Source organism: Gigantopelta aegis, unplaced genomic scaffold (assembly GCF_016097555.1).
Source record: "Gigantopelta aegis isolate Gae_Host unplaced genomic scaffold, Gae_host_genome ctg5591_pilon_pilon:::debris, whole genome shotgun sequence".
Classification (NCBI taxonomy): Eukaryota; Metazoa; Mollusca; class Gastropoda; order Neomphalida; family Peltospiridae; genus Gigantopelta; species Gigantopelta aegis.
In genome coordinates, this window is record NW_024534510.1 from 1 (window position 1) to 68,082 (window position 68,082).

Here is a 68,082-nt window from a genome sequence, read left to right on the forward strand (position 1 = left end):
CGCACGTGCCTACAGTCGCACATGCAAGAAATGCACATCTGTATCTCAATACCCGAGTAATCGGTAATAATATCTAGACTTACTACATGTCAAAATAATTATTATAGATAACCATACCTAGACTTACTACATTACAAAACAATTAAAACTATATACAAACACTATCACATCTGGGTATAATTATAAGTGGATAAAACACGTGGAAAATATATCTAACCAACTAGGTATGACCAGTATTTGGATGTCACAAAACTTTTCATCTATACCACTACTTATTCATCACGTTAAATTAAGACAAAACGATCAGTACCTACAACAATGGAATAGCGACATAGCTTCATCATCAAGGGGTAAAATGTACACCACATTTAAAGAACACCTAACATTAGAAAAATATATTATAAAATTACCACAAATATCCTGGACTACGTTACTAAAATTTAGAACATCAAACCACTACTTACCAATCGAAACAGGACGATGGAACAACACCCCAGTAGAAAGCAGACTATGTACACTATGTAACAAAAATGACATCGGAGACGAATTTGACTATCTACTTACATGCTCTTTCTTTAATAACTCCCGAAAAAAATTGTCAAAGCCATATTATTATAACAAACCCAATATGCTGAAATTTAAACAACTAATGACAAATTACAAAATAAGTCTTCTAAAAAAGTTGTGCAAATTAATAAAAGAAATTACGGATAAATTCGGTAAACCTTAAAAAGAATTGTCTCCCAAGCTTATGCTGTCTTATTCCGACTACTACTATCCATGTTTGCATATATATATATATATATATATATATATATATATATATATATATATATATATATATATATATATATATATATATTATTATTATTTATTATTACTATTAGAAATATATTTCTTTTTGTATTATTATTATTATTATTTTTAGAACTTTTTTGTTTTGATATTGTACATATAAAGTTTCTCCTGTAAACTCCATCTTGTCATTGTCATATAATTATTGTTAATGTACCTCATATGCCGCAGAATAGCGGCCTGAGTGAAATAACAGTGACACTGGAGCATGCGCACATGTAATTAGCTCTGCGTACGCAATCACGTTATCGGCTGAGTGGGTATTCAAAGTATAAGTAATGCAGTAATGATTTACCCCGGTGTGACCGTCCGGTATTCTGAGGTAAAATTTGCATTAAAGGAACACAAAGGGACCGGATAATTTCGTCCGGTGCAGTTTAGAAAGGTTTCCGGTTTAGAGGGGTACATTTTAGTGTTAAAAGATTTTGAGGGAATTCCGGTTTACGGAGGGTCCGGTTTTGAGGGGTTTTACTGTATATTGTTTGTTTCTTGTTGTTCTGGGTTGTTTTTTTTTCTTAAAGACAAAATCACTGTAAGATATAAATTAAAATATGTATTAAAGAATATAAACAGCCCCATCTTCCCAGTAAACATTTCAAAATAATAAGGATGACCAACAACTAATTTATTGTGTGGCCTTAATTATGTACTCTACGTAGGTTAAGGTTCCACATGACAGATATATGTTGAGGATCTACTGATAGTTTGATCTAAGTTCAGTTCCACACATTATTGTACCTTGATAACCTAATACGTGCTTATTTGTTACTATCAGTTGTATATTTAACCCTTTAATTCCATATTAAATATTGCTAACGATTATTTATATACTTAATGTTTTTCATTCCGTACAGATCGCCTACTATGAGGCATATGTACGTGTGTATATACATTTAAAAATTAATGGGTTAGGAATTGATTATACAATATATATATACTCTTCAAAAAAAGAAACGCAAAAGGGTACAAATGGGTTATAACTCCGATTTTATGTTTCCTACCGGTTCATGCTTTGTGAATATAAGGTCATTGCATGTCCCAAACACATTCCCACGGTTACATTCGATAAAACGCAGCTACTGTACAATAAAGTTCCAAAATGTGAATATTCGCAAAAACGCAGCCACGTGCAAACCATGTCACCACTGCACGTGCGTTGTCTGCACGTGCAACATGAACACCGACAGTATAAAAGTGCAGGGTGTTCGCTTGCCTGGCCTCTGTATCTGGCCGACAGTTGACAATCCAGGACATGTCACGTCTCAGTGAACCCAGAGAAACAATGCCATCGGCCGACTAGACGCAGGCGAATCCAGAACGGCCGTTGCCAGGGCATTCCATGTGTCCCCAAGCACCATCTCCAGACTGTGGGACCGTTACCAGCAACATGGATCAACACGTGACCTCCTTAGATCCGGTCGACCACGGGTCACTACCCCCGGGCAGGACCGCTACATCCGGGTACGCCACCTTCGGGAACGATTGACTACTGCCACCTCCACAGCCGCAGCAATACCAGGTTTGCGCAGGATATCCGACCAGACCGTACGGAACCGCCTACGTGAGGTAGGAATTCGTACCAGACGTCCAGTTCGAGGTGTCATCTTAACACCACAACACCGTCGACTCCGACTGCAGTGGTGCCAGATTCATCGACAATGGCCTCAACTGCGATGGAGACAGGTGTGTTCAGTGACGAGTCCCGATTTCTGCTCCGACGTCATGATGGAAGATGTCGCGTGTATAGGCGTCGTGGTGAACGTTATGCGGCAAACTGCGTGCAGGAAGTGGACAGATTCGGCGGGGGTAGTGTCATGGTGTGGGCAGCCATCTCACACACTGGCAGAACTGACCTGGTCCATGTGCAGGGCAACCTGAATGCACAGGGCTACATTGACCAGATCCTCCGGCCACACATCGTTCCAGTTATGGCCACCGCCAACGCAGTGTTCCAACATGACAACGCCAGGCCTCACACAGCACGTCTCACAACGGCTTTCCTACAGAACAACAACATTAATGTCCTTCCTTGGCCATCGATATCACCGGATTTGAACCCAATTGAGCATCTATGGGACGAGTTGGACCGACGCCTCCGACAGCGACAACCACAGCCCCAGACCCTGCCCGAGCTGGCAGCAGCCTTGCAGGCCGAGTGGGCCACCATCCCCCGGGACGTCATCCGTACTCTGGTTGCTTCAATGGGCAGGCGGTGCCAGGCAGTTGTCAACACACGCGGAGGCCACACCCGGTATTGACTCCAGATGACCTTGACCTTGGTGGTGTGTCCTATCACTTACTCACAATGGACTAGAGTGAATTGTGAACAATCCTGCAACATTTGGTAATTATCGGACTCACCATTCAATAATTAAATCAATTCTCCAAATGTTACGACAATGTGGTTTTGCGTTTCTTCTTTTGAAGAGTATATATATATATATATATATATAGATAGATATATAGATAGATAGATAGATAGATAGATAGATAGATAGATAGATAGATATGCATACATACATTTTTATTTTTTTATTTTTTTTGTGCCCGAGGAATTCGAAAATGATTTTGAATTGACCGTAGTGATATACAAAATATATCTGATCATTCTTGTTTTTAATTTGTTTGGTTAGTACTATGCTGAGTTTATTAGTCGAATAAGATCTTCTATTGGGTCTTGTCACAGAAAGGTCACTATATGACCCTGTATCAGCCCTTTTCTACCAGGTGCCCATACAGAAAGGTCATTATATGACCCCGTATCAGCCATTTTCTATTGAGTCTTCCTATCTCAGGAACAGTCCACATTGCCTATGCGGATGGTTTCACAGCAGAAGAACATTAAAAGTAAATGTTGAAATGTTGAGAGAAAATGTCGAAGAAACGAAGTGAAATGCATCATGATGGAAAAGCTTAAGTCTGTAGAAGAAAGAGGAAGAGAAAGGCAAATGGCCGTCGTTTTAAAATGTACTGACCTGAGATGTTCAGTTACTGCTTAGTGGTGTACCATTCACGGCAATATAGGTATCATGCATCATTTTAAAAATAAATGATGTACACATGTATATAAAATGGGATTATATTTACCAAAATATGCCAACAATAATTTTAAGGTGACTGTCCTCAGTTTGTTGCAACTGTTAAGATGTTGTCGACTAAAAGAGATAAGACGTTTTAATGACTAAAATATTAGTTTTGCTTAAAATATCGGTGGCTGTGAATTAGTTTCTGACCATCCTAGAATTTGTACGAGGTCAAATTTCATTTAATTTCTTAATATATACATAGAGATGGTAAGTTAATGGAATTTACTTGAAAAATATAAGTTAAAATTATTCCTGTGTCAATTTAAATGTATGTAATGTAATAAAGTTGGAAAGTTGGACCGCGAACGAGGGAGAGAACGTTGACGTCCAGGTGAGGTCAGGTCAAAGGGTTTAACGTGCACATTCAACAGTCCGACCGGAATCGATAGCAGGCGGATGTTGTTTTGGTGCTATGGCATTTGTAATGTCCCCCCCTGCGTGTGCTGTATCCTCACCGTGGTGCAGGGGTGTAACATTATCTTTGAGAATGGCCTATACAGCACAAAATTGAAGTTTTTAGTAAAAGTCAGTATCCGTAAAATTATGTGATATTTGTGTTTTTGCACAGTTCTTTACACTGTTTTTGTTTAAGTCTTGAATTTTTATATTGATGTTGATCATCACTTTATTTATTTGCATTACCATAGCTTGACACCCAATAGCCGATGTATTTTTCGTCCTGGTGTGTCGTTAAACATTCATTCATTCATTCATTGTAATGTCCCGTAGGGTTATGTCACAGAAAAGGTTGTGCAATTTGAATGAGGGAAAATCTGACGCATTTTTGAATGGTCTGCCTAAATGGAAAGGGGGTTGACATCCATTGACGTCAACCTTTTATATGTCTGAGAAGTACGACGTGACGTCATAAGACCCAGTGAGAAATTACGTTACACTAGGAAGAGATCTACCTTTACAAAATAAATCCCAAGAAACATAAATTCTTATAAATACGTCAATTTAGCCTATAGTGAAAGCATTACCAACTTGAAATAATTAATACTGGAAATAACTAAAGTGTATAAACATAAAACTAGCATTTCTTAATTTCTTTTTCAGTCTAAAATTAGCGTAAAACAATTTCAACTTTAGAATATTCATTAAAAAAACATTATTTACCAGGCACAAAAACAAAACAAGCTATGGTGCACTGGAAATACATTGGAAATTGAAGCTAATAACACAAACAAATTCTAAACATGAGACTAGCATTACACGATTGCTTTTTGTGGTCTAATTTCAATATAAAATAGTTTTAATGAAAAAGCCTTTTGGATTATTATAAAAACAAAATCTTTATACCGTTGTTTACAAATATTGTGTACCGATATATATATATGACCTTAGCAACATGTATGCGTAAAAATGTTCTCATCGTACATGGATATAGTTCCTAAAAACACTAATATTACAGTAATGTGGTTCTCAGCGTACACGTAGTTCCTAAAAGCATTAATATTATAATTACAGTAATCATTTTACAGTTATTATCTCATATAATTAATAAAATGATTTGACATAATGTATAAACAATTAGGAAAAAGCTAAACGATCGTACAAGTTTTCGAGAAAAATAAACTTTACTGATGGGCAAAGTCAATCCCGGCAGCCATGTTACAACAGTTGATAAAACGGAAATTTATCCAAGTTTTATTTCTAAATCCGTGGGATGTTTTCAGTGTGTAAGTACACACTGTGCAATTGTGGAAATATTTACACCAGTAATACCAATGTCAACGTTATGTCATAGTTTTTATATGCACAGGAATCTGGGAATTAAATGAAGTTGAATACCGCAAGGCCGAAACACGGACCTCGAACACTACATTAACACATTTAGCGATCGTAATATACTAATATCCCATAAAATATGACAACTATTTTACAAACATAGTTTCATAGACTAAACACATTATCATGGAATACAACTAAATGTAGGTCGCATTATGCATCCAAACGATCTCTAATAATAGTTACGCAACTTCGTAGTGCACTACTGAGAATTTCTGAGAAAACCCGCTGTCACCACATAGGTTACTCTTTTATGACAGGCAGCAAGGCGTTTTGTATTTGCGCTTCCCACAGGCAGGATAGCACAAACCATGGCCTTTGTTGAACCAGTTATGGATCACTGGTCGGTGCAAGTGGTTTACACCTACCCATTGAGGCTTGCGGAGAACTCACTCAGGGTTTGATGTCGGTATCTGGATTAAAAATCCCATGCCTCGACTGAAATCCGAACCCAGTATCTACCAGCCTGTAGACCGCCACCGAGGCTGGTCATAAGAAAACTAGGACATAGTAAAATAGGACCTTTCTTTAGTTATATAAAAAGGGCACTATGTATAACAGGTACCTTTTAGGGGTTTTTTTGACGCATGGGGTGGGGAGGGGGCTGACTCACCGTCCACAAGGTACAGTACTGATGAAATGATGAGGTTAGTTGAAGAAACGTGAGAAAATTCGTCTTGACTAAGTCGGCAGGCTTATTACTATGCAATATAAGAAATGTAGCCTCCAATACCACGCAACATTATATTACTTAAATGTTAGAAGCATAACACAATGATTAAGATAAAATTTCCCAAAACTGCATTTGTACTGAAGGTTCGAATTAATAGCCACAAAAAGAAAAGTTATATGACTCCCTTGTCACCACCTGGATAACACAAGGGACCATACCCCCCCCCCCCCCCCCCCCCCCCCCACCCCACGCACACACACACCAATTCTTATTTATCAATGCCGCCAAAGTACATTACATTACAGTATACACCCTCGCTCTCCCATTATCAACTAGTTTTGCTTGTCGCCGATATATTTTAACGTGGTGTTGTTGTTGTTTTTGTTTGCAACGAGAATTGCTTGACTTGTATTGTCATCGTTCACTTTGATTGCAGCCAGATATGTTAATATTACCATTTTGTGGAGTGATATAAAGTCTTACAACACAGATGCCATCTGCCACTGAAATCCATGTTAAATTGCCCAACTTCAAATGAAGATTGCCAATAAAACGGGTTCCCGGTGGTACTAACAACATACACCATTACGAACATGCATTTATTTCCCCCACCAAAATTGAGAACATTTCCGTCTCAGTTTGTTTTTGCTGTATGACTGCATCTGGCTGTAGTAACAGTCCGAACAGGTAGTTTTAGATCATATTCCCACCAGTCGCCCCTTCCGCTATACACCCATGTCCCAACACGTCAATGCACAATATTACAAAATAGCAAGGCTTACCATTGAAAAAATACAATTTGTTTTAATTCTTCCCCAATTACTAGACGTGAATATGTGAACCACAATATATGTGCAGTTAGGAACTATAGTGGACCGTGATGAATGCAATCTAACCCGGAAGTGAACTGTGTAGTGAGACCTAAGTTCGAAATGCATCTGTGTTTTCATTCCGCAATTAACGACACCACGATAGCATATTTGACAATTTTGACAGTCTTAGAGAGGAAACACGCTACATTTTTTCCATTGGTAGCAAGGAATGTGTATATGCCACGTCCCACAGACATGATAGCACTTACCACGACCTTTGGCATACCAGTTGTGGTGCACTGGATGGTTGGAGAAATAGCCCAACCGACGGGGATCGATCCTCGACCGACCGCGCATCAAGCGAGCGCTATACCACTGGGCTAAGTCCCGCCCCGCAACCATTAGTGCCGTTCTGACAAATATGACATTATTTTTTAAAATATAAAATGTTGTTTCGTGTGGAAAGTAATTTGAACTAGTGTCAATGTACCAACAACTACTTGCTTGTAACATGCGCGGAGTCCTCCTAAAATCAGGATAACAATTACTGTGTGGAACTCAAAGAGTCAAAGACGCTTCCAATTATGTCTAAAACGCGTAACTTAACATCTATTCAAAAACACTATTTTAAGGTTGGGAGGTTGTAGTGTTTATATTCATGGTGTATGTGTTGATTGAAACACTGTGTGTTGACGTTATAGTCACATATGTTACTGTAACTTACTGTTGTCATCAATGTGATTTAATTTGGTGATATACACCCGGCAGGGTCAATGTTAATTTTGGCTCCAGCCAAATATTTTTATTTCTCCATTTTCCTGGGTGACATAAAGTTTGTATTGAGCACAACAGAGAGACACAGGTTGTTTTAGGCCGTCTTTCTGTGTGATGACGTCACGAATAACCTCCCCGTCACGTGACAGCTGAACAATGGCATGTCTATTGTTATCACAGACATAAACAAACTCCTCCGTGTCGCATGCAACACCATATAGCCGACGAAACCTTGCTGAATCACGTGATACCCACATGACTTGTCCTGATGACGACACACATGTGACAATGTTAGTGGAATCTGATACAACAACTAGAGTGTCACCTTTCACTGTTAGATAGCCGGGGTTGGAGATCACCGTGTTAGGAATAGACCGTATGACGTCACACCACTGGTTTAGGATGTCCACACACCCAGACAATCCTCTAGTCACAGCCATGTTGTCGTCAGGCAACACGGTTATATCGTTATAGTCATTCTTGGTTGTCACCGTCTTCATCAGGTGTATGTCATCTTGTACATTCAGATATAATAGTTTTCTTTCTTCTGGCAGGGTGACGAGCACCTGGTGGTCACGTGTCATAGCAAGGTGGCATGGTTTGCTAGTGGTCCTGTAGAGACTCTGAACCGTTTTCTGTTGAGAGCAAAATGATTTTATACATTTGTTTGACCAGTCAGTAACAATGATCTTGTTTGAGTCTTGACCTTCTAACACTAGGATAGATAATAACAATGGACATTTTGTATCAGATTGCAGTTTTGCATTTATCGTTTGTTCATGCTTTAACCTATCTGACTTCCGGTTTATCTCGATGTCTTGTTCAAATATCGACGCCTGTAAATATATTCTGTGTGTTATCTTGATAGATTTTACGTCAGGTCTCGAAATTCTCCCAATCTCCGCAGAAAACGTTTTGCTTCTTGTTTTCTCAGGTTCAACTAAAGTTATTGCCAAATCAGGAAATTCAGAACGTGGTGTGGCTAAATAATCAGTTGTTATATTTTGTATTTTTGAAAATTTGGAAACATGTCTTTTCATATCACAAAGTGACGCAGATCTGAGGAGATTTTCGCCCAATTTCAGGCATTCTTTACTTTCCACTATCAGTCTGTTAACATCGGTGAACAATTCGACTATTTCGTTATTAACAGACTGACGACATTTTTCCAGTTCTGAGATCCTCTTTCCCAGTTCAGTGCGGAGTGCTGTTGTGAACTCCGCAATCAGTTTATCTCCTTGTCTCTGCATCTGAGCCGCAGTCGGTGTCGCGCTGACGTCGACGCTTCGCTGTAGTCTCTTAATGTCTGACGTCATCCTCTTTTCTATAAAATGACTGAACTTCTTTATCGTTTCACAGGAAGATTCAATTACCAGTCTATTTGGGTCTTGTTGAGTTGTCGCTCTTGGGTCGCCACCTACTCAATAAACAAAAGTCAAAAAGTTAAATTTGTTTTTGTTTAAAGACACCACTAGAGCACAAGTGATTGATTAATCATCTGCTATTGGATGTAAAATATTTCATCATTTTGACATACAGTCTTAGAGAGCAAACCAGCTACATGTTTATATTAGTAGCCTGGGATCTTTTATTGGCATTATCCCACAAACAGGATAACACATGCCAAGGACTTTGATGTACCAGTCAAGCAAGAGTCAAAGAAGATCTTTAAACTATGGTTGCGAATTTCTCAAATTGTATGGGGTTTTTTTGTTGTTATTTGTATGTTTGTATGTTGTTTTTGAGTTGAATAGGTATTTGGCAAGCAAATGGTTGATTTCATGAATATTTCAAATCAAAACTAGCGCCGGACAGAGCTAATTAGAATTATAATATGCACTCATGAATCACTTTCATAACAGTGATGACAACAGGTGTTCGTGAAAGATGAGCATGTCCTGCCTTCTGGTGATTCTCTACTTTCATGGCAGACTCCACATGGTTCACATCAGTAAATTTAAACTCGGTTTTTCGTTTTTCCCCTTTCTTCTCTCTCTTCTGTCTTGCTCCCAGAAATAATTAAAACTAATTACCGACATGTATGAAAACTGATGTACATGTATATTTGTGTGTGTGTGTGTGTGTGTGTGTGTGTGTGTGTGTGTGTGCGCGGGGGTGAGTAGGTGAGTGAGTGAGATAGTTTTTTGAATGCAGTATATGTTTTAAACATGAACATTGTGTACATGTAAATAGTCTGTGTATATATATATATATATATATATATATATATATATATATATATATATATAGTAGAATCTCATTGGCTTGAACACTGTCGGTGTATCAAAGTCTGTTCGACCCATCGGGTAGTTCGAACCATGCATTCGGCCGTTGTCCGGTGCTTCTGTAACACAAAAACAAATCGGAACACCTCGCATATTTCCGTAAAACTGGCTTTATTTAAAATATTTGTGAGTCAGTGAGCGCAGGGCTCCTCAAGGTCGACACTGCCAAATATTTCTGGGGACAATAATAAAAAAAAATAATAATAATAATAATAAACTTTTAAATAAAGGTATTGGTCGTCAAACGTAGTTTGTGTAATATTATATATTGAAACTATATTCATTTTACTTATTGTTTGGTGAGAAAGGGCAATACAAATATAGTAGACCATTTACGATTTGAAGTAAAATGGCATATCTGAAGATGATAATGCATTTTTAAATGAGGCTGAATTGTCCGAGACACTGGTTTTACTTTCATAAAACATACCCAAACAGTCATAAATACAAAAACTGCAACCAGAGGCAATGCATTCCGTTGTTGTTGTATTAACGTCATTCCCTTAATGGTGGCCATACCCTAATGCCATCTTTCGATAACTGGGCGACAAAGACGTCTGTAACGGACATTGTTTACTCAGTGGATTTATGTTTTATGCTCCCTCGAAGTGTTTGCGTTGCAGGATCGAACCACCTCGGCGGACCCATTCAGCTGATTGGAGTTTTTCTCTTTCCAACTAAAGTTTTTTTTTAATTTAACGACGCCACTAGAGCACATTGATTTTTTAAACATATCATCGGCTATTGGACGTCAAACATATTGTCATTCTGACATTGTTTTGTTTTTTAGAGGAAACCCCCTGTCGCCACATAGGCTACTCTTTTATGATAGGCAGAAAGGGATCTTTTATTTGCGCTTCCCACAGGCAGGATAGCACAGACCATGGCCGTTGTTGAACCAGTTACGGATCACTGGTCGATGCAAGTGGTTTACACCTACCCATTGAGCCTTGCGTAGCACTCACTCGGGGTTCGGAGTCGGTATCTGGATTAAAAAGCCCATACCTCGGCTGGGATCCGAACCCAGTACGTACCAGCCTGTAGACCGATGGCCTAACCACGATGCCACAGAGGCCTACTAGTGCACCACAACTGGACAAAGATCGTGGTAAGTGATTTACTGTCTGTGGGAATGTGCATTTAAAAGATCCCTTGCTGCATTGTCAGGGTTACCGAATGTTTGACATCCAATAGCTGATTATTATTTAATAAATGTGCTCTACTGGTGAAGAGAACGGTCTTTTTCATGCTATGTAATTTACTACATGCTATTTATTTCTGAGCTGATTGTTTTGTAAATTGAAAATTGTAATAGTTGTTGTTTTTGTTGTTGTTATTTAAAAAACACTTTTACTTTCTTCTCACGTCAAACCATAATGAAAGTATTACAAAAAATAGTTTTATAGAATGATGGGAGGGACTATAGTTAAATAGTAGATGCTTTATCAGTTTGTTAGATCTGCTGGGGAAGAATTCAAGAGTATGCTGATGTTCAGAAGATGTGTACTGAACTTAGAAAACTGAAGATAAAGACGAATTCCAGGACGTAGTGCACTTTACATACAGACTATAAGTAAGACTTTCAAGATTCGTGACGAGGACCACCTGTGTGGTAGGATATGCTCACCGATCGCGACCACCTGATAACATCATTGTTGTGAAAGTGATTTATGTGTGCATGTCATCTCAGCTGTTCTTATTGTAATGACCTCTGTCCAATGCTTGTTTTGATTTAGTAAACTAGTCTGGGAGTGGCATTCCTCTTCGCGGCGTTGGAAGAGGGATGGAATCTCCAGTAAAGGATCTCCTCGGGAGTGGCTGTCCTCCTATAGACGAGGCACTAAATAGATATTCGTGAAATCAACCACTATTTTGCCAAATTCCTATTCGACTCTGCATTGTGCAGAGATACGACTCTGATCACGTATTACAGTTTTGTTGTTCAGATTTCGTATAGTATACATAAGTTTCTTTATGAATCCTGACTTATGTAACTGTAGTAAGTTTTAAAGATCATTTGGTGTTATTATATGTTGGTTTTAGATTTACAGGTTATTTTTATAATAACACAAAATGAAATTTCATAAGCCGAAATAGACACAAACACAAACACGCACGCAGACACGCACACATACAGAGAGAGAGAGAGAGAGAGAGAGAGAGAGAGAGAGAGAGAGAGAGAGAGAGAGAGAGAGAGAGAGAGAGAGAGAGAGAGAGAGAGAGACGCATACTTGTCAGTTATAAAAATCGAAGATGGCTGTTGAAAGTTTGCAACTTTATTAAAGCAACAAGTTCTATTTTTAACTCACATATTTTAATTTGTTTGATGAGACCAATGGCGTCCAGGAGTGCTAGATTTCGTTTGAACTGTGAAGCCCAAGACGATGTAGGTTGTGTGTTGTCAGGAATACCGACCACGTCCCTGCAGTTTGGACACACGAAAGTATAATCTGTGTTGTTGGCGTCGATGTGATTTTGGAGACACGTCAAACAAAACGTGTGTCCGCACGGAAGTACGCGCGGATCAGTGAATACCTCCAAACAGAGGCTGCAGGAGATTGGGTCGTCTGTGGAGGATGCTGTGGCCATGTCTGAAAAGAAAAATAAATGACATTGTTACACACCTAATGAAGATTATTCTGTTTACACGACCGTATCTAGTGGGGTGGAGGGGTGGGAATGGCAGGATAGCACATACCTCTGCCTTTGATGTACCAGTCGTGGTGCACTTGCTGGAGCGAGAAATAACCCAATGTACCCACTGACGGGGATCGATCCCAAACCAACCGGTCATCAAGCGAGCGCTTTACCACTGGGTTACGTCTCGCCCCTCAGTGGTGATAATTTAAAGACTTCAAATGAATTCCTACCAATGAAATTATCACTACAGTTATTGAATGCTACTGCTGACACACGATCGAATGTTTAAGTTAAAAATCTACAAAAACGTTGTCAATATGATGGATGTGAGAATAGCTGACTCAAGTTTCAGTAACAAACATATAGCTCTTTAAAGTTGCAGTCACTAGTCACCATCCTATAAGACCGTTTAAACATTCATTTTCATTTGTTTATTTTGGTGCTTATATCCAATTAAGGTTCAAGCAAGCTGTCCTGGGCACAGACCTCAACTATCTGGGCTAGTGAATGGTTAGTGAGAGAGAAGAGGGTGTAGTGGTCTTACAACTACCCATTGAGTAGTTAACACTCGCTCTGGTTGGGAGCCGGTACGGGGCTGCGAACCCTGTACCTGCCAGCCTTATTTTCGATGGCTTGACCACGACACCATCAAGGCCGGTTCGGTTACACAAACAGAAATTTGTCATTCTTCATTAAGTGCTATTCCACATTTTATCACATTTGCCCTTTCAACAAAACAAATATTCCCTACTGAACCAAACATACATTGTTTGTTAATTAGTGCATGTATTGTTTGTTATTTTAAATTTTCTTTGCTTATCTTAGCCTAGGTAGTTTTATATGCATATAATTCCAATCCGTATATACCCTTTTGTTATAAATGTTTGGATTGGTCCAAATAATATCATCTAACTTAAGAAAAAAAAAACCCTGATGTTCATAACTGCATGAATCTCAAATTTGCACTACTTTCGGCAGTGCATAGAAAGCAACCGAGATCGTTCCAGCTATTTTCTTTATTTCATATTAATAAAATAATTGTTTGCATTAGTTGTTAATGTTGAATTAGTCAGACAGAGAAATGCAATTGTTCTCAAAATTCGAAATTGGGGTATTAAGGTTTTTTTTATTCTTAATTTTGTTTAAGATCATGTCTTTGAACATATTTCTGGCATATGACATTCTGTCGCCTTTGGGCATTTTGAGATATATTGCTTCAAATCAACCCCCTGTCCCTAATTTTTATTATTGAGGTGGGGGGGGGGGGGGTTGTTTGGGGTGTTTTTATTTTTTATCTTCTAATATTTGTTTTACCTGTTTTATTTTCTCATTGATAATACATGAACCCATCAATCTATAATATAATACGCAATGCCTTTTTAACAGCTTTCCATCGTTCTGACCGCTTGTCCTCTTTTGATTTGTACTGCCGACAGCCTTCTTTGTACTTAACCTTATGCCGCAATTCGTAAGGTTCGTTTTGCGCCCAGGTCCTGTCGACTGTCATACACACACCGTGTTAAATGTTGCACAGAAAGATGAATTCTATAAATACCCCATCATAGAGGTCGTCATATTTGTTAATTAACACAGAAGTGGCTAAATAGACCTACACGGCTAATGAGGGCTGGCTATCTCCACGGTAGCTCGAGTACTCCAACTGTAAGAGAGCTAGACGGACATTTGGATGGTTATGACGCTCTCGTTACAGTCATAGACCAAGGTATGTAATTTTTTCGCAATCGGTACCCACCAAACGGAAGTCAAAGATTTCCGCTCTAATACAACAACAATCCTATGTTTGATATTAAATACCGTTACATCAATAATTTTCGAGTTCCCTGACAACACGTTTCACATAGAGTAATATGTGTATTTATTTATTTTTTAATTAAGGAACTTGAAATTATCGATGTAAAACTATTTGATGTCAAAAGCAATAAAGTTCTCATTGCTAGACGAGAAAATAGGTAGGACAAAGCTGGGCATGAGTGATATAGAACTGTATATATATTGAACGTCAACAACAAAAAATAACGGTTATAGAACAGATCATGTGAAGAGAATGTCGATGATTTTCTGGTTGCACAAGAGGTCAAGTGTTGCTGCCTGATCTTTGGTCAATAGACCACAACTAGAAAACATATCTGAAGAATACTGTGTGTACACTGATAATCTTGCACTGCATTTGAAAATCCCATACTGTTTGGGCAATCTTGAATTATTTGTTTTCAAAATAAGATTCAAACTCTCGAATACAGAAATGTGCCCATGTGGACAGGGAGAAGAGACACCAACCCACTTCCTCCAGAATTGCAACCAACACCAACAAACAAGAGACCAGATATGGCCTGCTTACGATCCCAGCCAGCACCAACAAACAAGAGAACAGATATGGCCTGATTACGTATCCTAGCCAGCACCAACAAACAAGCGACCAGATATGGCCTAATTACGTATCCCCGGCAGAAAAATTACATGGCGACAAGAACACTGGCCAGTTCACCCTGATGTCGGGTAGAATCGGAAAAGCAACCTATTTACGACTAAACAGTCATGATATGGGGAAACAAACGAAGAAAAGAAGAAGAAGAAAAACAAACAAACAAACGAAAGACCAGAATGGAATTGATGTCATCGGACATGGTCATTGGATACTTTCAGAGAAAAATGTTGTACACCAGGCCATCAAGTGGTCCTCGTTTGAGAGATAATGTTGGATCTGCCGCCTGTAACGCATAAAGATATTATGCTGACAATGTTAATGAATGGGAAAGACAAAAGACGATATATTTAGTTATAAAGATCCAAGCAGCAATGGTCCTATAAGCAGATTCTGTACAGCAACTTCTAAAGTGTTGATACAGTGACTACTAAGAGGAATATTACTTATACTTGTAATACTGCGCTAGACATAACACCATTAACAACCACCATCAAGAAGGCCTACAGCCACTGGATTAGCAGGGTTGGAGAGCATGAGGGCAATGCTCCTCCAATATTAAATACGCCGATGTTTACTCCTAAAACAACGAAATGCCTCAGATATTCAACATTTAATTTCTACAGCTATAAATGTTACCAGATTTTATATATATATATACATATGAAATACCCAATAGACTACAGAGCGATAGATCAATGTTCTGTCTAAGAATAGTTTAACCCAACAGCACACCACTTAGAAATCTTAATCAGTCCTTGAGATTATTATCATTCTTAACATGCGATCTTTATTACGTGCAGCATGCATCACAGATAATTATAAAAGAAATATCTTGAATAACCAAATGCAGTTTACACGCACACACACACACACACACACACACACACTTATTAAAAACAAGGAATAGATTTGGCAACTAAGAAACCCCATTCCATGAACTACATAAATTTATATCAGGGTATTAAAAATACTACCAGACATTTTAGACCGTTACGGTTAAACACACACACACAAACACACACACACACACACACACACACACACACACACACACACACACACACACACACAATTGCCTGTCCGACGGAACAACGGACGACAACATAAAAGAAATATCTTGAATAACCAAATGCAGTTTAGACGCACGCACACACACACACGCACAAACACACACACACACCCACAGACAGACACACAGACACACTTATTAAAAACAATAATTTTTTGTTTTAATAGGAATAGATTTGGCAACTAAGAAACCCCATTCCATGAACTACATAAATTTATATCAGGGAATTAAAAATACCATCAGACCTTTTAGACCGTTACGGTTAAACACACACACACACACACACACACACACACACACACACACACACACACACACACAATTGCCTGTCCGACGGAACAACGGACGACAACATCTCCCGGCTCGTGGTGATGTTAACCGGTCAAAACGGCAGTATTTTAACCCCTGCTTACCTTATGAGCTATACAAGATGGCTGCCGCCGCGTAAATTTTCACGTCTGTTTTGGCGACCAGAAGACTTCAGAGGTTGTAACCAGTTTAGACGGCGTCATGGTTGTCGCAGGATCACAGGTGAAACAGAGGAGGATCACAAGTGTTAGATCAATTCATTTTATACAAATAAACTGGAGTACGAGCCACATATGAGTACTACACAACATACGGCTGCACACGGCTATGATAGTAACTAAGATACATGTACATACCGGACGTGACTTGCAACAGGCGGCATGACAACGTCGTGAGTTATTTTTATGCTCTACATAAACCACAAAGTGGGTCACTGTTAGGCTCAGGTGACACATGTATATATCCAGCTTTTGTCGGGAGGCTGGCAGCCATTATGCACGTATGTATGGCAGTGTTTTGTATAAATATACATACCTCTGCGTGCGTGTCTGTATGTGTGTGTGTGTGTGTGTGTGTGTGTGTGTGTGTATGTGTGTGCGAGTGTGTGTATGTGTGTCTGAGTCACACACACACACACACACAAACACAGAGAGAGAGAGAGAGAGAGAGAGAGAGAGAGAGAGAGAGAGAGAGAGAGAGACAGACAGGGGAGGGAGGGGGTAGAGTGGGTTTCTCTTGATTAAAACTGGAGAAAACAACATATATGCAGTTAACGTTTCAAAAGAAATTGCATCGCAAAGAATAATTTTGGAATGGCCCTGCTTATTGCAGTAATTGTGTTTGGGATCGAATGTTTATTCATATTCCAGTATACTTAAATGTATATATTTCCAGTCTAGAAAATATTGACTGACACTTTACACCAAAAAAATCATATATATATACACGCACACACACACACACAAACCCAGATATATATATATATATATATATACGCACCCACACAGTCAAATATATATTCATTCAGCATTCATAAAAGTTATCTGTGATTAAAACGTACTAATATGACATTAGCAAATAATTACCACAAGTCTATTGGCCTTTAAGTCATTTTGTTGAGTACATTTCAAATATGCAAGTAATACTACTAAAGATAACTGTGTTTAAACCAAAATCTATTGATTGATATGCTTTAAATTGCACACATATGTACTGACGTATCCTGGTAACCAGAGATTGGGCACAAGAGTACCTTGTCTTAATAAATATACCTCTTTGATCACAATACCAACTTTTATAGTGCATGTCGCCCCATAACATTTATAAAAACAGTGCCCTCTATCCCCACTCCACCCCCAATATAAAATCCTGGCTACCCTAATATATATATATATATATATATATATATATATATATATATATATATATATACACGCCGTTAAGGTTTGTGGACTAGTTGGTTATTGGCATGGATGGAAAAGAAATATTTAATGGCAAGCCAGCACATGATATTTTTACAGGTGTGTTAGCAGCAGTAGCAGTGGCAGTTTGGAATCGATTGCGCAAATGCGTGTTCATGATATAGCGGTCTTGACCACGCGTTGTAACACGCGGACGTCCACGACGTGGCAAGTCGTTGGTGCTTCCTGTCGTTCGAAATCTTACGCAAAGATTTCGTTTCGTTCGACTAGAGCTCCCAACATGCCTTGCAACGTCTTCTGTCGACATGCCAGCATCAAGCATGCCAATCGCCCGTTCGCGTAAATTATTGGGTATTCTTGGCATACTAAAAATGCTACAATGTAAAAAGCGTTAATTTTGTTTTACAAATTTTGAAGCGTTTCCGTTCACTTGACAACAATGTCAGTAAGACAAGTAAAACAAATTGACCGAATACTACACGGGACATGTCGAACCATGCATGCACGTGCAAATTGAATTTCACGTTGTCGACGATTAACAGTGCAAAAATAATCGATAAAATTAGTGAATCCTGATAATACAGCTCAAGGCTAATACTACCTATATAATTTCATTACACAATGAATTCTTTAACACAACAAATACTATATGTACAAATCGGAAGTTTCTTTTTTTGTTCAGTATATACACACACACACACAAATGTATATATATATATATATATATATATATATATATATATATATATATATATATATATATATATATATACATATGTGTGTGTGTGTGTGTGCGTGTGTGCGTGTGTGTGTGTGTTTTATTACCAGTGATTCTCAGTATCGTTAATATCATATATTAGGAATTAGAATTCCATTATGCGAGGGTAATAATCTCTTTATCATATACTTCGTTCAAACTTATGTATTGTTTTGTGGGTGGTGTCTACTGTCAAAAATGGGCAGACAAAGAGGACATAAATCACGCTATGTCATCTGTCAATAAGGGCAAACTGGGCTCAGTAGCTTTGATAAGCAACCAATCTAGGAGAAGGTCACTTCCAATTGAAAACTCTGGAAGAATGGGCTCATTGTTCAAATTGAAAACCCTCGGTTCCGCAATCCAGTTTATAATAAACACAAAAATCCACATGTTTTTTGGCATCTGGGTTTCCGGCAGAAATTACACAAACATACAAATATGTCTTTGTCTGCATATCTATGTTGTTAATCAGGACTCCATGTAAATGCTTTAATCTCCCCGTTGATTTGTGCAACATATAGTTTATCCCGGTCACAACAGACTGCCCATGGTTGTTTTAGTCCATCGTTGTGCGTAATAACGTCCCGAAGAATCTCACCATCACGTGACAACTAAACAATGGCATTTCTTTTGTAATCACATACATAAACAAACTCTTCAACGTCAGATGTAACACCGCGCAGGTACTGCAGCCATGTTGAATCATGTGCCACCCAGGCCACTTTTCCTGATGACGTCACACATATCAAACTTTGGTCTTTCTGCCAGAGAGTCGCCCTTCGTCGTTAGACAATCTGGGATGGGGATCACACTTTTGTGGAGCGACCAAAGCACATTTCTTTTTTGGTCCAGTATATCCACACATCCGTACCACCCGACACTGACCGCCATATTATCTCCAGGTAACACAGATATGTAGTAATATTCTTCCTCAGTTGTCACTGACTTGATCAGTTTTATGCCATCCTTTATGTGTAGATGCAATATTACTTGATCTTGTGGTAAAGTCACCACAACCAGCTGCTGATCGCTTAACTTAGCAAGGCCGTGTGGTTTACCTTTTGTTCTGTAGATGCTTGGATTCATTTTATTTTGTGAACAGAATGATTTCACGTATCTGTTGTTCGAATCCGTTACAATGATCTTGCATTTTTCATTTTCTAAAATGACGATGGATGTCAAACATGGGCAATGTGTATCAGTATCTGTTTTTGTAAGTAATGTTTGATTCTGTTTTAACAGATATGATTTTCGGTTTATCCAGGTGTCTGTTTGAAATGGCATGTTCAATTTTGTTTTGTCTTTCTGACAGAATAATTTTATGTCAGATCTTGAAACTTGTCCAATGTCCAGTTTACTGAACTGCAAGTTGAAGGGATCACTTAAAGGTATTGTCCTATTAGGAAAGTCATCTTATTTTCAGTTCCACACTTGATATATGTTGAGGATCTACTGATAGTTTCATCTAAGTTCCGTTCTACACATTATTGTACCTTGGTAACCTAATAAGTACTTATCTGTTACAATCAGTTGTATACTTAATCCTTTAATTCCATATTAAGTATTGTTAACGATTATTTATATGCTTAATGTTTTTCATTCTGTACTCGTCGCTTATTATGAGATATCTCTCAACCTTGTATATGTACGTGTGTGTATAAATTAAAAAAGCACAAAAATAATGAACCCACTGGCTCAGGAATTTTTAAATGTATTGTTTGCATGTATATTATTTTCTAATTTGCTGTGGGATTGGAAAATGATTGATATTGACCAGTGTAATATTCAAAATATATCTGATCATTCTCATTGTGTTTAATTTGTTTGGCTACTACTATCTTATATTTAGTAGTCAAATAAGATGCATTTGGTTTTAGGAGATTGTTAGGAAAAGGAATAACAAAGCAAACAACGGTGATAAATGGACTGGGTTAGAGGTTTACCAGCAGACTTAGGTGGTGGATAGTCTTGTGAAGTCTAAGATATCTTTGAGATTTGGAAGCACCAGACGTGCTGTAATATATACATATTTATACATATGTATGTGTGTATGTGTGTGTGTGTGTGTGTGTGTGTGTGTGTGTGCGTGTGTGTATATGTGTGTATGTGTATGTCTCTGTGTGTGTCTGTGTGGCTGTGTGTGTCTCTATGTGTATGTTTGTGTTTCTGTTTGTGTGTCTGTGTGTCTCTGTGTGTGTGTGTGTGTGTGTGTGTGTGTGTGTGTGTGTGTGTGTGTCTATGTGTGTGTATGTCTGTGTGTGTTTGTGTGTATGTGTGTTTGTGTCTGTGTGTGTGTGTGTGTGTGTGTGTGTGTGTGTGTGTGTGTGTATAACATGAGGTGGAGATCAGTTAATCCAGACAAGACAAGAATGTAGCAGCGACAACAACACAGGAGTAACAAGAGACGCAGTAGGCCCAGTTTAACAGTGAAGAGGGCGTATCAGAGGATGATTGTATTTCAAGAGCTTCATTATTAAAACTATACCCGAGGCTGTAGGTTCCATGTAACGTCGGATAGCTAATGTTCAACGTCTCTGTGTAATGAACAAGTCATATCCCTATTAACGTGCCCATATACGGACACAGACCACACTTATTTACGCTATATGTTTCTATATATTGCTAGTGGCTATACCATTTTTATTATTATCAGCAGGCCCATGGATTGTTTTATGTTCCTTTGCCTGCCTGTTGAAAACATACCCTCAAAAAGGACAACCCCTGTTGTCCAGCTCTTTCTCCCATGATATTGGTTTAGGCAAACACATCCACTAAACCTGGCCGGAGTACACCCATTTAACACCAAAAAACCCCACTACTTTTGCATGGGCCAGAATTATCACACAAACGTCTTCAACGTCAACAATTTATACATGTTTGGAAATTTCATGCTCTCCCCTGTCAACGTCAGTCTAATACTTGCCAGTTGAAAGCTGTTTCCAATGAACTAATCACAGTCAAACAGCAGACTACTTGCGCGGACATATTTTCGGATTTCCAAATGGGAAGATAACTGTGATCTCAGGCCATACCAGGAAGAATTCGGGCACGTCCATTCCGAGACCGGTCTCTGGCATGGCCAGGGATCTGACCCGGGAGAGAAAAGTATGTAATGAAAGGTAACACCGAACAGAGAGATCAGTATATGACCCCGTATGACCCTTTTTCTATCGGGTTTTCCCACAGATTGGTCAATATATGACCACATATTAATCCTTTTCTATCGGAACTTCTCATAGAGAGGTTGTTATATGACCCCGTATCACTCCTTTTCTATCAGAGCTTCCCAGAGAGAGGTCATTATATGGCCCCGTATCACCCCTTTTCTATCTGGTGCATCACCCATTTTCTATTGGGTCTTCTCACAGAGAGGTCATTATATGACCCTGTATCAGCCCTGTACAGACCACATCGCTCCTGCGGATAGCTTCACAGCAGAAGATCATTAAACGTAAATACCGAAATGTTGAGAGAAAATGTCTAAGTAACGAAGTGAATTTCATCATGAAGGAAAAGCTTAAGTCTGTAGAAGAAAGAGGATGAGAAAGGCAGAAGGCCGTCGTTTTAAAATGTAGAGACCTGAGATGTTGAGTTATTGCTCAGTGGTGTACCACTGACGTCAAGATAGGCAAACTGCACTATGTTATATATTTAAAAGAACTAGGACATAGTAATATAGGGTCATTACTGCTTAGTGGTGTACCACTGACGTCAAGATAGGTACCATGCACTATGTTGAGAGTAAATCATGTATACACAATGGGATTCCTTTTATCAAAAGATTATCAAAATATAGGTATCATGCACTATGTTAAAAGTAAATCATGTATACACAATGGGATTCCTTTCATCAAAATATTATCAAAATATAGGTATCATGCACTATGTTAAAAGTAAATCATGTATACACAATGGGATTCCTTTTATCAAAAGATTATCAAAAGATAGGTATCATGCATATGTTAACAGTAAATCATGTATACACAATGGGATTCCTTTTATCAAAAGATGATCAAAAGATAGGCATCATGCACTATGTTAAAAGTAAATCATGTATACACAATGGGATTCCTTTTATCAGAAGAAATATATTTAGTTAAATAGTTTGTCATACTATCAAGTCATTTATGTTGTTTTACAAGTCAGGTTGATGAAAGCGAAGCGCCTTGTCGTAAATTAGAGTGTTTGTTTACACTGTGCATAGATGAGATGGACGGAGCTAACGTCACTTCGCCCCAAGCTATACCACCGGACGTCACAAAAACGAATCAAAATGGCTGTCCCCAGTTAGCAGGAATAATCATGTTTTTTTATTAACTCAAAAATTACGCGTTTTTCATTTGTTAAAGTGTCAGTATGTGTTGGTGGTCCGGGTATGCATCTTTCCAACACATAAAACTCTTGTTTGAGTTGATCCTACCTATATATATATATATATATATATATATATCTGTGTGTGTGTGTGTGTGTGTGTGTGTGTGTGTGTGTGTGTGGCCGCGTCCCAAGGATATCAACCATGGGATGGTTTCAGTGTATAAGTACACTGTGCAATTGTGGAAATATTGACGTAAATAATATCAATCGCAACGTTATTTCATAGTTTTTATATGCACAGGAACCTGGGAATTAAATACAGTCGAATACCGCAAGACCGAAACAAGGACTTCGAACATCACATCAACATATTTAGCGACAGGGGCGGGACGTACCCCTGTGGTACAGCGCTCGCTCGCTGTGAGGTCGGTCTGGGGTCGATCCCCGTCGGGGGGCCCATTAGGCAATTTCTCGGTCCAATAAGTGCACCACGACTGGTATATCAAAGGCTGTGGTATATACTAACCTGTCTGTGGGATGGTGCATATAAAAGATCCTTTGTTGCTAATCGAGTAGCCCATGAAGTGGCGGCAGCGGGTTTCCTCTCTCATTATCAGTGTGGTCCTTAACCATATGTTTGACGCCATATAAATGTGTTCAGTGCGTCGTTAAATAAAACATTTCATTCATTATTTAGCGACCGTATTATACTAATATCCCATAACGTGTCATAACTATTTACAAACACAGTTTCATAGACTAAACATATTATTATGAAATACAACTAAATGTAGCTCGCATTATGCATCCAAACGATCACTAATAACAATGGTTACGCAACTTTTTGTCTATAGTGTGCGACATGACAAAATGCACTATTAAGAATTTCATTAAACAATAACTATAATAAATGTCCAGACATTACACAATACAAGCAAATATGCAAATAATTACTACTAAATGTAAAAATAAATATTCCGTTTCGACCAATATTAATAATACTTGAGAAAAATCCAGGTCACAGCACGCAGTTAACAAAGTTGTTGGACAGCCGAGGCAATATATATATATATATACTTTAACAGTATTCGTTAACATTGCCTGAAGAGTGTGGTCATTATTTGACCATACGAAACAGAGCTGTAGCAATAAAACGATGAAGAAACTACTGAAGTCTGGAATTATTTAATATTATTTAATATATATATATATATATATATATATATATATATATATATATATATATATATATATGAATTAGTGAACTAGGACATATTAATATACGACCTCTCTTTAGTTAGATAAAAAGGGCACTATGTATAACAAGTACTTTTTAGGGTTGTTTTTTGTCGTATGGGGTGGGGAGGGGGCTGACTCACCATCCACAAGGTACAGTACTGATGAAGTGATGAGGTTAGTTGAAGAAACGTCAGAAAATTCGTCTTGACTAAGTCGGCAGGCTAATTACTATGCGATATAGGAAAAGTTACCTCCAATACCATGAAACATTATATTACTTACATGTTAGAAGTGTAACAATGATTAAAATAATGTCAGTATGATTTGTTTTAATTACCTGTACATGTATTACCAAACTTTCTAAAAACTCCATTTGTACTGAAGGTTCTAATTAAATACCACAAAAGGAAAGAAAGAAAGAAAGATTTTATTTAACGACGCACTCAACACATTTTATTTACGGTTATATGGCGTCAGACATATGGTTAAGGACCACACAGATTTTGAGAGGAAACCCGCTGTCGCCACTACATGGGCTACTCTTCCGATTAGCAGCAAGGGATCTTTTATTTGCGCTTCCCACAGGCAGGATAGCACAAACCATGGCCTTTGTTGAACCAGTTATGGATCACTGGTCGGTGCAAGTGGTTTACACCTACCCACTGAGCGTTGCGGTGCATTCACTCAGGTTTTGGAGTCGGTATCTGGATTAAAAATCCCATGCCTCGACTGGGATCCGAACCCAGTACCTACCAGCTTGTAGACCGATGGCCTGCCACGACGCCACCGAGGCCGGTACACCACAAAAGGGTGCACGTACGACCGATATATTTTAACGTGTTGTTGTTGTTTCTTTGCAACGAGAATTAGTCTACTTGTATTGCTATTGTTCAAGATATTTTGATATCTCCATATTGTTGAATGATATACGGTCTCACTACACAGATGTCATCTGCCATTGAAATCCATGATACATTGCCCAACTTCAAATAAAGATTGCCAATAGAACGGGTTCTCGTTGGCACTAACAACATACACCATTGCTAACATACAGTAGACACGCATTTATTTTCCACTCCAGAATTGAGAACATTTCCGTCTCAGTTTCTTTTGCTATATGACTGCAACTGGCTGTAGTACCGGTCCGAACTGGTAGTTTAAGAACATATTCACACCAGTTGCCTCTTCCGCTATACACCCGTGTCCCAAAAAAAGTCAATGCACAATGTTACAAAATATAAGGGGTAAAATCAAGTCAGTAGGCTTATCATTGAAAAATGTTATTGTAATTCTTCCCCAATTACTAGAAGTGAATATGTGAACCACACTATATGATGAGGAAGAACCTTACTGATCCTAAAAACTACCGCCCTGTCTCGTTAACGTCCAGTGTCTGCAAGACCATGGAGTACATGGTTAACATTCGCCTTTCTCACTTCTTGGAACTCAATAATGTATTTACTGAGTTTCAGAGTGGGGTTAGAAAAGACTACTCCACCACTGACCATCTTGTTCGTTTGCAGACCGAGGTTAAAAATGCCTTTAGGAGGAAACACAAGGTGGTCGGTGTCTTTGTGGACATTGAAAAGGCATACGACATGGTCTGGAGACATGGATTGTTGCAAAAAATATATAAAATGGGTGTAAGAGGTTCTATGTTTAATTTTATTCATAGGTTCATAAATAATAGAAGTTTTACGGTAAAATATAAAGGCTACTCTTCACCCTGTTTGGAACTGGAAAATGGCATCCCCCAGGGGTCAGTGATTGCTCCAACTCTATTTGGTATTTTTTTATTAATGATTTGGCTAAATCACTCACTGAAAATGTATCTAAAAATTCTCAATTAAGTATCGGACTGTTTGCGGACGATACAGCCTTCTGGAGGGTAGGGAATACATTTGATATTGTCAAAACAGACCTCCAGTCGGATTTAAATGTTTTACAAAATTGGTCAGAGGACTGGGAGGTAACCATTTCCCAATCTAAAACCTGTTCTACATCTTTTTTGGGCAGAATTGGACAGCCAATGCCAAAATTAGATTTATCTTATGACAATAAAGAAATAACTCAAGTCAAATCGGTCCGCTTTTTGGGAGTGACTTTTGACCAGCGTCTCACCTTTGCGGAGCATATAGCCAATGTAGTTGGCACCTGTAAATACTATATTAATTTTCAGCAGTCCCATGGGGCAATGATAGGAAAACTCTGCTCATGATGTTTGAGGCATTCATAGTCTCAAGACTTCAATATGGTGCGCAGGCCTTTGGCTGTGCCAGTGACACCCAGCTTAAGAAACTTGAGAGCGTGTATAACAGGGCACTATGTACCATCATTAGAGCTTCTGTTTGCACGCCCCGTGATAGTGTCTTAGCTGAACTCGGAGTGCTACCGCTGACCCTTAGAAGAATTAAACAGGGACTCAAACATTTATTTAAAACAAAAAACTTGGTTAGAGATAATCCAATTAATAAACTTGTTTCCCTTTACACTCAGTCAGTCCGTGACTCAAATATATCCATTTATTCTTATTTATTACGTTTTGCTAATGATTTTGGGGTGGCGAATCTACCTATAAGTGATTGTAGCGCTAGATTCAAAGCCCCATGAGTTCTCATACCCCCCCCCCCCCCCCAAGGTAAATCTTTTTATTAAAAACGAATTAGCTCAAATAGACCTACCAGTGTTTAAAAATACTCTTTTCAGAATTATTATGGGGGAAAGATGCAAAAACTATTTACAAATTTATACAGACGGCTCCAAAAACCCCATAACTGGTAGGACGGGTATGGCCTTTGCCGTCAAAGAATTAAATGGATATAGCTATTATAGAGCCAGACTGACTGACAATGTTTCTGTCTACACCACGGAGCTGTTGGCTATACAATATGCCCTGGTGTGGATACTAAACAATCATAATAAAATGGACCACCAAGATAAATTTATTATACTATCTGAAAGCTTAAGTGCCCTTAATGCTATAGATGGCTAGCACAGTGTTAGGCCTGAAATTGTCAAAAATATTATTAGTTTTTACAATAAAATTATTCAAATGGGGGTGAAGGTCGTCTTTGAGTGGATACCGGCTCATGTGGGTATCCATGGTAACGAAATGGCTGATCAGTGTGCGAAAAAAGCCGTATTGGATGATGAAATTAAAATCAATATTAAACATAATTACAGTGAAATTAACTCAATGATAGTGTCATGTATTGACCGCCTATGGCAAATTGACTGCAACCATAGGACGAGAGCATGGCACGCAAATATTAAGCCTATTGTCTCCTCACAGGGCCCTATATCATTTGACATTAAATCTACTAAAATAATTGCTAGACTTCGCATGGGTGTTTCAGTTGCTTTAAATGAAATTAAATTTAGAATGAAAAAAATTAATAGTCCTAACTGCACCCATTGCAATGTTACAGAAGACATAAATCATTATTTATTCTTCTGTAATAAATATACTAATAATAGAATTAAATTAAAAAACTTTTAAAAATAAAAATAGTAAAGCTTTTACTTCTAAACATTTATTAAATCCAAATAAACAGTATACATTAACGATAGATAGGTTACTAATGTACGTGAGCCAGTTAGTGCCACTTGAAAGTCAAATTTGTATCTCGTAATTACAAGATAACAAACTCGTAATTACGAGATACTATTTCGTAATTACGAGATAACTAACTTCGGCCTATGTGATAGAGGCAAATGTTAATATTTAAATATTTAATTTATTGATTAGTATTGGTGATGTTGGCCGACTTGCTTGGGTCCGACGCGCCCCACTTGGTGTATTATCCCTCGGTGGGGCCGGTTGGGGCCAAGCCATAAGCCGCACAGTTGTGTATTATCCTCTTGTGTCGGCTATTTATGGTCGGCCTTCATTGCTACTATAAATTTGCTGAATAAACAATAATAATTAATAGTGATAGTGAAATTAAATTAAACAAATAATTTAATTGTTTTGGGGTTTTTTCCCCCACCCTGCTATCGCTCTCCCCTAGGGCTGTACAGGTTTATATTAATTAATATTATTATATAATTAAATTATTTTTAGTTAATTAATCTTATTGTTTATTTAATACTATTTTAATTCTCATTTAAGTTTTGTTGTAGTTTAATTTCGCTTTTTTTTCAGTGTTGTACGGCCATGGCGCATATCGATCGATATCTCGAGTGTGTAGCCGACTCTGCTCTCTGACGTCAGAGGTCGGAGCAAGGTCAAAGCTCGGTGTCAACACGCTCCACGTATCGATCGGTTATTGCGGGACTATGTACACACTGTTGTTTTATTTATAGCCTATAGCTTTTTTTTTTTTTTTTTTTTTTTTTTTTTTTTAAATTTATTTTATTTATTTGTTTTAGTTGTTACTGTTCGGTATATTATTTTAGTATTTATTTTATTATTATTATTATTATTTATTATTATTTTATTCTTTTATATATCAATTTTAGCCTTGGGGTAATCCTCGCTTGTTGTTGTTTATCTAGGTTTACAGTCGGGTTACGACCTGGTATATTTACGCTAATCACCTTGGCTACTTGTAGTACTTGTCTATTTGTAGTTTTTATAATAAAATCGTTTTAAATATTGTATATCATTACATTTAATATATGTGCCCATCGTCTCCCCCCACAATTTAGTGGAGGGCGGGGGGCACATACATTTTTATTTATACTGGGTGGTGTGCTTCCGCCCGGGCCCCCATTTGTGGGGGTCCGGGCGGGGATAATTGAATACCCAATTATGTTTACATTTATGTTGCATTTGTTTGTGTTGTGTATCTGTATATATGTTGTATGATTGGATGCGTGATTGTTGCTCGGTTGTTTTTTTGTTTTTGTTGTTGTTGTTGTTTTTGTTTGGGGTTTTTTGTTCTTTTTTTTCTTTCTTTTTTTTTTTTGGGGGGGGGGGGCTTATCTGGCAGTAATCCCCTCCCCTTTCCGGAAACTGCACCGTATATACAGTTTGCTCTTTTTAATTCGTTTATATATATTTTTTAATAAAAATAAAATACAATAAAATATAATTTAGTGTAGGTTACCAGCATGCTCGCTCATTTAATGTGTTTTCCCTATTTTTTTATAAGTATTTTAATCATATTTTATATTTTTAAATAAAAACAATTATGTAATTCAACAGGGTAGGCAACTGGTCTGTGCTCGTGGCAGTACCCTGGTTGATTATACCTTGTGTTCTGTCACCGGTTCTATAGATTAAAGTTGTGACAGCGTCTGTTGAGTGACTTAATCTTTATGTTCTAGGGCGGACCGAGGGGGCGCCTCGGAGTTCTCGTTCTTCTCTTCTGGATGTGTTTCACTCTCCACGGCGGGATGGACATGCAACACTTTCCAATCAACGAATTTTTCTTCAACATCTACAAGAATTGCCTCCTAACTGATATATGTGTCGCTCTACTAGCGACACATTACCAGACTATCCCCTAACTCTCCTAGTGACTTTTCATTAAATATTTTCTTTTTCTTTATATAAATGATTGCCATGACTGGATCGATCTGCGGTTGGACACGGTGGGGTGGGGTGGGGTGGGGTTGGGGGGGGGTTGTGATGTCAGTGGTTAGGTTTCTTTGGGGCCATAGGGCGTAGGCGGTTTGGCCTTAGGTTTAGTGAAAGTTCCGGCCTCCCTTCTCGCCCCCTCACCCTCCTGGTCACACCAAGGCCTGAAATACGATTGGTAATCCTTTTTAATCAATACTAAATTCAGTATAACTTTTCTGTGGGTTGGGCTTACCCCCCTACCCTTTCTCCTTGCCTCTGGGGACTAAATAATTTTATAGGTAATTTATATATCTCTTTAGACTTCCCCATCTAAAATGGCGTCAAATTAAATTTGTATTAGAAGTAGACTAGGGTTATCTGCGTTTTAGGGACGCAGTCAAAATTATTAATGGTGGCGTATTATTATTAATCATTTTGGCCTTAAAGTTCTATATTTTTAAATTGTTATACTAGTTAGGTTTTTCTTATTGGAAGCCGGACTCGCGGTAGGCGTGCTCGAAACCATAGAGGTATATGAGCACGTTAAAAACATATCTATGTCTAAGCAGTTGGGAACTATAGTGCGCAGTGATGAATGCAATCTCACCCGGAAGCGAACTGTGTAGTGACAATTAACGAAATTAATCACGTTGGTGATAAATGTGACATAATTTTTGATATAAAATGTTGTTTCATGTGGACAGTAATTTGAACTAGTGTCAATTTACTAAAAAGTATTTCCTTGAAAAATAAAACTAGACAATTGTTTAACGACACCACTAGAGCACATTGATTTATTAATCATCAGCTATTGGATGTCAAACATTTGGTAATTTTGACATAGTCTTAGATAGGAAACCCGCTACATATTTCTGTTAGTTGCAACAGAACATTTATATGCACCATCCTACACACCTACCACGGCTTTTGGGATCGATGCTCGACCGACCGCGCATCAAGCGAGCGCTTTACCACTGGGCTACGTTCCTCCCCGAACTCGGATAGTCAAAGACGCTTCCAATTATGTCTAAAACGAGTAACATGAAACCCATTCAAAAACACAATTTTAAGGTTGGGAGGTTATAGCGTTTATATTCATGGTGTATGTGTTGATTGAAACACCATGTGTTGAAGTTATAGTCACATATGTTACTGTAACTTACTTTTGTCATCAATGCGATTTCATTCGGTAGGGTAAATGCTAAGTTTGGCTCCAGCCAAATATTTTTATTTCTCCATTTTCCTGGGTGACATAAAGTTGGTCTTGAGCGAAACAAAGAGACAAAGGCTGTTTTAGGCCGTCCTTCTGTGTGATGACGTCACGAATACCCTCCCCGTCACGTGACAGCTGAACAATGGCAGCTCTACCGTTATCACAGACATAAACAAACTCCTCAGTGTCACATGCAACATCATACAGGCCATGAAACCTTGCTGAATCACGTGATACCCACATTACCTGTCCTGATGACGACACACATGTGACAATGTTAGGTATAATTGATACAACAACTAGAGAGTCGCCTTTCACTGTTAGATACCCGGGTTTGAGGATGACCTTGTTAGGAATAGACCGCATGACGACACACCGCTGGTTTAGTATGTCCACACACCCAGGCGACCTTCCAGCCAGAGCCATGTTGTCGTCAGGCAAGACGGTTATGCCGTAGTAGCCTTTCTTGGTTGTCTCCGTCTTCGTCAGGTGTATGTCATCTTGTACATTCAGATGTAATAGTTTTCTTTCTTCTGGCAGGGTGACGAGCACCTGGTGGTCACGTGTCTTAGCAAGGCAGCATGGTCTGCTACTGGTCCTGTAGAGACTCTGAACCGTTTTGTGTTCAGAGGAAAATGATTTTACACATTTGTTGTCCCAGTCAGCAACAATGATCTTGTTTGAGTATTGACCTTCTAACACTAGGATAGATAATAACATTGGACATTCTGTATCGGATTCCAGTTTTGCATTGATCGTTTGTTCATGCTTTAACCTATCTGACTTCCGGTTTATCTCGACCTCTGGTTCAAATATCGACGTCTGTAAATATATTGTGTGTGTTATCTTGATAGATTTTACGTCAGGTCTCGAAATTCTCCCAATTTCCGCAGAAAACGTTTTTCTTCCTGTTTTCTCAGGTTCAACTAAAGTTATTGCCAAATCAGGAAATTCTGGACGTGGTGTGGCTAAATAATCAGCTGTTATCTGTTGTATTTTTGAAAATTTGGTAACATGTCTTTTCATATCAGAAACTGACGCAGATCTGAGAAGATTTTCGCCCAGTTTCAGACATTCTTTACTTTCCTCTATCAGTCTGTTAACATCAGTGAACAATTCAACTATTTCGTTATTAACAGATTGACGACATTTTTCCAGTTCTGAGTTCCTCTTTTCCAGTTCAGCGCGGACTGCTGTTGTGAACTCCGCTATCAATTTACCTCCTTGTATCTGCATCTGAGCCGCAGTCTGTGTCGCGCTGACGTCGACGCTTCGCTGTAGTCTCTCAATGTCTGACGTCATCTGGTTTTCTATAAAATTACTGAACTTCTTTATCGTTTCACAGGAAGATTCAATTACCAGTCTATTTGGGTCTTGTTGAGTTGTCGCTCTTGGGTCGCCACCTACTCAATAAACAAAAGTCAAAAAGTTAGATTTGTTTTAGTTTGAGGACAGTACTAGAGCACATTGATTTATTAAATCATCTGCTATTGGATGTCAAATATTTGATAATTTTGACATACAGTCTTAGAGAAAAAAACAGCTTCATTTTTATATTAATAGCCTGGGATATTTTATCGGCATTATCCCACAAACAGGATAACACATACCACGGACTTTGATGTACCAGTCAAACAAGAGTCAAAGAAGATCCTTAAACTATGTTTGCGAATTTCTCAAACTTTAAGGGTTTTTGTTGTTGTTGTAGTTTGTATGTTTGCATGTTTTGTTTGAGTTAAATAGGCATTTGGCAAGCTAATGTTTGATTTCATGAATATGTCAAATCAAAACTAGCGCCGGACAGAGCTAATTAGAATTATAATATGCACTCATGAATCATTGTCATGACAGTGATGATAATAGGTGTTCGTGAAAGATGAGCATGCCCTGCCTTCTGGTGATTCTCCACTTTCATGGCAGACTCCACATGGTTCACATCAGTAAATTTAAACTTGATATTTCGTTTTCCCCCTTTCTTCTTTTTCTTTTGTTTTGCTCCCAGAAATAATTAATATGAATTGCCGACATGTATAAAAACTGATGTACATGCATATTTGTGTGTGTGTTTGTTTTTTTAATGCAGTATATGTTTTAAATATGAACATTGTGTACATGTAAGTAGTCTGTATATATATGAAATATATTTAAAATATTTGTAAGTTAGTGAGCTCAGTGCTCCTCAACCCTGACACTGCCAAATATTTCTGGGGACAATAAAATTAAAACAAAATAACTGAATAAAAAATAAAATTAAAAAATAAATTTAAACTTGTAAATAAAGGTATTGGTCGTCAAAAGTAGTTTGTGTACTATCATATATAGAAACTATGTTAATTTTACTTATTGTGTGGTAAGAAAGGGCAAATACAAATATATTAGACGATTTGAAGTGCAATGGAATATCTGAAGATGATAATGTATTTTTAAATGAGGCTGAATTATACGAGACACTGGTTTTACTTTCATAAAACATACCCAAACAGTCATAAATACAGACACTGCACCCAGATGCAATGCATTCACGTTGTTGTTGTGTTAACGTCATGGTGGTCATACCCTGATACCATCTTTCGATAACTGGGCGACAAAGACGTCTGTAAGGAATATTGTTTGCTCACTGAAATTATGTCTTATCCTCCCTTGAAGTGTTTGCGTTGCAGGATCGAACCACCTCAGCGGACCCATTCAACTGATTGGAGTTTTTCTCGTTCCAACTAGTGCACCACAACTGGTCAAAGGTCGTGGTAAATGATTTACTGTATGTGGGGATGTGCATACAAAAGATCCCTTGCAGCATTAACAGTCTTGTTCATGCTATGGAATTTACTACATGCTATTTATTTTGTAAATTGCAAATTGTAATAGTTGTTGTTTTAGTTGTTGTTATTTCCAAATCACTTTTACTTTTCTTCTCACGCCAAACCACAATAATAGTATTACAAAACAACATTTTTTTTTTATAGAATGATGGGACTGACTATAGTTAAATAACAGTTGCTTTGTCAGTTTGTTAAATCTGGTGGGGAAGAATTCAAGTGTATGCTGATGTTAAGAAGTTGTGTACTGAACTTAGAAGACTGAAGATAAAGACGAATTCCAGGATGTAGTGCACTTTACATAGAGACCATAAGTAAGATTTTTAAGATTCGTGACGAGGACCACCTGTGGGGCAGGATATGCTCACCGTTCGCGACCACCTGATAGCATCACTGTTGTGAAAGTGAGTTATGAGTGCACGTCATCACGGCTATTCTTATTGTAATGACCTCTGTCCAGTGCTAGTTTTGATTCAGTAAACTTGTCTGGGAGTGGCATTCCTCTTTGTGACATTGGAAGAGGGATGGAATCTCCAGTAAAGGATCTCCTCGGGCGTGGCTGTCCTCCTATAGACGAGGCACTAAATAGATATTCGTGGAATGAACCACTATTTTGCTAAATTCATATTCGACTCTGCATTGTGCAGAGATAAGACTCTGATTACGTATTACAGTTGTGTTGTTCGGATTTATTATAGTTTACATTGAGTGTCTTTATGAATACTGACTTTTGTAAATGCAGTAAGATTTAAAGATCATTTGGTGTTACATGTTGGTTTCTCGTTTACATGAAATTTAATTTCATTAAGCTGAAAGAGAAACAAATACAAAGACACGCACACACATACAGACACGCACACATACACGCACACAGAAACACCTACACATGTTATTTATAAAAATCAAGGAAGGCTTCTGAAAGTTGCATCTTTATAAGGAAAACAAGTTCTATTTTTAACTCACATATTTTAAATTGTTTGATGAGACCAATGGCGTCCACGAGTGCCAGATTTCGTTTGAACTGTGAAGCCCAAGACGATGTAGGTTGTTTGTTGTCAGGGAATCCGACCACGTCCCTGCAGTTTGGACACACGAAAGTATCATCTGTGTTGTTGGCGTCGATGTGATTTTGGAGACACGTCAAACAAAATGTGTGTCCGCACGGAAGTACGCGCGGATCAATAAAGATCTCCAAACAGAGGCTGCAGGAGATTTGGTCGTCTGTGGAGGATGCTGTGGCCATGTCTAAAAACAAATAACATTGTTACACACCTAATGAAGATTAGTCTGTTTACACGACCTATCTAGTGGGGTGGAGGGGTGGGGATGGCAGGTCGGAGATTAATTTAACGATATCTCATTGGATGCTCCGTGGTGATCAAGGAAAAGGAAAAAAGAAAGAAATGTTTTATTTAACGACGCACTCAACACATTTTATTTACGGTTATATGGCGTCAGACATATGGTTCATGACCACTCAGATTGAAAGAGGAAACCGGCTGTCGCCACTTCATGGGCTACTCTTTTCGATTAGCAGCAAGGGATATTTTATATGCACGGTGACAACATCGCAGAGACAGGGTAGTACATACCATGGCCTTTGATATACCAGTCGTGGTGCACTGGCTGGAACGAGAAATAGCCCAATGGGCCCACTGATGGGGATCGATCCTATTCTAACCAATGGGCCCACCGACGGGTGGTGATCAAGGAAGGAAATGGTTTATTTAAAGACGGACTCAACACATTTTATTTACTGTTATATGGTGTCGGGCATATGGTTAAGGACCACACAGATATTCAGGGAGGAAACCCGCTGTCGCCACTTCATGGGCTACTCTTTTCGTGTAGCAGCAAGGGATCTTTTGTATGCACCATCCCATAGACAGGATAGCACATGCCACGGCCTTTGATGCACCAGTCGTGGTGCACTGGCTAAAGCGAGAAATAGCCCAATGGGCGCACGGACGGTCTTCAAGCGAGCGCTTTACCACTGGGTTACGTCTCGCCTCTCCGTGGTGATCATTTAAAGACTTCAAATGAATTACTACCAGTGAAATTATCACTACTGTTATCGAATGCTACTGATGACACACGATCGAATGTTTAAGTTAAGCCAACAAAAGCGTTGTTAATATGATTGATTTTGTGAGAATAGCTGAATCAAGGTTCAGTAACAAAATTATAGCTCTTGGGTTGGTCCAAATAATATCATGTAACTTTTTTTTTAAAACCCGATGTTATAACTGCGTGAATCTCAATTTTGCACTATTTTCGGCAGAGCATAGAAGGCAAAAGAGATGTTCCAGCTATTTTCTTTATTTCAGTTTAATAAAATGACTGTTTCCATTAGTTGTTCATGTTGAATTAGTCAGACAGAGAAATGCATTTTTTCTCAAAGTTCGAAATTGGGGTATTAAGGGTCCTTTATTGTTAATTTTGTTTAAGAACATAGTCGAGAACATATTTCTGGCACATGACATTCTGTCGCCTTTGATCATTTTGAGATATATTACCTCAGCAACCCCCTTTTTTATTATTAACGTGGGGCTTTTCGTTTTTTTATCTTCTAATATTTGTTTTAGCTGTTTTGTTTTCTCATTGATAATACATGAACCCATCAATCTATAATATGGTACGCAATGCCTTTTTAACGGCTTCCCATCGTTCTGACCGCTTCTCCTCTCTTGATTTGTACTGCTGACAGCCTTCTTTGTACTTAACCTATGCCGCAATTCGTAAAGTTCTTTTTGCGCTCAGGTCCTGTCGACTGTCATACAGACACCGTGTTAAATATTGCACAGAAAGATGAATTCTATAAATACACCATCATAGATGTCAGCTAGACAGACAGTTGGATGGTTATGATGCTCTCGTTACAGTCAGAGACCAAGCTATGTTATGTTTTCGCAATTGCTGCCCACCAACAGTAGTCAAAGATTTCCGCTCTAATACAACAACTATCCTATATTTGACATTAAATACCGTTACATCGATAATTTTCGAGTAGTAATCACTAATACACACACTACAGGAAGAAACCCGACAGCACCTACGTATTTAATTGGAACATAACTGAAAAGGGGTGATATCGGGTTTCTTTCTGTAGTGTGTGTATTAGTGATTAACATGTGTAATTTGTTTTTAATTAAGGAACTTAAAAATTATCGATGTAAAGGTATTTGATGTCAAAAGCAATACAGTTCTCATGGCTAGACGAGAAAATAGGTAAGACAAAGCTGGGCATGAGTAATATAGAACTGTATATATATTGCACTTCAACAACAAAAAATAACGGTTATAGAAAAGATCATGTGAAGAGAATGCCGATGATTTTCTGGTTGCACAAGAGGTCAAGTGTCGCTTCCTTCATTTGTTTTCAAAAACAGATTCAAGCTCTCGAATACAGAAATTTGCCCATGTGGACAGGGAGAAGAGACACCAACGCATTTCCTCCAGGATTGCAGCCAACACCAACAAACAAGAGACCAGATGTGGTCTGCTTACGTATCCCAGCCAGCACCAACAAACAATAGACCAGATATGGCCTGCTTACGTATCCCAGCCAGCACCAACAAACAAGAGACCAGATATGGCCTGCTTACGTATCCCAGCCAGCACCAACAAACAAGAGACCAGATATGGCCTAATTACGTATCCCCGGCAGAAACATTATATGGCGACAAGAACACTGGCCAGTTTACCCTGATGTCGGGTAGAATCGAAAAAAGCAACCTATTTACGACTCAACAGTCATGATTAGGGGAAACGAAACGAAGAAAAGAAGAAGAAGAAAAAACAAAAACAACGAAAAACCACAATGGCATTGATGTCATCGGACATGGTCATTGGATACTTTCAGAGAAACATGTTTGTACACTAGGCCATCAAATGGTCCTCGTTTGAGAGATAATGTTAGATCTGCCGTCTGTAACGCATAAAGATATTATGCTGACAATGTTAATATACAATAGTATTTGGGAAAATGTTCCTATAAGTACCACTAAACACAGACCAGAATGGGAAAGACAAAAGACGATATATTTAGTTATAAAAATCCAAGCAGCAATGGTCCTATAAGCAGATTCTGTACAGCAAGTATTGAAATCCTTCATTAAATATTTTGTACCCTAAAGCCCAAACGATAGCGGGTTCAAAGTGTTGATACAGTGACTACTAAGACGAATGTTACTTATACTTGTAATTCCGCTCCAGACATATGCCATTAACAACCACCATCAAGAAGAAGGCCTACAGCCACTGGATTAGCAGGGTTGGAGAGCATGGGGACAATGCTCCTCCAATATTAAATACTGTAAACCGTGAAATAAATGCGTGCGTATAAATTTCGCGCCGTTCGCGTCCAACCTTATGTCGCGAAATTAATACGCACGCACAATTTTCCAGTTTGAAGTGTGCTTAAAGTGATTTGTTTTCTTTTGAAATATTTTATTGAGAATAAAATTCACAAAATTATTCACTCAACAGGCACAGCCTATACACGAGCTCTCCTTGATGACGACTAATCGTTAATTGTTTTATGTAACTTCAATCGATGGCGAATAAACGTTTATTGTTTAGACCAAAGGGTCTTAACAGTTAACATCTGAAGCTGTGAGTTGTGATTATAATACAGGTGAGGTGGGTAGGGCCTAATCCCCTCTATAGACTCTGTACCAGGCACAATTCCTTGATGTAGGAAAACAGAATATTGATTTACAGACAGTAACTTTATAACAATTACAGTGAGCTGTTTTTATCCACTTTTTTTTTTTTTAGCTGTCAACGGTCGTTCGCGAAATTTACACGTCGCGAACATGCGCTAAGGTATACATTCGCGAAAAAAACACGTCGCAATATTAATACGGTTTACAGTACGCCGATGTTTACTCCTAAAGTGTTGATGCAGTGACTACTAAGAGGAATATTACCTATACTTGTAATACTGCGCTAGACATAACACCATTAACAACCACCATCAAGAAGAAGGCCTACAGCCACTGGATTAGCAGGGTTCAAGAGCATGGGGACAATGCTCCTCCAATATTAAAACAACGAATTGCCTGAGATTCAACATTTAATTTCTACAGCTATAAATGTTACCAGATTTTATAATATATATATATATATAAAACATATGAGATACCCAATAGACTAGAGAGCGATTGATCAATGTTCTGTCTAAGAACAGTTTAACCCAACAGCACACCACTTAGAAATCTTGATCGGTCCTTGAGATGTAACATGCGATGTTTAGTACGCGCAGGATTCATTATAAAAGATATATCTTGAATAACCAATGCAGTTTATACATACACACACACGCACGCACACACACACGTACACACACACACACACACACACACACATACACACATACATGCATACATACATACATACATACATACATACACGTGTATTTGGTTTACAAAAGTAGATGCAAAAAGGCAAATGACTACGACATCGCCATCTTCCAAAATGGCCGTCTCTGTCAAGAACAAATATGTGCTGGCGAGATAGTCCACAAACCTGCTTTTATATTTTATATTTAAACGAAAATCAAGCCAACTGAATCATAAGATTAGTATTCAACACTTGAAAGGATATGAAGAGAACCGATGAAGGCGCCATTAAAAAACCGGAAGACACTATGTTGGCCACGCCCTCATGGTCACATTTCACGCTTTATTATTGTTTATGGTTCCCAATGTTTGTTTATAACTTTCTACCAAGGTTAAAGCCTCAGAATGTTGTACGGCGTATTTAATGATTAGTGGAGACTTACAATGGCGGCCATTTAAAACAAGGGCACTCTTTGAGCCACGCTCATGTTTTCGAAGCCGTTAATCCTAAATATGGGAAATACCCTTAAATATTGGACATTCCGACAAACTGTCACATCTCAAACATCGTGCCATTTCATATGTTACTTCGGGACCAGATGACTAAATATGTTGTTTTCATCTTCCACGAACACAGAATTATACAAAAATAGTTCAAAAGATTTGATAAATCATATTTTCTTTGACCCCAAAATGGCTCAGATGTAAGCGTGATCAAAATGGTGACCGTTAGACCTATGCTGACCTAATTAACAGATAAACATTGTTCTAAATTTTACGAATAGATAGTCGAGACCTGTAGCGCTAATATAAAGGGTCATTTGTTATTCTATCTTGTATATTGACTGAACTAGACAGTTTAATTATCCCTACACCTAATTTATTCATGGAGTATATTTCAACACTCATTAAAAACACCAATTTTTGTTTTTAATCAGGAATAGATTTGGCAAGTAGAAAACTCCATTCCATAAAGGACGGGACGTAGCCCAGTGGTAAAGCGTTCGCTTTATGCGCGGTCAGTCTAGGATCGTTCCCCGTCGGTGGACCCATTGGGCTATTTATCGTTCCAGCCAGTGCTTCACAACTGGTATATCAAAGGCCGTGGTATGTACCTATCCTGCCTGTGGGATGGTGCATATAAAAGGCCCCTTGCTGTTAATCGAAAAGAGTAGCCCATGAAGTGGCAACAGCGGGTTTCATCACTATCTCTGTGGTCCTTAGCCATAAGTCTGACACAACATAACCATAAATAAAATGTGTTGAGTGCGTCGTTAAATGAAACATTTCCTTCCATTCCATAAACTACATAAATTTATATCAGGGTATTAAAAAATACTCTCGGACTTTTTGGACCTTTTTCGGTTAAATACACACACACACACACACACACAGACAGACATAGACACACGCAGACACACACACTCAGACACACACAAACACACGCACGCGCAGACACACACACACACATAGATACAGACACACCCATAGGCACACACGTACAGACACACACACAGACACACACACACGCACACGCACACACATACAGACACACACACAAACACAGACACACACACATCACACGTACACACACACACACACACACACAACATACACACACACAAAGACAGACACACACACACACACACTTGGACTACAACTATGAGTGACTCAAACTAGTGTATGAATATAAACGTAAAAATAGTGGCCGGTCCGACATCATCTCCCGGCTCGTGGTGATGTTAACTGGTCAAAACGGCAGTATTTCGACCCCTGCTTACCTTATGAGCTGTACAAGATGGCTGCCGCCGCGTAAATGTTCACATCTGTTTTGGCGACCAGAAGACTTCAGAGGTTGTAACCAGTTCAGACGGCGTCATGGTTGTCGCAGGATCACAGGTAAAACAGAGGAGGATCACAAGTGTTAGATGAATTCATTCTATACAAATAAACTGGAGTACGAGCCACAAATGAGTACTACACAACATACAGCTGCACACGATAGTAACTAAGATACGTGTATATACCGGACGAAAGGATGACGGTATGATAACGCCGTGAGTTATTTTTATGCTGTACATGAACCACAAAGTGGGTCACTGTTAGGCTCAGGTGACACATCTATATACCCAGTTTTTATCGGGTGACTGGTAGTCGTCAGGGGCGTAGGCTGGGGGGGGGGGGGGGGGGGGGGGGGGGGGGGGGGGGGGGGTCGGGAGGTTCGGACCCCCCCCCCCTCCCACACACACACACACGCTGAATCAAATGGTCCGCTTTCAGAACTAAAACATACGGAGTTTCTTGTGGTGCAAAAACAAAATAGAAAAGGTCCACTTGGTTCATATTCGAATCCCCCAGGTCCAGCTCACGCTACGCCCCTGGTCGTTATGTATGTATGGCAGTGTTTTGTATAAATATGCATACAGTTTACCTCTGCTTGCGTGTGAGCCTGTTGGAACCTCTCTCTCTCTCTCTCTCTCTCTCTCTCTCTCTCTCTCTCTCTCTCTCTCTCTCTCTCTCTCTCTCTCTCTCTCTCTCTCTCTCTCTCTCTCTCTCTCTCTCTCTCTCTCTCTGTGCCTGTTGGAACCTGTGTGTGCGTGTGTGCGTGTGCATTTGCGTGTGTGGGGGGCTGAACATAACCCAGTGTTAAAGCGTTCGCTTGATGCGCTGTCGGTCTAGGATCGATCCCCGTCGGTGGACCGATTGGGCTATTTCTCGTTCCAGCCGGTGCTTCAAAACTGGTGTAACAAAGGCCGTGGTACGTACTATCCTGTCTGTGGGATGGTGCATAAAAAAGATCCCTTGCTGTTAATCGAAAAGAGTAGCCCATTAAATGATTCGGGTGAATTACGAACTATGCCGGAAACTAATTTCAGTGCCGTGATATAAAAGTTTAATTTTGAACTTTCGTTTCAAGACGGAAAAAACCCATAATAGTGTAGCCATAAAATCTATATAAAAGTATAAGTAATGCAGTAATGATTGACCCCGGTGTGACCGTCCGGCAGTCGATTCTTGCGGTTTTTGTCTTCACCGGGAGAGGTCCTGCCAGATTTTCAGCCATTTTTATATTAAATTAACGCTTCGTGCCTTTTATATTAGTATACCACCACTTGGACAAGAGTAAGTCACTAGCCATTGTATTTCCCGTTGTATTTCTTTTGCAGGCTCCGTTCAAGGATTGAGAGTTTCCAATTTATTGCTTACGATTACGTCCTCTGACCGTCCTTGCACCAAGATATTAATGGCCGCCTTTTGTTTATTTTGAGTAATCTATTGTAATTTTAAAACAGTCTATTAACTCCTAATTATTGTTTTGTAGTAGTGCCAGCTACTATCCAAGACAGTATTAATTGTTATACTGTACTATAATAATATTTAAATAAATAATTCCTACTTGGAAGATCCTGTAAAACCAAAAAAGTTAAATAATAATAAACAACAACTTGACCTCTTTCCCCATTACAGCCGCCATGTTGGAGTCAGTACTCGACACGTCCGAGATAAAAGATACGAATGATTTTAATAACTTACCCACGGTAGACAAACTAGATTTAGTTTTAAACAGCAATACAACCCCCAATAAATCTCCGGATGAACAACTTGCCTGGGACCATGATTTTGGTACTCCCAGGATAGGAAAAAAAAACCCAGTCGATGCCTCTACCCCCCTAACGTACGGCTCGGACAACCCCATATCCCCCCCCCCCCCCCCCCCTATACCGGACTCCTGTCAGAGATATAATGGCTGACATACTAACTAAACCTTGCTTGTCAGTCATTGATGAAAATCCATCCGATGAATCTTTTTCGGATTCCCCCCCCCCCCCCCCCCCCCCTAGACAATAACATCTGGAATGGCGATGAGGAACCCGATTCCTCTGCTGGATCAAATAACTTAATTATCCATTTGGAAGAAGACCTCCCAGAAGCTCTCCCCGCTGAAATAAACATTTGTCCCGACCCAACCCCCGACTCTGTTGTTATTGGCGAGGTAAGCGCCAAATCTCAACGTGACGCAGCAAGCGCCAGTGGGTCACAGTCACCACCACCAACTCCAACTAAGACAGTGAAGAAGAAGAAAAAGATCCTTCCCCCTACACCACATCACGAGGGCCAGAGAAAGAGGAGGGTGGCGGAGGAGGTGACCCACGCATCAACGGATGAAGAGGTGGGTAAGTATAATGTCACTACTGCCAATCGTTACAGACTTTTGGCAGACGATATCTACGAAAAATATACCGGAGATGAAACTGCAAAAAAAAGTAAAATCTTTGTCAAACCCCCCACTTCCCCTCCCCCACCCCCCATATCTGGAATTAGACAAGTCTTTTTCGCTGGAAAAAAACCAACCAGACATGAGTACATTTTTTTACAAGAATCCATTAACTCGATCTCCTCAGATGCCTCTTTCAGTCTTGAATCCTCTCTTTTCTTTTTCACCAGGCTCACGGATGGAAGAGTTTTCATTCACTCAAAAACAGAGACCCCCCTACTTAAGTTAGGAAGCTACTTCTATCTTCGCCCCGATCCCAACTCCAGTGTTAGCGTAGAGATCTTATTTGAGACCATCTACCAGGAGCCCATAGACGTTAACAAGAGCCTGGAACATACCCACACCTCTACCCCTTCCTACTCCCAGCTAGGGTATGATGATGATGATAACTAGTTTAACGTGCCCATATACCACTAGGGTTTCGAACACGCCCATCCCGAGTCCGACCTCCGATAAGATCGGTGGCCTGACTCGGGATGGAAGGGGGGGGGGGGGGGGGGGGGTGAAACTGGGCAGAAATTTGAAAATAGCAATTAGTAAAGAAATTAAAAGATAAAATAACAAAAATAAAAAGGTTACAAGCCAAAAATAAAAAAGAATTGACTGCTCGGTCGAATATTTATATAATTTGGAGCATTTTAGAAGGACAGTCCAAAATTAAATACGAGAAAGAAGAGAGGATCGGACTATTTAATAATAATAATAAAAAAAGAAGTAATTTCGACATAAAATTTTGAACGCAGATCTAAAAGTTTAAAGTCCGATCGATATGTCCACGCGAGTGGCCTCGTTAAGGCCGTTTGGGTGCACAGCATCTACGGGGAGGTGATGATGTTCCTCTCCTCAAAGTGAGGCACCAGTCTCCTGTAGCTGTGGGTGCTAAGGCAGTGGACCATCTGTGGGTACTGGGCGCCGGTGACGATCTTCATGATTCTGTGAATGGTGTTGTTATCCATGTCATGGCTGAGGAATCCCTGTCGGTAAAGATCATCCCGGCGCGACGTCACTACAATAGCTTCCACTCCCCGTAGTTTGACCGTGTGGATGGCGACCTGGTGGCCATCGGGAAATGTCTTGAAGTTTTCCTCGTAGACCCCGCCTGGCAGTCTGTCGGGGTCCGTGACGTCTCCCACCAAGTACTTAGAGTACTGGCCTTTGATCTTCCGCGCTGCCACTCTCCAGTCACCCGAAGAGGAAGTAGAAGGCCGCGTCTTGGCTGGTTGGTCCCCCGGCGGGGTCACGGCCTTCCTCTTGACAGCCCCAACATCCAGAGTCGCCGTCACGGAGTCCCCCGTGGGTGGGGGTCTCGACGCAGACGAACGACGAGCGGGAACAGGCGACGCTGGTCGCGGTGCACTGGTTGGCTGCTCCACTTCCCGCATCTGCAGTCGGTGCGGCTGGTTGGCGAGTCGCCTCCTGTCGCTCCGTCCGGATTGGTCGTGGTGGGGGCGGCGACGCAGACGGGACCGCCGCTGGCGGTTGAGCCGCCAGCTTTGTCCCCGCCTGAGCTGCCCCTGGCGCACGTTTCCTCTTCCTTGTTCTCTTCCTCTTGGGTGTAGCCGCGTCCCCATATACCAAAGTCACAGCTAGGGTATACCCAAGACTCCCAACTCAGTCAAAATATTCATCTCCAGGTTTTAAGTTCTATCCCCCCCAATAACGTCAACAACATTCCATTCCAACATTTATTTACATGCTCATATACCACTAAGGTTTCAAGCATGTCTGTCCTGGGCATAATCTCTGGACTTTGCCAGTGACTAAGTCCAGGACGGGGGGGGGGGGGGGGGGGATTGAGTTTGAAGTAGGCAGAATTTGGAATAAGTATTTAGTTGATGATGATGATGATGATAACTTGTTTAACGTGCCCATATACCACTAGGGTTTCGAACATGCCCATCCCGAGTCCGACCTCCGATAAGATCGGTGACCTGACTCGGGATGGAGGGGGGTGGGGGGGGGGGGGGGGGGGGGGTGGCGGCGGAGTAGAGTTTGAAATGGGCAGAATTTTGAAAATAGCAATTAGTAAAAAAGTTAATAGAATAAATTTAAAAAAAAAAGAAAAAAAAAAGAATTGACTGCTCGGCCGAATAATATTATTTATATAATTTGGAGCATTTTAGAAGGACGGTCCAAAATTAAATAAGAAAAAGAAGAGAGGATCGGACTATTTAATAATAATTAAAAAAAAGAGAGTAATTTCGACATAATCTTTTGAACGCAGATCTAAAAGTTTAAAGTCCGATCGATATGTCCACGTGAGTGGCCTCGTTAAGGCCGTTTGGGTGCACAGCTTATAGGGACGAGATGGGTTGCATCCCGTCAAGAAAACCCCTAGATTGACAGTCGATAGATGTTGAAGGTGTAGTGCTGTGCTGAAATACAGATCTTGAGAAGCCGGATCCGTCTGAACGAGAGAGAGTATCAGACTAGGGTATAGTCCAGTCGTGATGGGTTGGTATAGTGGTGCGGACGGGCCCGACTCCGGAGGATACGAGATGGTATCACTATAAAGCAAATAAAGTCTAGAAAAAGAGTAGTAGGGGCCGACCCCGCTTCCTATTTCTTCTTAGAGTGGGGCGGTCAATCTTCCAGTGCTGCTAGGACAGGCTCGGACATGTAAAGACTAAACGCGAACAACCGTGGCGTTCTGCAGAATGGCCGTCATACGAGTCACAAAAAAACAAGTCAACATAGTTAGACGGAGAAATGACGTGGAGGCGAGGAATCTCGCTAAAAAAGAATCCAACCTGGTGGTGCAGACTGTCGAAACGAGAAGCGTTCCAGCGTTCTATCAGTTCCAATGGCCGCATACATCCCAGTAGAAAACTTCATTTCGCTGACAAAAACAACAAAATGAAGGATCCCCAAGTCGAGCACATGAAAGCACGTGCAGTGTGCACCAGCGAAACAAACACGTCTTACCGCGTGGAGCTCCAGACTGGGAATAGTATTTAGTTCTGTCCTGCGACTGCGCAGACCGACTAGTAGACACCGAAAATGGGCCGTGTTCTGACTGGCTGAATTTCGATTCCTTCGGGTCTAACTAGAAAAACCTATGTCTACGGAGAATAACTGCACCTATCATCATGTCCGGACTAAGAATTTAAACCCAAAAATAAGTTTGACTGCTCGGCCGAAAAGGTTTTAAGGTGATTTGAGCAATTGAACGGGCGCCAAAGTAAATTGTGTTGGACTATTTATAAAAAAATAAACATAAGAATTTTGAAGCTCGATCGAAAACGTTTAAAGTCCAACTAAGCCCAAAAAGGAGGTTACCTGTCCTAGATAAGGTTGGCGTCTACGGGGAGGAGATGATGTACTCTTCGCTGAAGTGGGGCACCAACTTTCTGAATTTGTGGCCCCATAGGCATTGAGCCAGGGGGAGGTACTGGGCGCCGGCGATGATCTTGATGATCCTGTGGACGGTGTGGTTGTCCATCTCTTTGTAGAGGATCCCCTGTCTGTACAAGCCATCCCGGCGCGAGGTGATGACCAGGACCTCCCCGATTCCCCGTAGATCTCCAGGATGGAAGGCGATCTGGTTGCCGTCCTGGAAGGTCTTGAACTCTTCCTCTCGGATCCTGCCTGGCAGTTTGTAGGGATCCGAGACGTCCCCAATCACGTACTTAGCGTACTGACTCTTGATTTTTCTTTTAGCCAGCTGCCATTTGTCCCTGTCGGAAGCAGAAGGCCGCGTCTTGGCTGGTTGGTCCCCCGGGGGGGTCACGGCCTTCCGCTTGGCAACTCCAACATCCAATGTTGCTATCGCGGAGTCCCCCGTGGGTGGGGGTCTCGACGCTGATGAGCGACGGGCGAGAACAGGTGATGCAGGCCGTGGTGCAATTGTTCGTTGCTCCTCTTTCTGCCTCTGTACAGTCGGTGCTGTTGGTGGACGAATCGCCTCCTTCTGCTCCGTCTGGATTGGTCGTGGTGGGGGCAGCGACGCAGACGGGACCGCCGCCGGCGGTTGGGCCACCGGCTTTGTCCTCGCCTGAGCTGTCCCTGGCGCACGTTTCTTCTTTCTTGTCCTCTTTTTCTTGGCTGTGGCCGCGTCACCATACACCAAGGTCACGGTTGCCCGTGACCCGGTGTACGCGACGCGGTACTCCAACAGCAAGCCGTAGCTAGCCATCAATCCCCCCAGGTGTGGGGGGGGGGGGCAACTCGAGAGCGCACGTAGACACGTCAGTCTCTCACCATTCTCTTTATACGGTTCCTTTCAGGTCCGCACTCCCCCGACAGACGTAAACATGCTAACACCGGAGAAACCCGTTTTTTTCTCCGGCTGTCTTTCAATGAAGGTGGACGTGTCTACCTGCGCTGTCGAGCTGCCCCCCCACCTGGGGTGACTGATTGCCAGCTTCGGCTCTATGTTGGAGTTTCGGGTCACGTATACCGGGTCACGGGCGACCGTTACTTTGGTGTACGGTGACCGTGACTTTGGTGTACGGTGACCCGCCTCCACAGAAGAGGAAAGGGGGGACTGGAAGAGGAAGAAGAAGGAAGAAACCGGTGCTAGGGATGGCCCAGGGGGGACAAAGCTGGCGGCTCAACTGGCAGTGGCGCTCCCTTCTGTGACACCGCCCCCACCGAGTCCTCCGGAGAGGAAGCAACCGCTTGCGGACCCTGCATCCCCGGAACGGCCGTACACCACCCAGGACATCCAGATGTTCAAACGGACGAGTGTGCCACCACAGACTTCCACCTCCACCCCAAAGACGACGACTCCGGTGCAGCGGTCAACAACGACCGCTCCCGTCGAGTCGCCACATGGACTTGTTGTTCCGGCGACGAAAAGGAAGGCAACATCACCGACCACCCAGCCAGCCAAGACCAAGCCGCCGCCGGAATCCGCTCCCCCTGCTGACGACGAATGGACCATTGCCATCAGTGGACTTCGCCGTCACCTCCATCAGTACATGCAGGGGGACACGCTTGAACTACACCTACTTCGGGGAGGATTTCTTAACGCCAACTGGAAACCAATGGAGGACGGCAGCAGTTATGAGCTTCACTCCAAGATCTTCGGTGAAACCAAGGGAATAGTCGTCACGCACCGAAGGGACCAGACCTACAGGCAGTGCATCCTGTTTTGGAAACTCGACAACAGATCGATCCACAGGATGCTCAAAGCGGTCTGCGGCCCCGACTATTCCCTGGTGGTCAAACATCTCCAGCAAATCAAGGAACAGCTGCCGTCACTCCGAGACACTCCAAGCTCCCCGAAGTAGAACAACCTTACCTAGGACAGGTATCCTCCTTTTTGGGCTTAGTTGGACTTTAAACGTTTTCGATCGAGCTTCAAAATTCTTATGTTTATTTTTTTATAAATAGTCCAACGCAATTTACTTTGGCGCCCGTTCAATTGCTCAAATCACCTTAAAACCTTTTTGGCCGAGCAGTCAAACTTATTTTTGGGTTTAAAATTTTAGTCCGGACATGATGATAGGTGCAGTTATTCTCCGTAGATATAGCTTTTTGTAGTTAGACCCGAAGGAATCGAAATTCAGGCAGTCAGAACACGGCCCATTTTCGGTGTCTACTATTCGGTCCACGCAGTCGCAGGACACAACTAAATACGTATTCCAAATTCCGCCCACTTCAAACTCATTCCCCCCCCCCCTTTTCTGTCCTGGACTTAGTCACTGGCAAAGGCCAGAGATTATGCCCAGGACAGACATGCTTGAAACCTTCGTGGTATATGAGCATGTAAATAAATATTGGAATGGAATGGACAAACCCGAACAAACACCCGACACGCGATCACTAACTAATTCTCAGGCCACTCGGCGGTCTCCGACTCCTTCCGTAGTGGGTTCGGAGACGGCCGGGAGGCCTTCTCACAGTAAACTACCATCTACGGACAAGTCCGAACCTCCAAACAATAAACATAAAATCCAGCCTAGTGTTAGAGTGTCTGCTCCATCAACCCCAAATCCCTCCCAAAAAGACTGTACGGCCCCTTCCAAAAAACCTACCCCACCGGTTGTGGAGGGAATATGGGGGGACGAGCCGTGCGATATCTTTGGTCCCGTAGCCACTGTCTCCCGTTCCAAATTTGTAGAAGAATTCACCGTAGTTAAAACTAAAAAATGCAAACGCAGCCTCCAGTTTGATAACGTAAACAAACCAGTCCGTTCAGATTTTTTGCGCTCCCTAACCAAAAAATCCCCTCCCCGGAAACGGAAAATAGCTCTTAAATCAACATGTCCCGGGGGTGAACTGTTAACCCAAAAAACTAACCACCCAACATTTAATGAGGAGTACCCCCCACTCCCACCCAAAACCCCAGGTCCCAATCCATCACCCAAGGGTACCCAGGTACCCTTGGCTTTCTATAAAGGGGTGGAGCCTGCTAAGGGCGGTTCTGGGATCGCCCCCCTTCATAGTATGGGACCCACCGCACCACCCCAGTTTACTGTGGTCGGTACTAAACCAAATAAAGAAAAACTAAAAAACCCTGTAAACAATAGCTCTACCATACAAGATTTCACCTGCAGACGGCTGGTCAGGATGCCACCCGGACCGCTGTCTGCAGTGCAACTCCAAAATATTATAATAAAAGAAAATCCAGATCTAGATATCAAAAATGTTACAATTTGGAGAAACGGCTACTGGGACGTCCTTTTAAAAGATAAAAATAACTGTGTGGACCTGATATTTTTCAGGTCCCAATCATACCCACTTTTATTGTTCAGACCGAAACCAATAAAATGTGCGCAGTGCCAGAGATGGGGACACAGCATTAAAAAATGTCGCTCTAGGGGGACCCGGTTTGCTTTAGGTGTGGGGACAAGCACCCAAAGCGGGGGACGGACAACCCATGTAATAACACACTAAAATGCGCTAACTGTAAGGGTCAGCACTATACACATAGTCAGGAGTGCCACCACCATCAGGAAGCCATACGGGTACTTAACTCTAAGCCCAGAGAAGAGTCCGTCCACCCGCCAAGGGGGGCTTATAACCCAGTCATGCGTCAAAGACACACACCGGCAGCCGCCCCCCCCCCCCCCCTTCTTAGAACAAATAATTTTAATGCTGGGAACGCCTACCCAAAGCCCCCTCCTTTAATGAGGAACAGAAATAACGGCCCAGATCAGCCCATAACAGCAGAACAGCTTCTGCGTGTTTTAACTGGGCTGTTTCTGGACGGCTCCCTGGTGGCACCTATTAAGGGAAATTTAGATGAGGAAACTATTAAAATAGCCACACACTCAGCCTGTTCAGCCTTTTTACACCACCTAAGAATTACTATTAAAGATCCCAAAGTTCTAACAAATAGCTTTAATTGGTACGCACCGAGAATGGCCAAACCAACTCTTGTCTCCACACCTAGTCATCACAATGTAGACTAGATTAATTGATTTAATGGAGTACTAAACAGTATTGCTACAAACTAATTATGGGAGACAAGAGAAATAAAGTTACACCTAATTATTTAACCAAACTTAATAATAACAGTAACAATAACAATAGTGTAAATAATAGTTATAATAATAACAATAACAACAACAGTGCTAATAAACAAACTAAAATTAAAATAGATAAATTTAAAGGTTTGGCCATTCTCCAGTGGAATGCTAAAGGTATTAAATCACTGAACCATGGAGACAAATTAAAAAAATATATTTTAGACGCTAAACCGGCCATAGACGTTATCTGCACACAAGAAACCTGGCTAAATAATGGTAATCAAGATAAAGTTAAAAATAAAAAATATTTTACTAACTTTAATATCCCAGGGTATTTTGGGTTTTTTTTATAACAATAATTTTTCTACTAGAGGAGGTATAGCTACCTTTGTCAGGAATGGCCGGTCTTACTCCCGCATCCCGCTCAAGGAGACCAATAATAATATTGAGGTCTTGGGCACTACAGTGTATGGCGGAGTCGAGAATGTAGATATTTATAATTTTTATGTCCACACAGGCAGTCATCAAAACAAACTTACTATTAATAACTACCTGGAATCTATTTCTAAAACACAAACTAATAAGATAATTATTTTAGGAGATTTTAATTGCCGTAATTCTTTATGGGGATCTACCACTAATGATAAACAAGGGCTTATTATCGAACAATTTATGGAAACTGTTAAAACTGTCTGTTTAAATGATGGGTCTCCCACCTTTTTTTCTGACTCCTACCATTCCTGGACCTGGCTAGACCTCACTATGGTCTCAGAGGGGATGGCGTCCAAATGTGAGTGGCAGGTCATTAATGATTTTAATAGCGACCACCTCCCTATTATTACACATTACAATTTAAATGGGACATGGAGGGAAATACCTAAAGTTAAAGAAAAATGGAATTTTAATAAAGCAGATTGGCCAGGTTTCTATCAAATGTGCTTGAATCTTAGGCCGGAGAATATTAGAAATAATAATATAGATATTTTTAATAAGAATTTGATTGATAATATTATAACAATAGCAAATAAAACTATTCCAATATCAAATGCTCAAGTTAGATATAACTCAGTACCTTGGTGGAACGATAATCTTGCTAATATTATTAAATATAGAAATAAAATGCGTAAAAACTACCAGAAAGATAAAACTCTGGATAATTTAGGTAAATTTAAAGAAAGTAAATTTAAAGTTACACAAGAATTGTTTAAACTTAAAAAAGATTCATGGAATAAATTTTGCTCATCATTAAACAGCCAATCTAAGGTTACAGAAGTATGGGCAAAAATAAAACGCATCCAGGGAAAACCAGTTTCTAAATCGTCTCTATTAAAAGCTAATAAACTCTACACTACTAATCAACAAAAAGCTACAGTATTTGGACAAACCTTCCAAAAAAATTCAAGTAATGGTAATTTCCCACTAAAATTCTCTAATAAAAAAGAAACTATAGAAAAAACCCATAAAATCCCCCTGGATGCAAAATGTTCTAAATATACTATAGATTATAATATTCCATTTACCCTCCAGGAAATGACTGAGGCTTTTGCTCACAGGAAGGGTACCGCTCCCGGTCCGGATAAATTTAACTATCTTTTTTTCCAAAACATGCCTGAAGCTACCCTCAGACTTTTCCTGGAACTTTATAATAAAGCTTGGAAACAGGGTTACCTCCCCCTTGCATGGAAGCATGCTGAGGTTGTTAGCCTCCCCAAGAAAGGGAAAGATTTAACTAACCCATCTAACTACCGTCCCATCTCTCTAACATCCAGTGTTTGCAAAACCATGGAGGCCATGGTTAATTCCAGACAGCTATTATTTAGAAAATAACCACCTTTTGACCATATACCAGAGTGGCTTTAGAAAAAAACACTCTACTTCCGACCACCTTTTTCGACTACAATCTGAAATTGCAAATGCTTTTAGTCATGGTGACAAAGTGGTCGGAATATTTGTTGATCTGGAAAAGGCTTATGATATGGTTTGGCGACACGGGCTATTAATCAAGGTGTATAACATGGGCATTAGAGGGCCTATGTTTGCATTTATTGAACGTTTTATTAACAATAGATCTTTTATTGTTAATGTTACAGAAACATTCTCTGATACTCTTAACCTTGAGAACGGCATACCCCAGGGATCCGTAATAGCCCCAACACTTTTCAGTATTTTTATTAACGATCTAGCTACTGCCCTAACTAGCTCTTCTAGAAAGGACACCAAGCTTAGTATTGGTTTATTTGCTGACGACACAGCTTTTTGGCGATCTGGAAAGTGTATAGAAAAAATTAAAATAGATATTCAAAAAGATATAGATAAACTACAAAATTGGGCTGAAACCTGGGGTGTTACCATCTCAAGATCCAAAACCTCTGCTATCCTTTTTACTAATAATCATTTCAAGAGACGGTATAAACTTAAACCTAACACTAGATAATCACCCCATAGCTCAAGTACTGTCAGTTAAATTCTTGGGAGTCATTTTTGACCCAGCATTATCCTTTAACGAACATATAAAAGAAGTAGTTAAAAATTGTAATAATTATATTAATTTACTTAGAGTTATATCTGCAACCAATTGGGGGGGAGCTGACAGACATACACTTTTAATGATTTTTGAAGCTTTTATCGTCTCCAGGTTACAGTATGGTGCCCAAGCCTTCTGCTGTGCATCACCTACCCAATTGGACAAGTTAGAATCAATATATAATAAAGGGCTTAGAATTATAACCAAGATTTCCCCGGGCACATCAAACGACAGTCTGCGTGTGGAGCTGAATATTCTTCCTCTCAGTGTTACGCGCACCCAGCTTTGTCTTAAACACTGGTTTAAAGCTAAATATTTAGTACCATTAAATCCTGTAGCAACTATGAAACCGAATAATGATGATTATTTACATATTAATATTAATTCCGCAGTTAACTTTAATAATAGAATGGCATCTAATTTAGAACTCTTGGATTATAATCTGGTTAAATACTCTCCCCCCCTTGGTGCCACCCTGGCTAATTAAACCGCCGAATGTTCCCTTGCTCTTAAGAAAGAAAATTTTAAAAACAGAATTCGAACCATTTAAAAATATAATATTTAGAGAAGCTTTAAATGATTATTACCCTGACTATATTCATATATACACAGATGGCTCCAAGGACCCACTTTCTGGTAAAGCAGGCATGGCCTTCTGTGTCAAGCCTAGCTTGCCTAACATTTCTAGCTCCCACCATGCCAGAGTGACAGACCACGTTTCTGTATTTACTACAGAATTGATGGCCATTTACTCTGCGCTTAAGTGGATTCTTACTAATGCTACTAATTATCAGGCTCCCCAAAAATTCCTTATACTATCTGATTCCCTGAGCTCACTACAAGCTCTCCAGAATCTTAAATTCAAGAGTTCTTACTTAATTAAACAAATTATAAATATGATCAATTTTAATAATAGTAAAGGGTTATTTATAATTTTGGAATGGGTTCCTGCACATGTCGGCATCTCTGGCAATGAAAACGCTGATTTATTAGCTAAAAAAGCTTTATTAATGGATGAAATTGAAATTAATATTAATATTAACCTTAACGAAATCATGGCCATAGCTCATAAAAGTTTTCTTAACTTTTGGCAAACCGAATGGAACATTAAAACAAGACTATGGCATTATCTAATCAAACCTAAAGTTAATTCGAAAAGACCCACTTATTCTAATGTTAAAGCCGAAAAAATTATCACTAAACTGCGCCTTGGTGTTGTTTTTGGTCTGAACGATACTCAATTTAAAATTAAAAAAAGTAACACAGCACTCTGCGTTACTTGTAAAAAAATAGATAACGTAAGACATTTCCTCTTTTATTGTAATAAATATACTAATGAAAGAAATATTCTTAAAAAAATAATGGATAATCTAAATATTAAATTTAATCCTGTTAAAATATTTAACCCGCCCCCCCGCTCTCAAACAGGAGGTGGAACGGGCTATTCTAACTTTTGTAAATGACACCAAAATAATTATATAACAAGTAGCTGGCACATAAAATTAAAATTAATTAAATAAGCTAAGTACGGTCCGAGGACTCTATTGTTATACTCAATCAGGAGCCTGCTAATTTTTAACACTCACCTTACAACGGCGGACAGATGGCTGGTGGCAAACTTTGTCCAGGGTGGTAACGGCTCTGGCCTTACCCTCCCATGGACAAACCGAAAAACCATTTTTATACTGTTTTTTTAACTCCTTCTTAATGATAAATGTTCATTTTTTTTTTATTAATTATATTAATAAACTTTTTCTCCTTTTTAATCCATTTTAGAAACACCGAACAGCCTATACACATTATTCTCTCATTCACTTATTGGCGTATTGACTGGAGAGTTGTAACATCCACATTCCTCTCTTTCTTTTTTTTCCAGAGAAGGAATCGAAATCCAGCCAATCGCAGCTGCTTATTATCCGCCTGTTGTTCCTTTAACACTGGCTTCTTTTTATCTCAAACGGCTCCAGCTAGGGATTGAGATTCAGCCAATCGCAACGCACCTCTTCATACTGAGTGTCGACTATCGATCCGCTCCACTCCTAACACACACTGTGTATTCTTTCTTCTGTCTTAATTGACGACTGCCGCTCACGAGTGTTTCCGAGGTGCCATTCGGTGATATCCGGAGAGCCGGGTCTTGCCGTGTGCTGCCTTGGGACATCGACTTGCGCGGCATATCTTATTATCTCTCCCATCTTAAGTTATATGGAATTTTTCTTTCCACTTTCCTTCTTTTCCTGCTGGCCTCTGCTAGTACGTCTATCCTTTACTGTTATCTTTACTTAAATGAATATCTATTGGGTGTTGGGGCTATTGGCTGGGTGGGATCGGGTTCTGACCAATTAGAACTCGGTCCCTTAATAAATGTCTTCTATTTGGTCCGTGCTCCTAGCCGGCCAAAAAGTATAACTGAACCTACTGTGAGAGTGGTTGCGTGAATGTTTGTTTTTCGCCGTGGCTTGGCGGCGCATACACCTGGCAGTGTCTGTGCCGCCCGCCACAGGCGGAATATATGGCTGGGTGTGAATGTGTTTTAGTTTTTAATTATTTATGGTATATTGATTATATTTTTAAATTAATTGTTATAATAAATGCATTAATTAGTTGTTAAACGTTCCTTTTAGCATTTTAACTTAGTATTATTTTAATTTATATGCTCCATTTTTTTAATCAAACAGGTTTTAAACGGTATTAATTTGATCGGTCAATATTGTATATATACAAACAAAAAAACCTGACCGGTACTCGGCGCCACCCACTTAACGAATGAGTGGTTTCTTGGGTGACACCGAGGATTATATAGCAATGACATTTGTCATCCGTGTAGGTGACGCACCCCTTCGGGTGTAGAGCTCACGAATGCTTGGGGAGAACAGCGAGGACACCTCACCCCATGAATTGGATCAACCTCTACGTGCTACTTAACATCAACAACGACAGCATATACGTTTCACCACCACACCGGACGGCGGCTCGCGGGCTTTTTCTTCACATACCATCATTTTCATATCATTCATTTCATTTAAGTATGGCCCACCCGTGTTGTATGGATAACCTGGGGGGGGGGGGGGGGGGATGGGGGGCGGGATGGGGGGGGACACCGAGGTAGGGTGCTTATTTGGGTGCGATAGGGCGTTGGCGGTTTGGACCGATAGGGATGCCTGTTAGGAGGCCCCCCCCCCCCCCCGGAACGCCCCTCCGTGGAAATCCGGACTGACCGGAATGGGCCTCCCGCCTGTTGAAGCGCCGGATTGGCCAGTGGCGCGATGTTCCCCCCTTTGCGAATCCTTTATCCTCCAGGGCTAATTTTAAATTAAAAAAAAAAAAATATATATAAATATTATAATAATTAAATAATTATATAATATATTTCTTTTGAACTGCCCGATGGAAAATTTATTTATTTTTGCACCTACTAATTATATAATAAAAGAATAGAATGATATAGGATTCTCATATATGGTGCTACTACATTTAATATATAATATAAATATAACATAATGGTAGACCCCAAATTGTTTTAGTTTTATGATTCTTTTTTAAGTGGTCATACCACACTAATAAAAATTATCCCCTGCATTTCTCTCCCACACTTCCCACCCCCCCCCCCTCCCGCCCCGGAGTCGGTCACTGGCGAAGTCAGAGGCTGAATCCGGGGTGGGCGTGCTTGAACCCTAGTGGATAGGGGCACGTAAAATGAGTTGTCTGTCTGTCTGACCGTCCGGTATTCCGAGGTAAAATTTTCATTAAAGGAACACAAAGGGACCGGATAATTTCGTCCGGTGCAATTTAGAAAGGTTTCCGGTTTAGAGGGGTAAATTTTAGTGTTAAAAGATACGCAAATCACGGGACCGTGTAAAACGTCCGGTTTTGATGAAATTCCGGTTTACTGAGGGTCCGGTTTTGAGGGGTTTCACTGTATATTGTTTGTTTGTTGTTGTCCTGGGGTTTTTTTTTCTTAAAGACAAAATCACTGTAAGATATAAATTAAAATATGTATTAAAGAATATAAACAGTCCCATCTTTCCAGTAAACATTTCAAAATAAGAAGGATGACCAATAACTAATTTATTGTGTGGCCTTAATTATGTACTCTACGTAGGTTAAACACTCACATGACAGATAAATGTTGAGGATCTACTGATAGTTTGATCTAAGTTCAGTTTCACACATTATTGTACCTTGATAACCTAATACGTGCTTATTTGTTACTATCAGTTGTATATTTAACCCTTTAATTCCATATTAAGTATTGCTAACGATTATTTATATACTTAATGTTTTTCTTTCGGTACGGATCGCCTACTATGAGGTATATGTACGTGTGTGTATACATTTAGGAATTTTTATATATATATAGATAGATAGATAGATAGATAGATAGATAGATAGATAGATATGAATACATACACACATACATACATGCATACATACATATATTTTTATTATTATTTTGCCCGGGGAATTCGAAAATGATTTTAAATTGACCGTAGTGATATACTAAATATATCTGATCATTTTTGTTTTTAATTTGTTACACTAGGAAGTGGTCTACCTTTACAAAATAAATATAATTTCATTTAATAATTACGTTATGCACACAATTGTTCATTAAATAAAGTAATTTAGTTTTGATCCAGCTTCCGTTTGCAATTTACATTACACACTTTAAATCCCGAGAAACTTCAATTTTTATAAATACGTCAATTTAGCCCATAGTGAAAGCATTACTAACTTGAAATAATTAATACTGGAAATAACTAAAGTGTATAAACATAAAACTAGCATTTCTTAATTTCTTTTTCAGTCTAAAATTAGCGTAAAACAATTTAAACTTTAGAATATTCATAAAAAAAACCCCATTAGTTACCAGGCACAAAAACAAGCTATGGTGCACTGCAAATACATTAGGAATTGAAGTTAATAATACAAACAAATTCTAAACATGGGACTAGCATTACACAATTGCTTTTTGTTGTCTAAGTTCAATATAACATAGTTTTAATGAAAAAGCATTTTGAATTATTATAAAAACAACATCTTTATACCGTTGTTTACAAATAGTGTGTACCGATATATATGACCTTAGCAACATGTATGCGTAAACAGGTTCTCAGCGTACAGGGATATAGTTCCTAAAAGCATTAGTATTATAATTAGAGTAATCATTTTACAGTTATTATCTCATTTAATTAATACAATGATTTGACATAATATACAAACAATATTAGGATCCGTTTAACTAGCAAAAACGCTAAACGATCTTACAAGTTTTCGAGAAAAAATAAACTTTACTGAATGGCACGGTCAATCCCGGCAGCCATGTTAAAATAGTCGATCAAACGGATATTTATTCCAGTTTTATTTATAAGTCCATGGTATGTTTTCAGTGTGTAAGTGCACACACTGTGCAATTATGGCAATATTTACATCAATAATATTAATATCAACGTTATGTCATAGTTTTTATATGCACATGAAGCTGGAAATTAAATGAAGTCGAATACCGCAAGGCCGAAACACGGACCTCGAACATTAAACTAAAATTAACATATTTAGCGATCGTATTATACTACTATCGCATAAATTATGACAACTATTTACAAACATAGTTTTATAGACTAAACATATTATTATGAAATACAACTAAATGTAGCTGGCATTATGCATCCAAACGATCACTAATAACAATAGTTACGCAACTTCGTTTTTTCTCGTGTGTGACACAACAAAGTGCACTACTAAGAATTTCATTAAACAATAACTACAATAAATGGCATAGTTCCAGACATTACACAATACAAGCAAATATGCAAATAATTACTACTAAATGTAAAAAATAAATAGTCTGTTTTGTCCAATATTAAATTTACTTGAGAAAAATCCAGGTCACAGCACACAGTTAACAAAGTTGTTTGACATATATACATTATATATATGCATGAGAGAACTAGGACATATTAATATAGGACCTATATTTAGTTAGATAAAAGGGCACTGTGTATAACAGGTACTTTTTATGTGTTTTTGTCGCATGGGGTGGGGAGGGGTCTGACTGACCGTCCACAAGGTACAATACTGACGAAAATATGAGGTTAGTTGAAGACACGTCAGACAATTCGTTTTGACTAAGTCGGCAGGTTTCTTACTATGCGATACAGGAAAAGTTACCTCCAATATCATGAACAGTTATATTACTTACATGCTAGAAGCATAACATAATGTTTAAAATATTGTTAGTATTATTGTACATGTACCAAACTTTCCCAAAACTGCATTTGTACTGAAGGTTCGAATTAATAGCCGCAAAAAGAGCGGTTATACGACTCTCTAATCACTACCTGTATTGCACCCACAAAAGTCAGCCACACACTAATGGTGTTTCACAGGGGACCAGATGCCCCCCCCCTCCCTCCCCCGTACCCTATTTTCGGACAAATAAAAAAAAAAAATTCATTGTACAAGTTGTCAATTCTTATTTATCAATGCCACCAAAGTACATTACATTACAGTTGACCCCCTCGCTCCCCCGTTATCAACTAGTTTTGCTTGTCGCCGATATATATTAACGTGTCTTTTGTTTGTTTTTTGCAACGATAATTAGTCGACTTGTATTGTCATCGTTCACTTTGACTGCAGCCAGATATTTTGATATCACTATTTTGTTGAGTGATATAAAGTCTCACTACACAGATGCCATCTGCCATTGAAATTCATGTTAAATTGCCCAATTCAAATGAAGATTGCCAATAGAACGGGCTCTCGTTGGTACTAACAACATACACCATTGCTAACACACATTAGACAAGCATTTATTTTCCCCTCCAAAATTGAGAACATTTCCGTCTCAGGCTGTAGTAACGGACCGAACAGGTAGTTTTAGAACCTATTCACACCAATCACCTCTTCCGCTTTACACCCATGTCCCAAAAGGTCAATGCACAATATTACAAAATAGCAGGGGTTAAATCAAGGCTTACTATTGAAAAAATACAATTTGTTTTAATTCTCCCCCAATTACTAGAAGTGACTATGTGAACCACAATATATGTGCAGTTAGAAACTATAGTGGACCATGATGAATGCAATCTAACCGGGAAGTGAACTGTGTAGTGAGACCCAAGTTCGAAATCCATCTATCTGTCTTTTCATTCCACAATTAACCACACCACCAGAGCACATTTGATAACTTTGACAGTCTTAGAGAGGATACACGCTACGTTTTTCCATTAGTAGCAAGGAATTTTTATATGCCCCATCCTACAGACAGAATAGGAATTACCACGGCCTTTGTTATACCAGTCGTGGTACATTGGATGGTACGACAAATAGCCCAACCGACGGGGATCGATCCTAGTCCGACCTCACACTGGGCTAAGTCCTGCCCCGCAACCATTAGTGCCGTTCTGACAAATGTGACATTATTTTTTATATAAAATGTTGTTTCGTGTGGACAGTAATTTGAACTAGTGTCAATGTACCAACAAAACTCTTACAATGATGTCTAAAATAAGTAACTTAACAATCATTCAAAAAAACTATTTTAAGGTTGGAAGTTTACAGTGTTTATAATTCATGGTGTATGTGTTGATTGAAACACTGTGTGTTGACGTTATAGTCACATCTGTTACTGTAACTTACTGTTGTCATCTATGTGATTTAATTCGGTTAAGTTTGTCTCCACCCAAATATTTTTATTTTTCCATTTTGTTCCGCGACATAAAGTTTGTCTTGAGCAAAACAGAGAGACACGGGTTGTTTTAGGCCGTCCTCCTTTGTGATGACGTCACGAATAAACTCCCCGTCACGTGACAGCTGAACAATAGCATCTCTACCGTTATCACAGACATAAGCAAACTGTTCTGTGTCACATGTAACATCACACAGCAGATGGAAACTTGCTGAACTTGCTGAATCACGTGATACCCACATGACTTGTCCTGATGACGACACACATGTGATAATGTTAGTTGTATATGATACAACAACTAGAGAGTCGCCTTTCACTGTTAGATGCCAGGGGTTGGGGATCATCTTGTTAGGAATAGACCGTATGACGCCACACCGCTGGTTTAGTATGTGTACACACCCAGACAATCCTTCAGTCACAGCCATGTTGTCGTCAGGCAAGACGGTTATGCCGTAGTAGCGTTTCTTGGTTGTCACCGTCTTCACCAGGCGTATGTCATCTTGTACATTCAGATATAAAAGTTGTCTTTCTTCTGGCAAGGTGACGAGCACCTGGTGGTCACGTGTCTTAGCAAGGTACCATGGTCCGCTAGTGGTCCTGTAGAGACTCTGAACCGTTTTGTGTTCAGAGGAAAATGATTTTACACTTTTGTTTTTAAAGTCAGTAACAATGATCTTGTTTGAGTCTTGACCTTCTAACACTAGGATAGATGATAAGTTTGGACATTTTGTATCGGATTGCAGTTTTGTATTTATCGTTTGTTCATGCTTTAACCTATCTGACTTCCGGTTTATCTCGACCTCTGGTTCAAATATCGTAGTCTGTAAATATATTTTGTGTGTTATCTTGATAGATTTTACGTCAGGTCTCAAAATTCTCCCAATCTCTGCAGAAAACGTTTTCCTTCCTGTTTTCTCAGGTTCAACTAAAGTTATTGCCAAATCAGGAAATTCAGGACGCTGTGTGGCTAAATAATCAGCTGTTATCTTTTGCATTTTTGAAAATTTGGAAACATGTCTTTTCATATCAGGAAGTGACGTAGATCTGAGGAGATTTTCTCCCAATTTCAGACATTCTTTACTTTCCTCTATCAGTCTGTTAACATCGATGAACAATTCAACTATTTCGTTGTTAACAGATTGACGACATTTGTCCAGTTCTGAGTTACTCTTTTCCAGTTCAGTGCGGACTGCTGTTGTGAACTCCGAAATCAGTTTATCTCCTTGTCTCTGCATCTGAGCCGCAGTCTGTGTCGCGCTGACGTCGACGCTTCGCTGCAGTCTCTCAATGTCTGACGTCATCTGGTGTTCTATAAAATGACTGAATTTCTTTATCGTTTCACAGGAAGATTCAATTACCAGTCTATTTGGGTCTTGTTGAGTTGTCGCTCTTGGGTCGCCACCTACTCAATAAACAAAAGTCAAAAAGTTAGATTTGATTTTGTTTAAGGACAGCACTAGAGCACATTGATTTATTAATCATCTGCTATTGGATGTCAAATATTTGATCATTTTGACATACAGTCTTAGAGAGGAAACCAGCTACATTTTTTATATTAGTTGCCTGGGATCTTTTATCGGCAGTATTCCACAAACAGGATAACACATGTCACGGCCTTTGATGTACCAGTCAAACAAGAGTCAAAGAAGATCCTTAAACTATGTTTGCGAATTTCTCAAACTTTAAGGGTTTTCGTTGTTGTTGTTGTTGTTGTTTGTATGTATGTTTGCATGTTGTTTATGAGTTGAATAGGCATTTGGCAAGCTAGTGGTTGATTCATGAATATGTCAAATCAAAACTAGCGCCGGACAGAGCTAATTAGAATTATAATATGCACTCATGAATCACTGTCAGGTGTTCGTGAAAGATGAGCATGTCCTGCCTTTTGGTGATTCTCTATTTTCATGGCAGACTCCACATGGTTAACATTAATAAATTTAAACTTGATATTTCGTTTTTCTCCTTTCTTCTTTCTCTTCTTTCTTGCTCCCAGAAATAATTAAAACTAATTACCGACATGTATGAAATCTGATGTACATGAATATTTGTGTGTGTCGAGGTGGGTGAGAGAGGTTTGTTTTAATGTTTTAAACATGAACATTGTGTACAGGAAAATAGTCTGTATATATATATGAAATATATTTAAAATATTTGTAAGTCAGTGAGCTCAGGGCTCCTCAACCCTGACACTATCAAATATTTCTGGGGACAATCAAATTAAAAAAAAAATAATAAAAAAATAAAAATTATAATAAAAAAATAAAAATAATAATAATAATAATAAAACTTGTAAATAAAGGTATTGGTCGTCAAACGTAGTTTGTGTAATATCATATATTGAAACCATGTTAATTTTACTTATTGTGTGGTAAGAAAGGGCAATACAAATATATTAGACGATTTGAAGTGAAATGGCATATCTGAAGATGATAATGTATTTTTAAATGAGCCTGAATTATCCAAGACACTGGTTTTACTTTCATAAAACATGCCCATACAGTCATAAATACAGAAACTGCACCCAGATGCAATGTATTCACGTTGTTGTATTAACGTCATTCCCTTAATGGTGGCCATCTTTTGATAACTGGGCGACAAAGACGTCTGTAACGGACATTGTTTGCTCAGTGGATTTATGTTTTATGCTCCCGTGAAGTGTTTGCGTTGCAGGATCGAACCACCTCGACGGACCGATTCAACTGATTGAGTTTTTCTCTTTCCAACTAAAGTTGTTTTTTATTTAACGACGCCACTAGAGCACATTGATTTTTTAATCTTATCATCGCCTATTGGACGTCAAACATATGGTCATTCTGACACTATTTGTTTTAGAGGAAACCCGCTGTCGCCACATAGTATACTTTTTTACGATAGGCAGTAAGGGATATTTTATTTGCGCTTCCCACAGGCAGGATAGCACACACCATGGCCGTTGTTGAACCAGTTATGGAGCACTCACTCAGGGTTTGGAGTCGGTATCTGGATTAAAAAGTCCATGCCTCAACTGGGATCCGAACCCAGCACCTACCAGCCTGTAAACCGATGGTCTAACTACGACGCCACCGAGGCCTACTAGTGCACCACAACTGGTCAAAGGTCGTGGTAAGTGATTTACTGTCTGTGGGAATGTGCATTTAAAAGATCGCTTGCTGCATTGTCAGAATTACCAAATGTTTGACATCCAATAGGTGATTATTATTTAATAAATGTGCTCTACTGATGAAGAGAACGGTCTTTTTCATGATATGGAATTTACTGCATGCTATTTATTTCTGAGCTGATTGTTTAGTAAATTGCAAATTGTAATAGTTGTTGTTTTTGTTGTTGTTATTTCCAAAACACTTTTACTTTTCTTCTCACGTCAAACCACAATACAAAGTATTACAAAAAAAAAACACATTTTTTTTATAGAATGATGGGACGGACTATAGTTAAATAGCAGTTGATACATCAGTTTGTTAAATCTACTGGGGAAGAATTCAATTGTATGCTGAAGGTTCAGGTGTGTACTGAACTTAGGATACTGAAGATAAAGACGAATTCCAGGACGTAGTGCACTTTACATACAGACTATAAGTAAGACTTTTAAGATTTGTGACGAGGACCACATGTGTGGCAGGATATGATCACCGTTCACGACCACATGATAGAATCACTGTTGTGAAAGTGATTTATGAGTGCATGTCATCACAGCTGTTCTTATTGTAATGACCTCTGTCCAATGCTAGTTTTGATTTAGTAAACTAGTCTGGGAGTGGCATTCCTCTTCGTGGCGTTGGAAGAGGGATGGAATCTCCAGTAAAGGATCTCCTCGGGAGTGGCTGTCCTCCTATAGACGAGACACTAAATAGATATTCGTGGAATCAACCACTACTTTGCCAAATTCCAATTCCACTCTGCATTGTACAGACATACGACCCTGATTACGTATTACAGTTTTGTTGTTCAGATTTCTTATAGCTTTTTTATGAATACTGACTTATCTAACTGTAGTAAGTTTTAAAGATCACTTGGTGTTATTATATGTTGGTTTCACATTTACAGGTTATTTTTACCATGACACTAAATGAAATTTCATAAGCCGAAAGAAACACAAACGCAAACAAACACACACACACGCATGCACACACACACACAGAGAGAGAGAGAGAGAGAGAGAGAGAGAGAGAGAGAGAGAGAGAGAGAGAGAGAGAGAGAGAGAGAGAGAGAGAGAGAGACGCACACTTGTCAGTTATAAAAATCGAGAAAGGCTGCTGAAAGTTTGCATCTTTATTAAGGCAACAAGTTCTATTTTAAACTCACATATTTTAAATTGTTTGATGAGACCAATGGCGTCGACGAGTGCCAGATTTCGTTTGAACTGTGAAGCCCAGGACGATGTAGGTTGTTTGTTGTCAGGGATACCGACCACATCCCTGCAGTTTGGACACATGAAAGTATCATCTGTGGTGTTGGCGTCGATGTGATTTTGGAGACACGTCAAACAAAACGTGTGTCCGCACGGAAGTCCTCGCGGATCAGTGAAGATCTCCAAACAGAGGCTGCAGGAGATTTCGTCGTCTGTGGAGGATGCTGTGGCCATGTCTGAAAAGAGAAATAAATAACATTGTTACACACCTAATGAAGATTAGTATGTTTACACGACCGTATCTAGTGGGGTGGAGAGGTGGGAATGGCATGTGGGATATCGATTTAACGATATCTCATTTGATGCTCTGCGGTGATCAAGGAAGGAAATGGTTTATTTAACGACGTACTCAACACATTGTATTAACGGTTATATGGCGTCGAACATATGGCTAATGATCACACAAATATTGAGGGAGGATACTCTCCGTCGCCAGTTCATGGGCTACTCTTTTCGATTAGCAGCAAGTGATCTTTTATATGTACCATCCCATAGACAGGATAGCACATCCCACGGTCTTTGATGTATCAGTCGTGGTGCACTGGCTGGAGCGAGAAATAGCCCAACCGGTCATGACGGGGATCGAGAAATAGCCCAACCGGTCATTAAGCGAGCGCATTACCACTGTGTTACGTCTCGCCCCTCCGTGGTGATCATTTAAAGACTTCAAATAGATTCCTACCAGTGAAATTATCACTACTGTTATCGAATGCTACTGATGACACACGTTCGAACGTTTAAGTTAAAAATCAACAAAAAAAAGTGGTCAATATGATGGGTTTTGTGAGAATAGCTGAATCAAAGTTCGGTAACAAAATTATAGCTCTTTAAAGTTGCAGTCACTAGTCACCATCCTATACGATCGTCACTTTCATTTCAACTTATTTTGGTGCTTATATCCAATTTAGGTTCAAGCACGCTGTCCTGGACACATACATCAGCTACCTGGGTTGTCTGTCAAGGACAGTGTGTTAGTTGTTAATGGTTACTGAGAGAGAAGAGGGTCTTACAACTACCCATTGAGTAGTTAAAACTCGCTCTGGTTGGGAGCCGGTACCAGGCTGCGAACCCTGTACCTGCCAGCCTTATGTCCGATGGTTTGACCACGACACCACCAAGGCCGGTTCGGTTACACAAACAGAAAGTTGTCATTCTTCATTAAGTGCTATTCCACATTTTATCATATTTGCCCTTTCAACAATTAAACATGCATTCTTTGTTAATTAGTGCATATATTATTTGTTATTTTTAATTTGCTTTCCTTAAAGGGACATACCCTAGTTTCAACCCGTGAAAATTAACACTAAGTTTAGTTAATCTACAAACCTGTAACACATTTGGATAAAGTTACAATTGAGAGAAACATGAGTCCGTGACTTTGAAACGGTGAAATATCCTCTACAAATAGACTAAAACTGCGTTTTTAAAAATATGAGAAATGCATTTTGTGATATTAAAAACACCAGGATGACCAAAGAACACTTCGAATGTACGGAAATTGATAATCTAAATAATAAAATCTAAGTCAAGTATGAGTTAGGTTATCAAAAAGGGTTATCATAGTAAACAAATATGCGTTAGTGTTTAAAAACTAGGCTATGCTAGCTCAGCCTAGGTATTTTAGTATGCATATAATTCCTATCCGTATATATGCTTTTATCATAAATGTTTGGATTGGTCCAAATAATATCATCTAACTTTGAAAAAAGAAGATGTTATAACTGCATGAATCTCACTTTTGCACTACTTTCGGCAATGCATAGAAAGCAAAGGATTAATAAAATGACTTTTTACATTAGTTGTTAATATTGAATTAGTCCGACAGAGAAATGGGCACTTTGAGATATATTGCTTCAAATCAACCCCCTGTCCCCAATTTGTATTAAGGGGTTCTATAAATACACCATTATAGAGGTCGTCATATTTGTTAATTAACACATAAGTGGCTAAATAGACCTACACAGCTAATGAGGGCTGGCTATGTCCAAGGTAGCTCGAATACTCTGACTGTAAGAGAGCTAGACGGACATTTGGACGGTTATGACGCTCTCGTTACAGTCAGAGACCAAGCCTTGCAATTGTTTCGCAATTGCTGCCCACCAAAGGGTAGTCAAAGATTTCCGCTCTAATACAACAACAACAATCCCATGTTTGACATTAAATACCGTTACATCGATCATTTTCGAGTTCCCTGATAACACATGTTTCACATAGTGATCACTAATGCAAAACACTACTGGAAGAAACCCGTCAGCAACTATGTATTTAATCGGAACATTACTGAAAAGGGTTGATATCGGGTTTCTTTCTGTAGTGTGTGTATTAGTGATTAATATGTGGATTTTTTTTTAATTAAGGAACTTCAAAATTATCGATATAAAGGTATTTCATCTCAAAAAGCAATAACCTTCGCAT

The 68,082-nt window shown here is 39.5% G+C and overlaps 3 protein-coding genes across 4 annotated transcripts; all 3 read right to left on the reverse strand.

Annotated features, from left to right (window-relative positions):
• Window positions 1-7,490: 7,490 nt before the first annotated feature.
• Window positions 7,491-17,231, reverse strand: LOC121366418. The gene is made up of 3 exons (XM_041490874.1): window positions 16,845-17,231; window positions 12,586-12,867; window positions 7,491-9,408 (listed from the first exon to the last, which is right to left on the reverse strand). Exons 2-3 carry the CDS (start codon window positions 12,863-12,865, stop codon window positions 7,994-7,996), a joined length of 1,695 nt encoding a protein of 564 aa, XP_041346808.1. The 5' UTR covers window positions 12,866-12,867; window positions 16,845-17,231; the 3' UTR covers window positions 7,491-7,993.
• Window positions 17,232-30,796: 13,565 nt separating this feature from the next.
• Window positions 30,797-35,252, reverse strand: LOC121366420 (E3 ubiquitin-protein ligase TRIM7-like). Its single transcript, XM_041490878.1, has 2 exons — window positions 34,973-35,252; window positions 30,797-32,596 (listed from the first exon to the last, which is right to left on the reverse strand). The coding sequence occupies exons 1-2, from the start codon at window positions 35,250-35,252 to the stop codon at window positions 31,182-31,184; spliced, it is 1,695 nt and encodes a 564-aa protein (XP_041346812.1). The 3' UTR covers window positions 30,797-31,181.
• Window positions 35,253-58,737: 23,485 nt separating this feature from the next.
• On the reverse strand, window positions 58,738-65,942 carry LOC121366419 (tripartite motif-containing protein 5-like). Of its 2 annotated transcripts, none has more exons than XM_041490876.1 (2): window positions 65,562-65,942; window positions 58,738-62,664 (listed from the first exon to the last, which is right to left on the reverse strand). In XM_041490876.1, the coding sequence occupies exons 1-2, from the start codon at window positions 65,839-65,841 to the stop codon at window positions 61,238-61,240; spliced, it is 1,707 nt and encodes a 568-aa protein (XP_041346810.1). In that variant the 5' UTR covers window positions 65,842-65,942; the 3' UTR covers window positions 58,738-61,237. The 2 variants fall into 2 exon arrangements, with proteins under 2 accessions (XP_041346810.1, XP_041346811.1); XM_041490877.1 differs by having other exon boundaries at window positions 58,738-62,661; window positions 65,562-65,867.
• Between the last annotated feature and the right edge of the window lie 2,140 nt (window positions 65,943-68,082).

Coding starts and splice junctions, on each gene's coding strand:
- LOC121366418 (XM_041490874.1), bottom strand. CDS start 12,865: ATGGCCACAGCATCCTCCACAGACGACCCAATCTCCTGCAGCCTCTGT. Junction 9,409..12,585: donor CATCAAACAAATTAAAATAT/GTGAGTTAAAAA, acceptor TTTATTGAGTAG/GTGGCGACCCAAGAGCGACA.
- LOC121366420 (XM_041490878.1), bottom strand. CDS start 35,252: ATGGCCACAGCATCCTCCACAGACGACCAAATCTCCTGCAGCCTCTGT. Junction 32,597..34,972: donor CATCAAACAATTTAAAATAT/GTGAGTTAAAAA, acceptor TTTATTGAGTAG/GTGGCGACCCAAGAGCGACA.
- LOC121366419 (XM_041490876.1), bottom strand. CDS start 65,841: ATGGCCACAGCATCCTCCACAGACGACGAAATCTCCTGCAGCCTCTGT. Junction 62,665..65,561: donor CATCAAACAATTTAAAATAT/GTGAGTTTAAAA, acceptor TTGTTTATTGAG/TAGGTGGCGACCCAAGAGCG.